Source organism: Neoarius graeffei, chromosome 2 (assembly GCF_027579695.1).
Source record: "Neoarius graeffei isolate fNeoGra1 chromosome 2, fNeoGra1.pri, whole genome shotgun sequence".
Taxonomy (NCBI): Eukaryota; Metazoa; Chordata; class Actinopteri; order Siluriformes; family Ariidae; genus Neoarius; species Neoarius graeffei.
In genome coordinates this window covers 2474856-2546944 of record NC_083570.1, presented here as the reverse complement: position 1 = coordinate 2546944, position 72089 = coordinate 2474856, and the positions used below count along the sequence as shown (strand labels likewise).

General features: G+C 43.1%; 7 protein-coding genes and 1 pseudogene across 7 annotated transcripts; 6 read left to right on the top strand and 2 right to left on the bottom strand.

Annotated features, from left to right (window-relative positions):
- Positions 1–6642: 6642 nt before the first annotated feature.
- Positions 6643–7692, top strand: LOC132876004 (trace amine-associated receptor 13c-like). Its single transcript, XM_060913205.1, has one exon. It carries the CDS (start codon positions 6643–6645, stop codon positions 7690–7692), a length of 1050 nt encoding a protein of 349 aa, XP_060769188.1.
- A 10884-nt stretch (positions 7693–18576) lies between these two features.
- On the top strand, positions 18577–19480 carry LOC132871508 (trace amine-associated receptor 13c-like; annotated as a pseudogene).
- Positions 19481–22424: 2944 nt separating this feature from the next.
- LOC132875999 (trace amine-associated receptor 13c-like) lies at positions 22425–23477 on the top strand. The gene has a single exon (XM_060913199.1). The coding sequence runs from the start codon at positions 22425–22427 to the stop codon at positions 23475–23477; it is 1053 nt and encodes a 350-aa protein (XP_060769182.1).
- A 7259-nt stretch (positions 23478–30736) lies between these two features.
- LOC132875994 (trace amine-associated receptor 13c-like) lies at positions 30737–31786 on the bottom strand. Its single transcript, XM_060913188.1, has one exon. It carries the CDS (start codon positions 31784–31786, stop codon positions 30737–30739), a length of 1050 nt encoding a protein of 349 aa, XP_060769171.1.
- Positions 31787–34391: 2605 nt separating this feature from the next.
- Positions 34392–35441, top strand: LOC132871502 (trace amine-associated receptor 13c-like). The gene has a single exon (XM_060905706.1). The coding sequence runs from the start codon at positions 34392–34394 to the stop codon at positions 35439–35441; it is 1050 nt and encodes a 349-aa protein (XP_060761689.1).
- A 13350-nt stretch (positions 35442–48791) lies between these two features.
- Positions 48792–49841, top strand: LOC132875987 (trace amine-associated receptor 13c-like). The gene has a single exon (XM_060913176.1). The coding sequence runs from the start codon at positions 48792–48794 to the stop codon at positions 49839–49841; it is 1050 nt and encodes a 349-aa protein (XP_060769159.1).
- A 10400-nt stretch (positions 49842–60241) lies between these two features.
- On the bottom strand, positions 60242–62664 carry LOC132871495 (piggyBac transposable element-derived protein 4-like). The gene is made up of 2 exons (XM_060905692.1): positions 61531–62664; positions 60242–61362 (listed from the first exon to the last, which is right to left on the bottom strand). Exons 1-2 carry the CDS (start codon positions 62291–62293, stop codon positions 60395–60397), a joined length of 1731 nt encoding a protein of 576 aa, XP_060761675.1. The 5' UTR covers positions 62294–62664; the 3' UTR covers positions 60242–60394.
- Positions 62665–63932: 1268 nt separating this feature from the next.
- LOC132871490 (trace amine-associated receptor 13c-like) lies at positions 63933–64982 on the top strand. Its single transcript, XM_060905678.1, has one exon. The coding sequence runs from the start codon at positions 63933–63935 to the stop codon at positions 64980–64982; it is 1050 nt and encodes a 349-aa protein (XP_060761661.1).
- Positions 64983–72089: the final 7107 nt, after the last annotated feature.

Below are 72089 nucleotides of genomic sequence, written 5' to 3'. Positions count from 1 at the left end.
AAAATGTTTTGTGGATGGATGAGACCAAAATAGAAGTTTTGGTTTCAATGAGAAGCATTATGTTTGGAGAAAGGAAAACACTGCATTCCAACATTAGAACCTTATCCCATCTGTGAAACATAGTGGTGGTAGTATCATGGTTTGCGCCTATTTTGCTGCATCTGGACCAGGATGGCTTGCCATCATTGATGGAACAATGAATTCTGAATGATACCAGCAAATTCTAAAGGGAAATGTCAGGACGTCTGTCCATGAACTGAATATCAAGAGAAGGTGGGTCATGCAGCAATACAAGGACCCTAAGTACACAAGTTATTCTACCAAAGAATGGTTAAAGAAGAATAAAGTTAATGTTTTGGAATGGCCAAGTCAAAGTCCTGACCTTAATCCAATGGAAATGTTGTGGAAGGACCTGAAGCGAGCAGTTCATGTGAGGAAACCCACCAACATCCCAGAGTTGAAGCTGTTCTGTATGGAGGAATGGGCTCAAATTCCTCCAAGCCGGTGTGCAGGACTGATCAACAGTTTCCAGAAATGTTTAGTTGCAGTTATTGCTGCACAAGGGGGTCACACCAGATACTGAAAGCAAAGGTTCACATACTGTTGCCACTCAAAGATCTGTAATATTGGATCATTTTCCTCAATAAATAAATGACCAAGTATAATATTTTTGTCTCGTTTGTTTAACTGGCTTCTCTTTATCCACTTTTAGGACTTGTGTGAAAATCTGATGATGTTTTAGGTCACTGTGGCAGTTCAGGGTGGGTGGGTGGGTGGAGCACAGAGGATGGCAGGACAGAGATCAGGTTCAAAATAGCATTTATTGCTACACTTTTCAGGCTAACAATCTTTACTCAAATAGACACACACACGACTGGCGTCTTGTTTGGGGATGAGCTCTCCTCTGCTCTCCCTTTTTAAATAGGGTGTGGTCACTGGGAAGACACACACAAACACAGGTTAATTGACATCAGGTGTAGTGATCCTGCCACTTACCTTCCCTGACTCCGCCCTCCTGTCACAGACTGGCGCTTGACCACGCCCCTGCTGCCACATGCCCCCACTGCCCGACTCAGGCCAGGCGGCTGTCCGGCCTGCAGCCAACTCCCCCCCCCCCCCCCCTTGATGGGAGAGGAAGTCTGCCACGACCATCTGCGCCCCCGGCCTGTGGACCACCTTGAAATTGAAGGGTTGGAGTGCCAGATACCAACGGGTGATCCACGCGTTGGCATCCTTCATGCAGTGGAGCCACTGGAGGGGCGCGTGGTCTGAACAGAGGGTGAAAGGGCGCCCCAGCAGGTAGTACCGGAGGGCGAGAACCGCCCACTTGATGGCCAGACACTCTTTCTCTATGGTGCTGTAGCGCCCCTCACGCACTGACAGTTTCCTGCTGATGTACAGGATGGGGCGGTCCTCCCCCTCCACCTCCTGGGACAAAACCACCCCCAGTCCTCTGTCTGATGCATCGGTCTGCAACATAAAGGGGAGAGAAAAGTCAGGGGAGTGTAAAAGTGGCCCCCCACACAGTGCAGCCTTTACCTCAGAAAAAGCCCGCTGGCATTGCTCCGTCCACTGGACCGGATCTGGTGCCCCATTTTTAGTGAGATCAGTCAGCGGGCTGGTGACGTCCGAATAATTAGGTATAAACCTACGGTAATAGCCAGCCAGCCCCAGAAACTGTCTCACCCCCTTTTTGGTCTTGGGCCTCGGGCAGGCCGCAATTGCTGCGGTCTTGTTTATTTGGGGACACACCTGCCCATTGCCCAAGTGGAAGCCCAGATACCGTACTTCCACCCGCCCAATCGCACACTTCTTCAGGTTGGCTGTGAGACCCGCTCGCCTCAGCGACCTAAGGACGGCCCTTAGATGTTTGAGGTGCCTCGGCCAGTCATTACTATAGATGATGATGTCATCGAGATAGGTGGTCGCATAGGTGGTGTGGGGGCGGAGGACCCTGTCCATCAGTCGCTGAAACGTAGCAGGCGCCCCAAACAGCCCAAATAGAAGTGTGACGAATTGGTGTAAACCAAACGGTGTGGAATAGGCTGTTTTTTTCTCAGGATAGTGGAGTCAAGGGGATCTGCCAATAACCCTTCATCAAATCCAGTGTCGAATAAAAGCGAGCAGTGCCGAGTCGATCGAGCAACTCATCAATACGAGGCATTGGGTATGCGTCGAATTTAGACACCGCGTTGACTTTTCTATAGTCCACACAGAACCAGACCGACCTGTCGGCCTTGGGTACCAAGACCACCGGGCTGCTCCAGTCACTGTGGGACTCCTCGACGATGCCCATTTCGAGCATGGTCTCAAGTTCTTCCCGAACCACCTTTTTTTTGTGTTCAGGTAGCCTGTAAGGGCGGCTACGCACTACCACCCCCGGGGGTGTCTCTATGTGGTGCTCTATGAGGTTAGTGCGACCGGGCAGGGGCGAGAACACATCCGAAAACTCAGTCTGCAACTGGGCGACCTCCGTGAGTTGGGTCGGACAGAGGTGGTCTCCACAGGGGACCAGAGAGGTACGTGATGCCAATGCCCCTTTTTGAACCTCCGGCCCCAGCTCCGCCTTCTCCGGAACCACCGACACCAATGCCACGGGGACCTCCTCATTCCAGAGTTTAAGCAGATTGAGGTGGTAAATCTGTAGCGCCCCACCCCTGTCCATTCACCTCACCTCGTAGTCAACGTCCCCAACTCACCTTGTGACCTCAAAGGGTCCTTGCCACTTGGCGATCAATTTGGAGCTCGATGTGGGCAACAGTATGAGTACCTTATCTCCCGGTGTGAACTCCCTAAGGTGCGTACCCTTGTTGTACAGGTGGGCTTGCCGTTCTTGGGCCTGCTGCAAATTCTCCTGGGTTAGGTGGGTGAGCGTGCGGAGTTTCGTGCACAGGTCCATAACGTATTGAATTTCATTCTTACTTTGTGAAGGTCCCTCCTCCCAATTTTCCCGCAGCACGTCTAGAATGCCGCGCGGCTTATGCCCATATAATAATTCGAACGGGGAGAACCCCATGGAGGCTTGGGGGACCTCTCGCACTGAAAACAACAAGGGCTCAAGCCACTTATCCCAATTACGTGCGTCCTCACTTACAAATTTTTTAATGATGTTCTTGAGGGTGCAATTGAACCGTTCCACTAAACCATCCATTTGTGGGTGATTCACGCTGGTGCAGATCGGCTTAATCCCCAATAACCCATACAGTTCGCGCAGTGTCCGTGACATAAACGTGGTGCCTTGATCAGTCAGAATCTCTTTCGGGATTCCAACTCGGGAGATAACGCAGAAGAGCGCCTCTTCAATACTGCGTGCTGAGATATTGCACAGAGGCACTGCTTCCGGGTATCGCGTTGCATAGTCCACCAGAACTAATATAAAGCGGTACCCTCGTGCTGACCGATCTAATGGCCCGACGAGATCCATCCCAATCCTTTCGAACGGGATCTCGATTAATGGTAGAGGGTGCAAAGGCGCTTTTGGAATGGCCACTGGATTTACTAACTGGCATTCGCGGCACACCGTACACCACCTACGAACATCGCCATGAATCCCCGGCCAATAGAATTGGGCCATTATTCAGGCTAGTGTCTTATCCTGCCCTAAGTGTCCAGCCATGGGATTAAAGTGAGCCGCCTGGAATACCAATTCCTGGCGGCTCTTTGGAATTAGAAGTTGCGTGACTCGCTCTTTAGTTTGAGTGTCCTGCGTCACTCGGTATAACCTATCCTTTATAATCGTGAAGTAGGAGAAGGACGGGGTGGCGTTCGGCTGAAGTGTTTGACCATCGATTACTCTCACTTGGTCAAACGCATATCGCAGAGTCTCGTCTCGCGACTGCTCTAATGGGAAATCTGCAAGGGATTCCCCAATAGAGAGAGGAGGGGCCAGCGGCTCCTCACTCTGATGCGGAGATGACGTAGACGGCTCTGTGACAGCTGCTCCCACCAAAGCGACACCGGGACCTCCCCCTGTTAAATGGCAGAACCCACTCTTTACTAAGCATGTCATTAAATCCCGAAATCCCAGCCAATCAGTCCCCAAAATTAAAGATTGGGTAAGGCGAGGATTAACTGCCGCCTTCACTATAAATTTTTCCCCTCGGAAAAAAATGTGGACTGACACAAAAGGGTAGCTGTGAACATCCCCGTGCACACACAACACCTTCACCCCCTGTGCTCCCCCCAATGCCACGTTTTGCACCAGGCTTTGGTGAATTGAGGTCTGATTACAACCAGAATCCATCAACGCCTGATATGTATCCCCTTGAATACTCACTGGTATGCAATACGCTCTGGCCCAATCGAGGGCGGCTTCTGGCGTGTCGGGGATCTGAACCACTGCGCCCACCTCCATTGCCGTGCACTGCTGTTGGAGGTGGCCCGGTTCTCCCCGCAGCGCCAGCAAACCGGCCTGGGCTTCCTCTCTGCACCGGTGTTCTGGGGCTCACTCATCTGGGGGGGGGGGAGACAGACACAGAAGGGAGAAATGGGAGGGCACCGCGGGTGCAGCAGGCTGGCTGGGGTGGTGCCGGCCCCCACCTCCACGGTGGGGGAATGGGGCGAGGACAGGACACAGGAGCAGGGGGAGAGAGAGAGAGAAGAGGAGAGAAGAAAAGAGGCTGTCTGCTGTCCTGCCACCAGAACAGCCACCAAATGGTCCTCCGCCAGCTCGATGGCCTGATTCAGTGATGCCAGGTGGTGGCACTGGACCCACTCCGCGGTTCATGTCGGCAAGTGCACGATGAACTGCTCCAGCACCACCTGATCAACGATCTCCTCGGCGTCGTGGTTGTTGGCCCTCAGCCACCGCCAGCAGGTGTCCCGGAGTTGCTGGCCAAACGCGAACAGCCGGCCGACTTCCTCCAAGCGCGGAAGCGCTGGTGCTGCTGTTCGTGGGTGCACCCCAGACGCTGGAGGATGGCCCGGCGAAGGTCCACGTAGGCCAGCCGGCGGTCGGCGGGGAGCTGTAGTGCGGCCAGCTATGCCTCTCCCATTAGCAGGGGGAGGAGGCGCACTGCGCACTGATCCATTGGCCACCCCGAGGTCTCCGCGACTTGCTCAAAGAGCGTGATGAAAGTCTCGGGGTCATCCTGCGGGCCCATCTTTGTCAGGGTGAGGGGGGACAGGCCCGCGGTGGAAGCGTTGGTTGTCCCCGCCGACGTGAGGAGGTGCCGGAACGCCTGTCGGTCCTCTTGCTGGGCCAACACCAGGGCCTCGAAGTGCTGCTCCTGCTCCTTATGGAGCGTGACTAGTGCCTGGTGCTGGCTTTGCTGGGCCGTGGCGAGGGCGTGGACCAGGTCGACGAACAGGGAAGACTCCATGGGGCGGTTCGGTGTTGGTGCTCCAGTCCCAGTTTTCGGCACCACTGTGGCGGTTCAGGGTGGGTGGGTGGAGCACAGAGGACAGCAGGACAGAGATCAGGTTCAAAATAGTGTTTATTGCTACACTTTTCAGCCTAACAATCTTTACACACACACACAGACACACACACAATCTTTACAGACACACACACGACTGGCGTCTTCTTCGGGGATGAGCTCTCCTCTGCTCTCTGCTCTCCCTCTTTAAATAGGGTGCGGTCACTGGGAAGACACACACAAACACAGGTTAATTGACGTCAGGTGTAGTGATCCTGCCACTTACCTTCCCTGACTCTGCCCTCCTGTCACAGACCGGTGCTTGACCACGCCCCCGCTGCCACAGTCATATTTATGCAGAAATATAGAACATTCTAAAGAGTTTACAAACTTTCAAGCACCACTGTACCTGAGTACCACAATGGTACCACCTTGGACAAAACGGCATCCAGCTCCCTGTCTGAAGCATCTGTCTGCAAAAAAGTAGAGAAAACTTAGATGAATGTAAGAGTGGCCCACCACATAGTGCAGCTTTTACCTGCGTGAAAGCCTGTTGGTATGGTTCCGTCCACTGGACCAGACTTTTTAGTCAATTCAAGTCAAGTTTATTTTTATAGCGCTTTTAACAATAGACATTGTCGCAAAGTATTGTTGCATTGTAATGAGCTCAGTCAGCAGGCCAGTGATGTCCGAATAGTGCCTCCGGACTGTTTTTACTGATGAGTGGGTTTGTGTCTACTCTTTTTCAGTGATGACGGGAGAGGAAAGCCTCCCTTAGCAATGGTTCAGTCAGAATTTTGTTATAATGTCACAGGTTCAGCTTGGTGCTGTGTCTGGCGCGGACACAAAGTGTTTAGTTATTGTATGTCTATTGCATGCCTGATTAGGTGCTTAATTAAACTCAAAGATTCACTCATGGTACTCTACAGGATATGCCAAAAATGGCAACCATGCAGAAAACAGTTGATGAATAAAGTCAGTTTTTCATAAGTGTTCATTTCCCCATGCATGAAAAATTATAGCCCACCTTGTGTATCAGCCATATGAATAGATCTTGTTCATTTCACATGAAATGTGCATAGCAACAAAAATGTTTTCACTCCCTTGGTCATCTAAAGGGGGCACTTTGTTCTTATTGGACTACTACGGTATTTCCCAGATGGTCTCATTACTTAACCAGTAGGCAAATATAACTCCCAAACTGTTTTAAAATAAGAATCACTTTGCACATGAAACTGCAGATCAAAGAGTTGTGCCTATATTTCTGACTTTATTAGCTTGAAGGATGGCAGAAGCTCAAAATTCATCTGTACTGGAAGGAGAAGATTTGATAGAGTACTGCTATCCTGAATCGAATGTCTCATGTGTGAAAAATTCTCATCATGTGGCCGCTAAAACTGTGATATATTTGATATTGGTGTTTGCAATGGCCGTTACAATTATAGGGAATTCTGTGGTCATTATCTCTATAGCTCATTTCAAACAACTTCACACACCTACAAATATTTTGTTGATGTCTCTGGCTCTGGTGGATCTACTTCTGGGAATCACAGTCATGCCTTTCAGCATGGTCAGGACTGTGGATGGCTGCTGGTACTTTGGAAAAGAATTCTGCTATTGGCATTCTAATTTTGACTTTCTCTTCACTGGTGCATCAATCTTTCACCTGATTTCTATTGCTACAGATCGATATCAAGCTGTGTGCTATCCACTTCAGTACCCTACAAGAATAACTCTACCTGTCGCAGGTGTTATGGCAGCTCTGAGTTGGATTTTGGCTACTGTGTATGCTTTCAGTACTGTTGGTACAAAAGCAAATGAAGCACACATAGAAGATGTTATTGCATCTATGGATTGTTTTGGAAACTGTTTCTTTTTGGTTAATGTACTCTGTGCCTCTCTAAGTACATCTCTTTTTTTCATTTTGCCAGTCTGTGTTATGGTTGGCCTGTATTCTCAGATATTTTTAGTTTCCGAAAAGCATGCACAAAAAATGGAGGGCACAAAACAGGGCAGAACTGATGTGAATTCAAACACAATTCTACAAAAGGTGAAACATGAGAAAAAAGCAGCAAAAACTCTCGGGATTGTTGTAGGTGCATTTAATTTATGCTGGATGCCATATTTCATTACTTCTCTATTTGATCCTCTTTACGACTTTAACACTCCTCTTATTATTTGGGATTTAGCTATCTGGCTGGGTTACATTAATTCAACATTTAACCCCATCATATATGGCCTTTTCTATCCATGGTTCAGGAAAACATTGTATCTCATTGTTACACTAAAAATATTTTCTCCTAACTCCTCTGACATAAAAGTTTATGCAGTCTGAAAGAAATGTGTTGATGGCGAAAATACAGCATATGAACAATTAAGGGTACTGACCACATTTCATTCTGATGCAGTAATTACTTGGGTACACTATAAAAATCAGATTTTTCAGGCTTCATAGTGTTAAAAGAGCTATTACTGTTCAGCATATAAGACATGGCAGTGTTTCACAGTAGTGAAGGCCTTATTCCACTTAAGAAAAGGGTTTGTGATGCTTGTGTAAACTGCTGTGACAGCAAGCACTGGATAAGAAGAAATTCAATTTAATTCCAGAAACAAGTCAAAGTCAACACTGGAAGTGAGAGGGCTGAAGGGAGAGGAACCGCAGTGCTATGAAAACTGTGAGCACCAGCTCACCACGTCGAGCCCACGTTTTGTGTTGCAGCTCGATGTTGATGGTCCGCTGTTTTTTCAAGTTTTTTTTTTCTAAACAACACCTAAATTACCAGTTTTTTGTGTACAGACAATTTTTTAGTATCTGGTGACTCCTACAGACTACTTTATGTGCGGATTTATTTCGGGATTGCTGAAAATTTAACCGGCGAAGTTTCCTCAAGATATACATTGGCATTTGATACTCTCACTGCTCACGTGATCAGGCGAGATACAGCGAAATCTAACATGTCTGTGCCTAGGCATCAATGAAGTAACCTAGATCTCGTCAGGGTGGGTAAAAGAAGAGAACATGGCTTCTGGTCATGACGGTGCGTGGTTTTCTGTGATATGCTACACAATAATAAAGGGCCTGTTACTCCAACATGCGAGAGACACTCTACCTCTTCAGCAACATGCCTATTTTCTGGCATCAGAATATATCGCCATGAGTGTGAGTACTCCTCCAGCTTTTGGCTTAGAAACTCTGTACAAGCAATGTGTTATGCCTTGTCATGCCTCTGTGAAAACCATCAGTAATATTCAAGCTGACAGAAATAAACACTTCCTGATAGTATGCCTTCTGATGTGTGGTGATGTCCACCCGTGTCCAGGGCTGGTCAACAAATGCACACCCCGCTTCCTATGTGTCATATGCTCAAAGGGTGTAATCAAGACAAGCAAGGCTGTTCCCTGTGACATTTGTAATGGTAAAGTGCATATCAAATGTGCAGGAATTAAACCATGTACCTTTGACAGTTTGTTTAATACAGGAAATACCTTCAGTTACAAATGTCCAAACTGTGCTTGTTCTACTTCCGGGACACATTATGTGGATAGCAGTCAGGATGTGAATTGGGACTCTTTCCCGGGTTTTATTGACGATGTAAACACAGAAGAAGTGCCATCAGCCACTTTCTCATCTTCTCATATGGGAACACCTGACTATGAGTGTTTTAAAAAGAAGGGCCTGCATTTTCTGCATCTGAACGCAAGAAGCCTTCTGCCAAAAATTGATGATGTTCGATTGCTAGCCAAGGAGAGTAAAGCGGCCTGCATAGGCATCACTGAAACTTGGCTGGATTCGAGTGTACCTGATGCAGAAGTCTCTATTGAAAATTACATTCTCTATAGGCAGGATAGATCCCATATGGGAGGTGGTGCCTGTACTTTAGTCCGAAAGGACCTTGCCTGTAACTTCAGACCTGAATTTGGACAGAATGGTCTAGAGTCAGTGTGGCTCAAGATACTGCGACCAAAATCTAAACCTTTCTTTGTAGTTGTTTGCTATAGACCTCCTAAACAAACAGATTTTTATGATTTACTAGAAACATCATTGCGTAATATACCAAACATTTGTGAATCTGAAGTAATTTTACTGGGTGACTTCAATTCTGATTTCAGTAAGAGAAGTAAAAGCAATAGTCTCATGAAATCTCTGTCATCATTTTGTCAGGTTCTTGGTGTTACTCAGTTAATTACTGAACCCACCAGAGTGTCTGCATTTTCCAAATCAATCATAGATTTGATCTTTGTTACTGATCCTTCCAAAATATGCCAGAGAGGCGTTGTACACATGGGCATTAGTGATCATAGTTTAATATTCTGCACAAGGAAAATCTGTAGAGGCCAGATCAAAAAGCATAATTCAGTATTAATCAGATGCTTCAAAAACTATTCCAGTGCTTTGTTTTGTGAAGAGTTACAGAATGCCAACTGGTCAGTAGTTTACTCAGAAAAAAATATTGATTGAGCTTGGTCTGCTTTTAAAAATGTATTCACTTGTGTATTGGATAAAGTAGCCCCAATCAAGAAAGTATGCCTAAAACAGTGTACTAAACCCTGGATTAATGATAGCATCCTTGAGTCTCTTAGAGCCAGAGACAAAGCTTTCCATGATTTCAATAATGCTTTGGATCCTGTTATAAAACTAGAATGTAAGAGAAAGTTCAATAAAATTAGGAATAGGGTTCAATTTCTAGTTAAAAAAGCAAAAGCAGATTACATCCAACATAATGTAGAAGCCAATACCAAAAATCCTAAAGAACTGTGGAAGGTGCTTAAAAATTTAGGATTACCTACTAAAGGTGCTAGATCTACTTCCTCTTCGATTGGACTCCAAATCGACGAGGAAGTTTGTTTTGAAAGCAAAACAGTTGCTCAGAAATGTAATAGCTTTTTTTTACAACAGTTGCTGACAAGCTAGTTTCAAAGCTCCCACAGGGTACTGGCAAATTTGGTCTAAAATTTGTTGAAACTTACTATAGTACATTAGGAATTCAGCAAAATAGTTTCTGTTTAAAACCAGTCTCAGAAGACCAGGTCCTAAAAATTATCAACATTCGTCCAAACAAAGCTTCTGGCCTCGATGGATTGCCTGCTAAATTTCTGAAAGATGGGGCAAAACAGGTCTGTAGTCCATTTACCTTCATTGTAAACATGTCAATCAACCAAGGTGTTGTACCTAGTGAGCTTAAGGTTGCTAGAGTCATACCAATCCATAAAAAGAGTAGTACTCTTGATGTTGGGAATTATAGGCCTGTATCAATTCTGTCTATTATGTCAAAAGTATTATAGAAAGTGGTCTGCCAACAGATAGGGAGCTATCTTGATGAACATAAACTGATGTATGACCTGCAATCTGGCTTTCGCAAAGGGTACTCAACGGAGTCTTGTCTAATCTATTTGACAGATCATATCAGGAACCAAATGGACAAGGGGATGCTTACTGGTATGGTGATGCTAGACTTACAGAAGGCATTTGATACTGTTGACCACCAAATTTTAATTAAAAAATTAGACACACTTGGTTTGGATGAGATTTCTAGGAATTGGTTTAGATCTTACTTGTGCAGTAGGAATCAATTAGTGGATATAATTGGGACTTTTTCTGAACAAGCCAAAATTACTTGTGGGGTAACCCAGGGGTCAATTCTTGGGCCCCTTTTGTTTTTAATTTATGTGAATGACATGAAAGGCGCAGTTGACTGTGACTTGTTGCTATATGCTGATGATTCGGCTCTTCTAGTCTCGGATAAATGTGTCAACAAAATTGAATCTAAATTGGAAAATGAACTTGGCTCCATTTGTGATTGGCTAATAGATAACAAGTTGTCGATCCATTTAGGCAAAACGGAATCCATTCTATTTGGCTCTAGAAAACATTTGCAGCAAAATTCAGCACTTCATATAACTTGCAATGGGGTCCGAATTCAAACTAAATCTTCTGTTAAATATCTAGGGGCTGAAATTGACCAGTGTCTTACTGGTCATCTAACGGGTGCAAATTTGATTAAAAAAGGTACATCTAGACTAAATTTTTTTTTCAGGCAAAGCAAATTTCTCACTGGTTCTATGAAAACACTCTTGGCTTTGGCTCTGATTCAGTGTCACTTCGATTACTCTTGTTGGTGGTGGTATAAAAGTCTCACTTCTAGAGACAAATCCAAAATTCACATTTTGCAAAACAAAATTATAAGATTTGTTCTTGGTCTCTCTCCTTGTTCTCATATTGGTGCTTCAGAATTTAGACAGATAAATTGGCTTCCAGCTGCAAAAAGGGTTACCATTTTATTTGATAAGTTATGTATCCCAGAATTCTAATGTTCAGGCCAAATCATCATGTACTGACTCTCTCTTTTTTGCTGATTCTTATTGCTGATGACCACATGGAACCCTTCGTGCTTTTTCTGTTAGAGCACCCTACTGCCACACAACAAGCCATTCTGACTGAAAATGTTAATCACTCTCCAAAAATTTCCATGTGTGAAGTGAGCTGCTTGATACCCAATATGGCGGATAAACAAACTTGACCTCTGACCTATGACGTTGGTGCACAAGGTCCATTCCTGTACTCAACACCATGTTCTATCTCCGCCCATTCTTCTGACTCCCTGTAACGGTATTGGATACAGAGACGATACCAGATACCAAATACAGTGATGTCACGACTGCTTTAAACCAGCGGTGGAACCGAAATTCCTTCTCTCTGGCGGTGGATTCCACATGTGAAAGAGAGACATTGTGCATTGGTGCTACAGAAGGACAAGGAACAAAGAACAAGCGATTGATACCGGACCTTTAGCCAAAGTTCAATGTATTTGACCTTTGCAGAGTTGTAATAATAATAATTGAACCGGTTAATTACTGCAGCCCATGCAGTGTTTCAAAGAGAAAAGGCGACCGGATCCCTTTTCCCTTTCTCAATGTCGATGAATTATAAACAAGATTCCTTCTAGGTCATCGGACAACCGATGGGACACTGAGGATCTCCAGCTGACGAGCTGTAAGGAACAAAACCGTCTTCTTCCTGGATCTGCATCCCATGCTATCTTCAGAGAAGGCACACTTCCAATTGCTAATAAGAGTGAACCCCAAGTGAGGCTAGCATCTGGGCAATTGTTAGTTTTACTTGTAGCTAGTTAATGTGAAGAATGTTGTTTATTTGAATTCATTTATGATTTAAATGTATGCATTTTGATTCACATGAAGGTCGGTCTTAGACTGCATGTTGTTGATTTGACTTTGTTTACTATCTGTAGTTAGTTAGATTGTGCATGCATTCTTTCTCTATCTCTCTTTTTAACTCCCTCCGTCGTACTGGGGTTTCACCAGTTTGGGTTTAAGGCCTAGCTGAGACTAGTTTAAACCACAGATTCCTTTGTTCAATTTCTCGCGCTGTGCTGACCATCCCCCTTTTGGGCATGGCTATATTCCACTCGCATTCCACACACACACCCACACACATACACACACCCACCCACACACACACACACACACACACACACGGTTTCCCTATCACATTTTAACATCCACTCACCCTACACTGTAACACTGGCTATAGCTTATTACTTCTGATCACCACTAGTGCCTTAATTATCATACACACTACTGATTCTTATTTGTATATATTGTCTCGTCTCATCCTGTTTTCATCTGCTTATCCGGGGCCAGGTCGCGGAGGCAGCAGTCTGAGCATGGAAGCCCAAACTTCCCTCTCCCCAGACACCTCAGCCAGCTCCTCGGGAAGAACACAGAGGCGTTTCCAGGCCAGCCGAGAGACATAGTCCCTCCAGTGTGTCCTGGGTCTTCCCCGGGGCCTCCTCCCGGGGGGACATGCCTGGAACACCTCCCCAGGGAGGTGTCCAGGAGGCATCCGAAAAAGATGCCCGAGCCACCTCAGCTGATTCCTCTTGATGTGGAGGAGCAGCGGCTCTACTCCAAGCTCCTCCCGAGTGACTGTGCTTCTCACCCTATCTCTAAGGGAGCACCCAGCCACCCTGTGAAGGAAACTCATTGCGGCTGCTTGTATCTGTGATCTTATTTTTTCAGTCATTACCCAAAGCTCATGACCATAGGTGAGAGTCGGAAAGTAGATTGACCGGGAAATCAAAAGCTTCATCTTTGGTTCAGCTCCTTCTTCACCATGACGGACCGGTAAAGTGACCGCATCACTGCGGAGGCTGCACCGATCCACCTGTCGATCTCACACTCCATCCTTCCCTCACTCATGAACAAGATCCCGAGATACTTAAACTCCTCCACTTGAGGCAGGACTTCTCCACCAACCTGGAGGGGGCAAGCCACCCTTTTCTGGTCGAGAACCATGGCCTCGGACTTGGAGGTGCTGATTCTCATCCCAGCTGCTTCACACTCGACTGCGATCTGCCCCAGTGCATGCTGAAGGTCCTGGTTTGAAGAAGCCAACAGGACAACATCATCCGCAAAAAGCAGAGATGAAATCCTGTGGTTCCCGAACAGGATTCCTTCCGGCCCCTGGATGCGCCTAGAAATTCTGTCCATAAAAAATATGAACAGAACTGGTGACAAAGGGCAGCCCTGCCGGAGTCCAACATGCACTGGGAACAGGTCTGACTTGCTGCTGGCAATGTGAACCAGACTCCTGCTCCGTTCATACAGGGACTGGACAGCCCTTAGCAAAGAGCCCCGAACCCCATACTCCCGAAGCACCCCCCCACAGAATACCACGAGGGACACGGTCAAATGCCTTCTCCAGATCCACAAAACACATGTGGACTGGTTGGGCAAACTCCCATGAACCCTCGAGCACCCTATGAAGGGTATAGAGCTGGTCCAGTGTTCCACGACCAGGACGAAAACTGCATTGTTCCTCCTGGATCCGAGGTTTGACCATTGGCTGAATTCTCCTCTGCAGTACCCTGGAGTAAACCTTCCCAGGGAGGCTGAGAAGTGTAATTCCCCTATATTTGGAGCACACTCTCCAGTCCCCTTTCTTAAAAAGAGGGACCACCACCCAGGTCTGCCACTCCAGAGGCACTGTCCCCAACCGCCACGCGATGTTGCAGAGGCGTGTCAGCCAAGACAGCCCCACAACATTCAGAGACTTGAGATACTCAGGACGGATCTCATCCACCCCTGGTGCCTTGCCACCGAGGAGTTTGCAAACCACCTCAGTGACTTCGGCTTGTGCAATGGACGAGTCCACCTCTGAGTCATCAGCCTCCACTTCCTCAGTGGAAGACGTGATGGTGGGATTGAGGAGATCCTCAAAGTATTCCTTCCACTGCCCGACAATGTCCCCAATCAAGGTCAACAACTCCCCACCCGCACTGTAAACAGTGTTGGCGGAGTATTGCTTCCCCCTCCTGAGGCACCGGACGGTTTGACAGAATTTCTTCGAGGCCAATTGATAGTCCTCCTCCATGGCCTCACTAAACTCCTCCCAATTCTGAGTTTTTGCCTCTGCAACTGCCCGAGCTGTGGCACACCTGGCCTGCCGATACCTGTCAGCTGCCTCAGGAGTCCCGGAGGCCAACATGGCCCAATCGGACTCCTTCTTCAGCTTGACAGCATCCCTTACTTCCGGTGTCCACCACCGGGTTCGGGGATTGCCGCCACGACAGGCACCGGAGACCTTGCGGCCACAGCTCTGAGCAGCTGCGTCGACAATGGAGGCAGAGAACATGGTCCACTCAGACTCAATGACCCCCGGCTCTCTTGGAAGCTGAGAGAAGCTCTCCCGAAGGTGGGAGTTAAAGATCTCCCCGACAGAGTGCTCGGCTAGACGTTCCCAGCAGACCCTCACCATACGTTTGGGCCTGCCAGGTCTGTCCAGCTTCCTCCTCCACCAGCGGATCCAACTCACCACCAGGTGGTGATCAGTTGACAGCTCAGCCCCTCTCTTCACCCGAGTGTGCAAGACATAGGTCCGGAGATCAGATGAAATGACAACAAAGTTGATCATCAACCTCTGACCTAAGGTGTCCTGGTGCCACCTGCACTGATGGACACCCCTATGCTCAAACATGGTGTTCGTTATGGACAAACCATGACTAGCACAGAAATCCAATTACAAAGCACCACTCGGGTTCAGATCGGGGAGGCCGTTCCTCCCAATCATGCCCCTCCAGGTGTCACTGTTGTTGCCCACATGAGTGTTGAAGTCCCCCAGTAGAACAATGGAGTCCCCAGTCTGAGCACCTCTCAGTACCTCTCCCAGGGACTCCAAGAAGGCCAGATACTCTATACTGCTTTTCGGCCCATAGGCACAAACAACAGCAAGAGCCCTCTCCCCGACCCGAAGGCACAGAGAGGCAACCCTCTCGTTCACTGGGGTAAACTCCAACACATGGCGGCTGAGCTGGGGAGCTATAAGCAAGCCCACACCAGCCTGCCACCACTCACCGTGGGTGAATCCAGAAAAGTGGAGAGTCCAGCCCCTCTCGAGGAGCTGGGTTCCAGAGCCCAAGCTGTGTGTGGAGGTGAGCCCAACTATCTCTAGCTGGTACCTTTCAACCTCCCGCACAAACTCAGGCTCTTTCCCCTCCAGCGAAGTGACATTCCATGTCCCAACAGCTAGCTGCTGTGTTCGGGGATCAGGTCATTGAGGCCCCTGCCTTTGACTGCAGCCCAATCCACACTGCACCGGCCCCCTACGGTTACCTCTGTGGGTGGTGAACCCACAGGAGGTTGGGCCCACGTCACTGCTTCGGGCTGAGCCTGGCTGGGCTCCATGGGCAAAGGCCCAGCCACCAGGTGCTCACATACGAGCCCCAACCCTGGGCCTGGCTCCAGGATGGGGCTCCAGCTGTGCCATACCGGGCGACGTCACGGTCCTTGTTTTTTTTTTATTTCCATAAGGGGTTTGGTGAACTGCTCTTAGTCTGGCCTGTCACCTAGGACCTGTCTGCCTTGGGAAACCCTAACAGGGACTTAATGCCCCCAACAACATAGCTCATAGGATCATCCTAGCGGTCAAACTGGCCCTTGAGGAGTGGAGGCACTGGCTGGAAGGAGCGCAACATCCATTCCTGGTTTAGATGGACCACAAGAACCTGGAGTACCTTCAGCAAGCCAAGAGACTGAACCCACGACAGGCTAGGTGGGCCCTGTTTTTCAGTCGTTTTAACTTCCCCCTATCGTACCACCCCGGCTCTAAGAACACTAAGCCTGACGTGCTTTCCAGGCTGTTCTCTGCCACCAACAGGGAGAATGAAGTTGGGCCTATCATCCCTGTGTCCCGGATTGTGGCCCCTGTCTGCTGGGGTGTCGAGGAGATCGTCCGACGGGCTCAACGCCAGGACCCCAGTCCTGGGACGGGGCCACCTGGCCTCTTGTACGTCCCTCGTCAAGCCTGGGTCAAGGTTCTCCAGTGGGGTCACTCGTCCCCTCTCACCGCCCACCCGGGAGCTCGGAGGACCCTGGACTTCTTGAAAAGATGCTTCTGGTGGCCGAGCATGGATAAGGAAGTGAGGTCATTCGTCTTGTCCTGTGATGTTTGCACCAGAACCAAGAACCCACGACAGCGTCCCCAGGGCCTCCTGCATCCCTGCCCATTCCCCGGCGTCCCTGGTCCCATGTGGCAGTCAAATTCATCACGGGTCTTCCTGACTCACAAGGTAACACTGTCATATTGGTCATTGTCGACAGATTCTCGAAGGCCTCCCACTTCATACCACTGTGCAAAGTCCCTTCTGCTCTGGAAACAGCCAAACTTATTTTTAATCATGTCTTCCGAGTTTTTGGTCTCCCACAGGACATTGTCTCAGACCGGGGGCCCCAGTTCTCCTCCCGAGTGTGGCACGGCTTCTGCAAGCTCATCGGGGCCACTGCCAGCCTCTCCTCTGGGTTCCACCCCCAGTCCAATGGCCAGATGGAGAGGCTCAAACAGGACCTGGAAACCACCCTGCGAGGCCTGGTGATGGATAACCCGACATCATGGAGCACCTGGCTGCCATGGGCAGAGTACGCCCACAACACCCTGCAGTCATTGGCCACCAAGCTGTCACCGTTCCAGTGCCAATTCGGGTTCCAGCCACCTCTGTTCCCGGACCAGGAGGAGGACGCTGGAGTGCCCTCGGTCAACCAATATGTGAGACGGTGTTGCAAGACCTGGAGCAAGGTCAGGACGACCCTCATCCAGACTTCCAGGTCAAACCAGACTCAGACCAACCGCCATAGAAGGCCTGCCCACGTTTTCCGCCCTGGGCAGCGGGTCTGGCTGTCTGCCAAGGACCTTCCGCTGCAGGTGGAGAATCGCAAGCTTGCTCCTCGCTACGTTGGTCCCTTCAAAGTTGTGCACAGGGTGAACCCTGTCTCCTACCGGCTCCAGTTACCACAGATGCTAAGGATCAACCCCACATTCCATGTTTCCCTGTTGCAGCCCATACTGTTGTCCACGTATGCCCCTGCCCCTAGGAATCCCCTGCCCCCCGCATCCTCCAGGGTCAGACTGTGTGCCGCCTGCTTGACTCCCACCGGGTCTGTGGTGGGCTCCAATATTTAGTGGACTGGGAGGGCTATGGCCCTGAGGAGCACTGCTGGGTCCCCGCTCTGGATGTATTAGATAAGGAACTTTGTCGGGACTTCCATTCACCCATCTGGGTTGCTCTGGGAACATCAGGAGACACTCCTTGGGGGGGGTCCTGTTAGGACTGGGACTGTTTTGGCCTCTAGAGGCTGCTGTTATTTCCTTATCTTGTCATGTTTGTTTTCGCCTCTAGAGGCCGCCACTGTTCCTGTGTTTTGTTTGTGTTGATTGCCTGTTTGTCCTCATTAGTGTCACCTGTTTCCCATTTAGTTTTGTGTATATATACTCCCTCAGTTTGGTCCCTAGTCATGGAGTCTTTGTGCTACCTATGGTTTGTTTCCTCTGTCCTGTGTACCTTGCTTATGCTCTTGTATTTTTTGGTATTTTGTTTTCTTTGGATTTGTTCTACCCTTTTGGATCTTCTGAGCGTTTTGCATTTTGCCTTTTCTTTTCTTTGGACTTTGTTCTACCCTTTTGGATCTTCTGAGCGTTTTGTATTTTGCCTCTTCTTTTCTCATTTTTTGGACTTTGAATCTTTGGATTATACTTTTTGTTTTTTTTGCCCTGGATTGTATATAGTGTATATATTGTAAATAAACTGTTTTTTGATACTCTACTTTTGCCTCACGCCTCTGCACTTCAGTCATTCCCCTGGTGGCCTAGTGGGGGTTTGCTGGATCGCTACACCAGTGATCTGGGTTCAATTCCCAGCAAAACCCTCACATGACCATTATGATTCTTGGGAACTCTGTGGTCATCATCTCCATGGCTCATTTCAAACAACTTCATACACCAACAAATATTTTGCTAATGTCTCTGGCACTTGTGGATCTGCTTGTGGGAATCACAGTCATGCCATTTAGCATGATCAGGTCTGTGGATGGTTGCTGGTACTATGGTGAAGAATGATGCTTTTTACCGTACATGCTAGTTTTGACATGTTCCTCACTGGAGCATCAATTTTCCATCTTATTTCTATTGCAATTGATCGATATCAAGCTGTGTGTTACCCATTTCAATACCCTACAAGAGTGATGAAACCTGTTGCATGGTGATGAGTTGGATTGTATCTATTGTGTACTCTTGCAGTCTCTTGGCAACAAAATCAAATGTAGACAAATTGGATGATTACATTGCATCTATAAGTTGCCTGGGATATTGTGGTCTTTTGTTCAATGCACTATGGGCAGCATTGGATGCATGTATATGTTTCTTTATCCCATGCTCTGTTATGTTTTGTATGTATGCACAAATATTTTTCATTTAAAAAAAGAAACATGCAAGGAAAATGGATGAGGTGAAGCAGGGCAGAAATGATATGAATGTAACCAAGTTTTCATAAAGAGTAAAACATGAGAACAAAGCAGCAAAAACTCTTGGTATTGTTGTAGGAGCCTTCATCTTTTGCTGGATTCCGTATTTCATTACCTATCTACTTGACCCTTTTGTTGACTTTGGCACTCCTTCAGTTGTTTTTCATATCTTTGACTGGTTGGGTTATATTAATTCAACTGTAAACCCCATCATATATGGTCTTTTCTATCCATGCTTCAGGAAAACACTGTATCTCATTGTTACACTAAAAATATTCAGTTCTCATTTTTCTGATATCAAACTGTATGCATAATACAGCAATCAGTTGGCATTTTGTTGTTTCACAGTGGTTATGAATATTTGCACAATAAAATCTGTGGACCTGACATTTTATGTAATTTAGCTGATTTACTGGATTAGACTTGCCATTTCAAAAGTTAGGGCTTGTGTTAAGCAGTTTATAAAACACTATACAGTGAAGATTTTTGCTGGGAATAAATAAATAATCATAGTTAATTTGCACACATATATATGCAGAATTAAAAATTGCTAGGTGTAAAAAAAAAAAAAGGTCTAATCATCAAATAAGCTGATGTATGACAACAGTGACACTATAAACTATGGCAGCGGTGGCACAGACGAGCACCAGTTTGTGAATGGAGGCCAAGGTCAGTGAAGATGAGTGGCAAAACGATCATACCCGTGTCTGATTTATGTTTTGTGCATGTGTGTGTGTGTCTGTGTGTTCTAGTGATGGCCGAGGGCTAATAAGGAGGGAGAAAGTTTTGTGCAGAGCCTGTGTGTGTGTGTGTGTGTGTGTGTGTGTAAGTGAATGAGCTGAAAAGCTGAAATTAAAAAGCAACAAAAAAGTATCCTGCCTGTCCAAGTGCATCATTGTCCCACCTTTCACACTGGCACTGAAACCTGGGATCCTGAAGCGAACCGCCAACATGGAGTCCTCACCCTTTAAGGAGCTGATCAGTGACCTCACTACCCCCAACAGAACCAGCACCAGGTTCTGGTTGCCTTGTGCAATATGCAGGAGCAGAGCTTCAAAGCACTGTTGCAGGCCCAGCAGTAGGATTGCTAGGTGTTCTGAAACCTGCTTGCATCGCTGGATACCACAGCCACAGTGTTTGTGGTTTTTCCCCACATCACTACATGAAGATGGGGCCACAAAATAACCCAGAGGCCTTCCTCATGCTCTTTGAGCAAGACGCAGAGGCATGGGGTGGCTGGTCAAGCAGTGAGCAGCATGCCTACTTCCACTCCTGACCAGAGATGCCCAGCTCACCACCCAGCAACTACCCCCGGACAGCAGGCTGGAGTTCACTGGCTTGAAGTGAGCCATCTTTCAATGCATCAGCCGCACATCTGAGCATCATTGTCAGCGCTTCCACATGATGACTCTGGAGGTCAGCCAGCCAGCCATTTGTGTTCAGCCACCAGCTCCGGGACACCTGCCTGTGGTGGCTGAGAACAGAAGATCACAATACTAAGGGTGTCATCGATGCGGTCATACTGGGACAATTCATCACTCAGCTGCCAGGAGGAACAGTGGAGTGGGTCCAGTGCCACTGCCTGGAGTGGAGCCAGGACCATCTGGCAGCAGTTCCAGCAGCAGGTGGGCATCTTTCCTCTTCTCTCTCTCTCTCTCTGTCTCTTGACCCCTTCCTCCTATCCCTTCACTGTCCCTGCACCATGGAAGCGGGGTTCAACTCCCCTGCAGCCAGCTCACTGAGCACATGGTCCCCCCCCCCCCCCCCCCCCCTCAGGTGAGTGATACCCAAGCCAATGGTGAAGAGCTGAGTCTTGGGCCAGTGTGCTGGCGCTGCAGGGAGCCTGGGCACTTCCAGGACCAGTGCCATACGATAGAGCTGGGGGCAGTGGTCTGGATCCCCAATGTGTCAGAGACTACCCCCAATCGAGCTGAAGCATACCATCTACCGGTGAGCATCCAAGGGGGTACCTAGCACACTTTGGTGAATTCAGGCTGTAATCAGACCTCCACCCATGAAAAGTTGGTGCAAGGTGAGGCATTGGGTGCAGCATGCTTGGTGAAGGTACAGTGTGTGCACAGGAATGTTCACGACTACCCACTGGTATCTGTCTGAATCCAATTTTGGGGAAAAAAAATCATAGCGTGGAGGCAGTGATTATTCTGTGCCTCACCCACCCAAATAATTCTGGAAGGGAACTGGCCAGGCTTTAAGTATTTAATGGAGCAAGTACTGGTCTACTCTTGCATAGGGTAGAGAACAATTAACTCATTTTCATGTTCATGAAACCAGTTTGAGAAGAATTTTACTTTGTGACATGATTCATTATCATGCTGAAAGTAGCCATTAAAAGGTGGGTAAATTGTGAGCATGAACAGATGCACATGATCAGCAACAAAACTCAAATACACTGTGGCATTCAAATGATGACTGTTTGATATTAATGCCCCCAAAAAATCATTCCTCACACCATTACACCACCTCCATTAGCCTGAACTGTTAACACACAGGCAGGTTGGGTCCATGGGTTCATGCTGTTGGTGCCAAATTCTGACCCAACAATCAGTGTGCCTCAGCAGAAATGGAGATTACTCAGACCAGGCTACATTTTTCCAGTCTTCGACTGTCCCATTTTGCTGAGCCTGTGCGCACTGCAACCTCAGTTCTTTGGTCTTGGCTGACAGAAATGGAATGTCTGGCACCAACAATCATGCCCAGGTCAAAATGACTGAAATCACATATTTTCCCTAGTCTGATGGTTGATGTGAACATTACCTGAAGCTCATGGCTCACATCGGCACAAGTTTATGCATTGTACTGCTGCCAGCTGTAGCATGATTCAGGTTTTTTTTTTTAGCTATTATAATAATGTAAAAATTATTAAACCAGCTGTATAAACTAGTTCCAGTTTACAAGTGATGCTTCGTACCACTGGACTTGGCTAGTAAGTTACCAGAATATCTGTACAGTAATAATGTTGCATTTGATATTTTAGTCAAGAGGTGCTTGTTGTAAAGTTCAGGCAGGTATTAATTTACACATAAATTATTATTCCCCTTTATTCAGGGGTGGAAGTAACTTTTTTCCTATTGGACTAGCATCTCTCAGGTGGCCTTGACTATGAAGAAAATACAGTATAACTGTCACTATGTCTGTGGGGAAGTGAGAATCATTTCATAAATGACTCTTTAAGACTGCACATCAAAGAGAGGTCTACATTTTTTTTTCTAGATACTTTCAACAGATTCATCTTACAGGATGGCAGAAGCTCCAAATTTATCTTTACAAGAAGAAACACATTTAGAAGAGTATTGTTTTCCTGATTCTAATGTCTCTTGTTTGAAATCTTCTTACCATGTGGCAACAAAAACGGTGTTATATTTTATGTTGGTGGTTGCAATGACCATTACAATTCTTGGAAACTCTGTGGTCATCATCTCCATAGCTCATTTCAAACAACTTCATACACCAACAAACATTTTGCTAATGTCTCTGGCACTTGTGGATCTGCTTGTGGGAATCACAGTCATGCCATTTAGCATGATCAGGTCTGTGGACGGCTGCTGGTACTATGGTGAAGAATGGTGCTTTTTACACTCTAGTTTTGACATGTGCCTCACTGGAGCATCAATTTTCCATCTGATTTCTATTGCAATTGATCGATATCAAGCTGTGTGTTACCCACTTCAGTATCCTACAAGAGTGACGAAACCTGTTGCATGGTTTATGGCAGTGATGAGTTGGATTGTATCTATTGTGTACTCTTACAGTCTCTTGTTTACAAAATCAAATGTAGAACAATTAGATGAATACATTACCTCCATAAGTTGCCTGGGATATTGTGGCCTTTTGTTCAATGCACTATGGGCAGCATTGGATGCATGTATATGCTTCTTCTTACCATGCTCTGTTATGTTTGGTCTGTATTCACAAATATTTGTTATTTCCAAGAAACATGCAAGAAAAATTGAGTGTGTGAAGCAGGGCAGAAATGATATAAACATAACCAAGTTTTCACAAAGAGTTAAACATGAGAACAAAGCTGCAAAAACTCTCGGGATTGTTGTAGGAGCCTTCATTTTTTGCTGGATGCCATATTTCTTTGCCTCTTTACTTGATCCTTTTATTAACTTTGCCACTCCTTTAGTACTTTATGATGTCTTTGTCTGGTTGGGTTACATTAATTCAACTGTAAACCCCGTCATATATGGCCTTTTCTATCCATGGTTCAGGAAAACACTGTATCTCATTGCTACACTAAAAATATTTGGTTCTCATTCTTCTGATATCAAACTGTATGCATCATCATAGCAATTTATTTATGGATTACAATACATTTGACAAACGTAAAGGGACCACACAATAATGCACTTTTATGCCCTCACCTACAAAAATCCCTGAATTACTAATGTCTAGGATGAAAATATTGAAAATAAAAACTGTTGAATGATACACTCTATGTGAATAGACACACTTTGCACAGAAATTTTATGAATGTTCTTTGCCTTATTCCAGAAGACTTTTGTCGCGAAGCATTGGAGATATATGTCTTAAATAAAATAAATAAGAACAAAAACAATTATTTAATAAAGTGTTGACATTTGGAAAAATGTGTTCTGTTTGTATACACAGATGTCTTCACATGCTTATGGTATTAACTACAGGATGCTGGATACATTGTCATGTGAAACAGCTGAACTAAATTATGGTGCAATTTCATGTTTGTGTCAGAGGTTGGCTGTTTTTGTTTTGATTTCCAAAGAAATGGTGGGTTGGCTTTCCAACTATCATAGTCTGATGAATGCAAACTAGTGCAATTAAATAAGTACATTTTGTACAATAAGTACAGTAATTGCTGGCAATTATATCTGCTTTCTTTCCTTTAAAAATCCTTTTCACATATCACAAATTTGTATAACTTTAATCCCAATAAATACGCTTGTATCGGAATAAATCATTTAGTTTAGATGTAACTTGGGGCGGCACGGTGGTGTAGTGGTTAGCGCTGTCACCTCACAGCAAGAAGGTCCTGGGTTCGAGCCCCGGGGCCGGCGAGGGCCTTTCTGTGTGGAGTTTGCATGTTCTCCCCGTGTCCGCGTGGGTTTCCTCCGGGTGCTCCGGTTTCCCCCACAGTCCAAAGACATGCAGGTTAGGTTAACTGGTGACTCTAAATTGAGCGTAGGTGTGAATGTGAGTGTGAATGGTTGTCTGTGTCTATGTGTCAGCCCTGTGATGACCTGGCGACTTGTCCAGGGTGTACCCCGCCTTTCGCCCATAGTCAGCTGGGATAGGCTCCAGCTTGCCTGCGACCCTGTAGAAGGATAAAGCGGCTAGAGATAATGAGATGAGGTGAGTTTAGATGTAACTTGGTCAACTGGAGATAGTCCATTATCATTTGGGCAGGTTTCCAAATATCTTCTGTCATCCCTGATTTCTACACAGTAGGCTGAAAGACTGTTGGGGTAGCGTCATCATTGTTACTTGTTTTTATACATTTTGTCATGTAGGCTACATAAATTCAGTCACAACTAGTTGTTGGTCAATGTCTTAATTTGCCTTTGATCTCATCCTTACATAACATATTAGTTAGCTAGCTGACCATTAGACCACCTAACTATTTTTTTAACTAGCTTCACAGTTTTTTTTCTGCATTTTTACTATTTTCTACATTGTAGGACTATAGTGAAGACGTCAAACCTATGAAATAACATATGGAACATATTTGGAATTATGTGGCAAAAAAAGGGTTTAAAAATATGTTTCATATTTTAGATTCTTGAAAGTAGCCAGCGTTTACCTTGATGATGCTTTGCAAAGTATTGCTATTATCTTAACCAGCTTCATGAGGCAGTCACCTGGAATGCTTTTCATTTAACAGGTGTACCTTGTCAAAGTATAATTCAGGGAATTTCTTCCTTTCTTAATGCATTTAACACTATCAAACAATTAATAATAAAAATACAGTAAATAGCCCTATTTTACAACTGTGTTAATGCATATTTTGTCAAGAACCAGTCAACTAAGTAAAGAGAAACAGCATCCATCATTACTTTAAGACATGAAGTGTCTTTTAATGAATAAAAATAAAGAAAAAACATTGAATTAGAAGGTGTCCAAACTTTTGACTGGTACTGTAGTTATGATAGCAACAGAATCTAGGATGTTCAAACAGACTTTGTTGAATTAGGTCGAAAGAAGGTTAACTCGTTTGATAACAAAGTTGGCCCAAATCAACATTTATTTTTTTTTTATTTTTAGAGGATCATGAAAATAAATATTAACTTACCTTTCCCTCCCTGGGTTTGATCTCATGTTATGCATTCCCAGAGTCTTAAATTTCACTGCTATAAAACTCCAGACATTCTTGCCACTATGCTAATATCATAGCATGCTATATTATTATACCTAATATCTCATCTTATCTCATTTATCTCAAGCTGCTTTATCCTGTTCTACAGGGTCGCAGGCAAGCTGGAGCCTATCCCAGCTGACTACGGGCGAAAGGCGGGGTACACCCTGGACAAGTCGCCAGGTCATCACAGGGCTGACACATAGACACAGACAACCATTCACACTCACATTCACACCTACGCTCAATTTAGAGTCACCAGTTAACCTAACCTGCATGTCTTTGGACTGTGGGGTTAACCGGAGCACCCGGAGGAAACCCACGTGGACACGGGGAGAACATGCAAACTCCACACAGAAAGGCCCTCGCCGGCCACGGGGCTCGAACCCAGACCTTCTTGCTGTGAGGCGACAGCGCTAACCACTACACCACCGTGCTGCCTATACCTAATATAATTCTTCTTTTTATACTGCAGAAGACCACTTTAAAAATATTATTTTTTATTTTGTTCATATAGTGTATTAATTTCAAATCTTTATTTTTTAATTACTTAAACTTTGCTTTTCACATTGATTGATGCAGTTCTGAAAGATAACCTTTGAGCCCTCTCTCATTACTATATACAACAAAAATACAGCCATAAATTTGCTTGCTTTCATCCATTAGCAAACATGAAAAATGTTGAACAATATTTCACATTTTTATCAATATACTCAAATGCTAGTTAAGTTCTCACCCAATCTAACAGATCTGTTGTGGACTGAATGTTAATACCCCTTAATCATGCACCTGATACATATGACATGGACTCTGTGAGAGGGTCACATGAGTAGACATTCTTCAACTTTGCTGTGGCTGTTTATGAGCCAACCAGCAAAGGTCTTCTGTGCTGCTGTGACAATTCTAATGGTGTTCCTCAGTGGAATCACTCCTTCAACATTAAGACTCTGCAGGATGGTCACATGACAAGTGCCATGTTCTGTGTTATTAAGTGGGTGTCATCTTTCCTCTATGTTTCACTGATAGGCCCAGAACACCTGCAGAGGGTTCAGCAGTGAATCCCACCATTCCAGGCTCACTGCCTAGAAGCCATTCACTCACTTTTGCATCCAGGTTTAGTCACTGACTACCCTGTTAAGTAGCTCTGGAAAGGTCTTTTACCATTTGCAGGTAGGCCTTCCTATTGTCCCCATTCCCAGAGTAGCCTTCATGTTGATGTGGCTACAAACCCTCTGCAGACTACTTTAACTGGTCAGACATTTGACTGGTGAAGAGAAGGTTAAAAGTCTCATCTCATCTCATTATCTCTAGCCGCTTTATCCTTCTACAGGGTCGCAGGCAAGCTGGAGCCTATCCCAGCTGACTATGGGCGAAAGGCGGGGTACACCCTGGACAAGTCACCAGGTCATCACAGGGCTGACACATAGACACAGACAACCATTCACACTCACATCTACGCTCAATTTAGAGTCACCAGTTAACCTAACCTGCATGTCTTTGGACTGTGGGGGAAACCGGAGCACCCGGAGGAAACCCACGCGGACATGGGGAGAACATGAAAACTCTACACAGAAAGGCCCTCGCCGGCCGCGGGGCTCGAACCTGGACCTTCTTGCTGTGAGGCGACAGCGCTAACCACTACACCACCATGCCGCCAAGGTTAAAAGTATAATGCCAAAAGCAGAATCCTTTTCCAAAGTATCAGCAGCAATTAACAAATGTCACCATGCTGAATGGCAGGACTGTGATTCCCAGATAAATCTACCATAGCCTGGAACACCAGCAAAATATTTGTAGGTGTGTGAAGTTGTTTAAAATGACCTACAGAGTGAATGACCACAGAATTCCCAAGAATTATAATGACCACTGCTAAACCCAAAAACATCCATCCATTAACTGTAGCCACTTTATCCTGTACAGGGTCACAGGCAAGCTGGACCCTGCAAACTGACTATGGATGAGAGGTGGGGTACACCCTGGACAAGCCACCAGGTCATCACAGGGCTGACACACGGAGACAAACAACCATTCACATCTTCGGTGAATTTAGAGCCAACAATTAGCCTAACCTACATGTCTTTGAACTGTGGGGGAAACCAGAGCATCCAGAAGAAAACCATGCAGACACAGGGAGAACATGCAAACTCCACACAGAAAGGCCCTCGTTGGCCGCTGGGCTCGAACCCAGGATTTTCTTGCTGTGAGACAAAAGTGCTGACCACTACACCACCTACCCAAAAACATACAAAACCTAATTTTAACTGTCTTAGGCAAAGGATTTTTCACACAAAAGACATTTGAATCATGATAACAGTACTCATTCAAAGCTGCACCTTCAAGCAATATGTGCAACAGGCTTTGATATGCAGTCTAATGTAAAAAGGAATAATTGATAAGAAATGTCAGTCGTTATCATTTCTAACCAATCAAGTAAATAGACCAACTGGGAGACAGTCATCCAGTAGCAACAAATTTACTTCACTCTGCTATTTAATATTCACAGAGAAAATAAAAATGCACAGACAGCTGTCACCTTTGACTTACGGACGAGAAAACGTTGCAAATCTCACCTTTATATTTGAAAGTTTAAATGATGATATTATGGGTCAATATACTCTCAAGATCAGTTCAATACTGTTAATTGGTCAGAAAGGGTTTTTTTTTTTAGTTTATTTTGATCTTTCATACAATCCATTATTAATAACTCATAAGTATTTCCAAAAAAGTAAATAAATTAAATAAAGGTGAATTCTAACATGAATTAGCATATTATGTGTATATCACTGCAAATTAAGGCCCTGGCAGACATTGCAATAAGACAATGGGTAGCATGTAAAGGGCCAAAGGTTGACTGATGTGTTTTGATTTTGCAGTCAATCCCTGAAGTGGGTAGAATACTGAAGCATGGCAGGCGGGAAGTGTTGTTCACACAGACTTTTTATTTTCACTGTTTTCCTTGCTTTTCAGCTTTACAAACACATGCATACACACATTTGTATGCTCTGGATGGGAGAGATCTCCTCTCTTGGCTCTCTCCCTCCTTTTCTACTCTCTGCAGTTACTGCAAAGCACACAGACAACGGTAATCGGGAACAGGTGTACTAACTTTACCATTCACCTTCGCTGGCCTCACCCTCCATTCACAGATTGACGCTTGGCCACGCTCTTGCTGCCACAGATTTATTTGCCAGTGTCACAAAAATAGTATCATGGTAATGTAAAATTCACCTCAGTAATAAATAATTGCTGATGCCATTGCCTGCCTTTGTCTGACATCAACCAGAATTAAGCTATATTTTGACAGCTATGAAGATATTGACATATTGCAACTGAATTCCGATATACAGTGCCTTGAAAAAGGATTCATACCCCTTGAACTTTTTCACATTTTTCCACCTTACAACCACGAACTTAAAAGTTTTTTATTGAGATTTTATATGATAGACCAACACAGAGTAGCACAGAATTGTGAAGTGAAATGAAAATGATAAATGGTCTTCAAAATTTTAAACAAATAAAAATCTGAAAAATCTGGTGTGCATTAGTATTCAGCCTCCTGTCCTCTGATACCTCTAAACACAATCCAGTGCAATCAATTGCCTTCAGAAGTCATCTAATTAGTTAATAGAGTCATACTGTGTGTAATTTACTCTCAGCAAAAACACACTTGTTCTTTGAAGGCCTCAGTGGTTTGTTAGAGAATACTGAAGAACAAACAGCATCATGAAGACCAAAGAACTCACCAGACAGGTCAGGGATAAAGTTCTGGAGAAGTTTAAAGCAGGGTTAGGTTATAAAAAAATATCCCAAGCTCTGAACATCTCAAGAAGCACTGCTCAATCCATCATTCAAAAATGGAAACAGTATGGCATGACTGCAAACCTACCAAGACATGGCCATCCACCTAAACTGACAGAGCGAGCAAGGAGAGCACTGGTCAGAGAAGCAGCCAAGAGGCCCATGATCACTCTGGAGGAGCTGCAGAAATCCACAGCTCAGGTGGGAGAATCTGTGCACAGGACAACTATAAGTTGTACACTCCACAAATCTGGCCTTTTTGGAAGAGAGGCAAGAAGAAAGCCATTGATGAAAGACAGGCATAAGAATTCCTGTTTGCAGTTTGCCAGAAGCCATGTAGGGGACACAGCAAACATGTGGAAGGTGCTTTGGTCAGATGAGACCAAAGTTTAAATTTTTGGCCTAAATGCAAAGCGCTATGTGTGGCGGAAAACTAACACTGCTCATCACCCTGTACACACCATCCCCACTGTGAAACATGGCGGTGGCAGCATCATGCTTTGGGGATACTTTTCTTCAGCAGGGACAGGGAAGCTGGTCAGAGTTGATGGAAAGATGGATGGAGCTTAATACAGGGCAATCCTGGAAGAAAACCTGTTGGAGGCTGCAAAAGACTTGAGACTGGGAAGGAGATTCACCTTCCAGCATGACAATGACCCTAAACATACAGCCAGAGCTACAATGGAATGGTTTAGATCAAAGAATATTCATGTGTTAGAATGGCCCAGTCAAAGTCCAGACTTTCACAGACTTTCCCATTGAGCATCTGTGGCAAGACTTGAAAATTGCTGTTCACAGACGCTCTCCATCCAATCGGGCTGAGCTTGAGCGATTTGGCAAAGATGAAAGGGCAAAAATTTCAGTATCTAGATGTGCAAAGCTGGTAGAGACATACCACAAAAGACTTGCAGCTGTAATTGCAGCAAAAGGTGGCTCTACAAAATATTGACGCGGGGGGATGAATACTAATGCACATCACATTTTTCAGATTTTTATTTGTTTAAAATTTTGAAGACCATTTATCATTTTTGTTTCACTTCACAATTATGTGCTACTCTGTGTTGGTCTATCACATAAAATCTCAACAAAAAACTTTTAAGTTCGTGGTTGTAAGGTGGAAAAATGTGAAAAAGTTTAAGGGGTATGAATACTTTTTCAAGGCACTGTAATCATAAGGCCTTGTGAAACACTGGCATGTATGTCCACATTGAATATATCACTGAACAGTTTACTGAAAAGTAATAGTCTTTTCAACACTATCAAGCTTGTTACATCCAAGACACCAGTAAATCCAGTTGTTACAGTGTACCCAAATAATAACTGCAAAGCAATTAAATACAATCTGTATTCTTCATGGTCCATATCTATTTTAAGCAATAAAAAATGTTTTTGTTTCACAATTATTTAAGTATTAAAATTACTTTCAAGCTCCATAAACCTTTATGTCACATGAGTTAGGAGCAAATATTTTTAGTGTAACAATGTGATACAGTGTTTTCCTGAACCATGGATAGAAAAGGCCATATATGATGGGGTTGAGCGTTGAATTAACATAACACAACCAAACAAATAGTTCATAAATCACAGCAGGAGTGGTAAAGTTGTAAAGAGGATCAACAATGGATGTAATGAAATATGGCAACCAGCATAAAACGAATGCACCTACAACAATCCCAAGAGTTTTTGCTGCTTTTTTCTCATTTTTTACCTTCTGGGATATCTTGGTTGAAGTCATGTCAGTTCTGCCCTGTTTTGTGCCCTCCATTTTTCTTGCATGCTTTTCTGAAACTAAAAATATCTGAGCATACAGGCCAACCATAACACAGATTGGCAAAATGAAAAAAATAAATAGACATATAGTAGCACATGATGCACTGACAAAAATGAAACAAGTTCCTAAACAATCTACAGATGCAATAAAATCTTCTATGTGTGCTTCATTTGCTTTTGAACCAACAGTACTGAAAGCATACACTGTAGCCAAAATCCAACTCAGAGCTGCCATAATACCTGCGACAGGTAGAGTTATTCTTGTAGGGTACTGAAGTGGATAGCACACAGCTTGATATCGATCTGTAGCAATAGAAATCAGGTGAAAGATTGATGCACCAGTGAAGAGAAAGTCAAAATTAGAATGCCAATAGCAGAATTCTTTTCCAAAGTACCAGCAACCATCCACAGTCCTGACCATGCTGAAAGGCATGACTGTGATTCCCAGAAGTAGATCCACCAGAGCCAGAGACATCAACAATATGTTTGTAGGTGTGTGAAGTTGTTTGAAATGAGCTATAGAGATAATGACCACAGAATTTCCTACAATTGTAACAGCCATTGCAAACACCAATATCAAATATATCACAGTTTTAGCGGCCACATTATGAGAAATTTTCACACATGAGACATTTGATTCAGGATAACAGTACTCTATCAAATCTTCTCCTTCCAGTACAGATGAATTTTGAGCTTCTGCCATCCTTCAAGCTAATAATGTCAAAAATGTAGACACAACTCTCTGATATGCAGTCTCGTGCAAAGTGATTCTTAAATGTTGCTGGTTATATTTTCTTACTGGTCAAGTAATGAGACCACCTGGGAGATAGTGGTCCAATAAGAACAAAGTTACTTCCCCTTTTGATCAACAGGGCACTAAAAACATGTTTGTTGCTTTGCACATTATGTGTACATGTGAATGAACAAAGTCTATTCATATGGCTGATATATTCATTGTCATAGACACATCAGGATAGACAGATATGGATACAGGTACAGTTCAGTTTGTATACTGAGTAAAAATAAGGAGACAAATGCAGAGTGATAAAGTTCAAAGTCAAACAGGCACAGGGTTGATCAATCAACAAACTTATCAGAGCAGGCAAGATAATAAACAGAAACTGGGAAATGAAACTTGGAGATCAGAAGTCCAAAGAATCAATGGAAAACAGCCTTCACCATGAAGGTGTTCAGCATCTCAGTGGATCGTTGGAGCACAGCACATAAGACCTGGACTGAGACTGCCCCCGAGCAGAGCATACATGCAAGACCTTACAATAATCACCATGATTGAGGCTTGTCCTGGACAGCTTTTGAGAGAGAACATCAGCTGAGAGAGAGAGAGAGAGAGAGAGAGAGAGAATGTCAACTAAGGCTTGTGCTGTACAGTTTCAACAAAACATCAAGCTGGCTCAGATTAAGATCAAGCCAAGCATGCCCAGAATCATCTCCATCAACAGGGAAGTTGTCACACCAACACTTCTACACTGCCAATGAAATTATTCCAACAGTCTCTAGGAAGCCTGTGAAAAGCCCAGGTCAGTAGTATGATGCATCCCTCAAGGAAACAGAGCAAGTCAAACAGCTCAGGAAGGATGCCATGGGCTGATCATAGATAGAACCTCACTCTCTGACATGTTGAAGCTCTGGTGTATGCAGTCTATATGAAGCTCCAATCTTGAAAGTGGAAAAGCTGGAGTGGCTCATCAGCTCATTTGTAAGAAGTGGCTGGGTCTTCTCAGGTGCCTCAGCAGCATAGGGCTCTAAAGCAACGGACTCTGAGAGCTTCCCATTTCCACTCTCTCAGAGGAATACAAGTGCACTAAAGTGAGACTAGACATGATGTTAACAGAATTGAGTGATCCAATTTGTAGCCCAAGCTGCCCCCATTTGGGATACTGGGAGGAAATGGTCCCCATCAGAAGCAACCCATTGGGCAAATGTGTCACTCGTGCTCAGGAATATCTTGGCAGGAGTCCAGCAAGGAAGGAGTTGTCTTGGCCTTGGCCCAGCATACCAGTCTGGAAGAATGTTCTTGCTCTCAGAGGTGCAAGCTCATGGTGCAAAAAATATGTCAGCAAGAGGAGGTGGCAAGGTTTACAATGGCTGTGGTTCAGGCAAGGCAAGGGTAATTATGAGATGGGAAGGAGTTGAAAAAAGGAAGATCTCATGAAAAGAGCTGTGCGAGATGGAGACATTCTGTGTGAGCTTTACCACCAAGCCAGCATATGATGACATGCCATCTCCAAAGAATCTCAGTATGTGGTACGGAGAGAACCCATGCACTAAATGTTACACTAAAACATACACTGGTGGGCTGCAAGACCAGCCTCACTCAAGGCCAATACACCTGGCGGCAGAACCAACTGCTATGGTGTCTTACAATAGTGACAGAAAGTCGGTGGCTGAGTGTAAATGTCCTTCCTCCCCCTTCACCCCACTGGCCAGCAACAGTGTTGTATGGGAAGGTAAGATTCAAGTTAGACTCACCATATCAAGACAAGACATCGGTAGCCTAGGCAGAGCATGCAACAGGAAGATGTTAGCAGACTTAAGCCAGAGGCTCTGCTTCCTAGCTGAAATCATGGCAACTAACCTCAGACCATGGTTGGCATAGTTGTGCTAAACCTCACATTGCAGGAACACATGTCATTGAAAGATTCCTTCTTGTACCCCAGTGACTGGCTTTTCAGACCGTTCCTCATTGCCATCTAAATGATGTTTTACTCAGAACCAGTGGTCCGGGTTCGAGCCCCATGGCTGGCGAGGGCCTTTCTGTGCGGAGTTTGCATGTTCTCCCCGTGTCTGTGTGAGTTTCCTCCGGGTGCTCCGGTTTCCCCCACAGTCCAAAGACATGCAGGTTAGGTTAATTGGTGACTCTAAATTGACCGTAGGTGTGAATGTGAGTGTGAATGGTTGTCTGTGTCTATGTGTCAGCCCTGTGATGACCTGGCGACTTGTCCAGGGTGTACCCCGCCTTTCGCCCATAGTCAGCTGGGATAGGCTCCAGCTTGCCTGCGACCCTGTAATGATAACTTCTTCTTCTTCTCCTCTTCTTCTTCTTCATTGTCTTCCAAATAGATCTTGTTCATTCACATGTACACATAAGGTGCAAAGCAACAAACATGTTTTTAGTTCCCTGTTGATCAAAAGGGGAAGTAACTTTGTTCTTATTGGACCACTATCTCCCAGGTGGTCTCATTACTTGACCAGTATGAAAATATAACCACCAACATCTAAGAATCACTTTGCACAAGACTGCATATCAGAGAGTTGTGTCTACATTTTTGACATTATTAGCTTGAAGGATGGCAGAAGCTCAAAATTCATCTGTACTGGAAGGAGAAGATTTGATAGAGTACTGTTATCCTGAATCAAATGTCTCATGTGTGAAAATTTCTCATAATGTGGCCACTAAAACTGTGATATATTTGATATTGGTGTTTGCAATGGCCGTTACAATTGTAGGAAATTCTGTGGTCATTATTTCTATAGCTCATTTCAAACAACTTCACACACCTACAAACATTTTGTTGATGTCTCTGGCTCTGGTGGATCTACTTCTGGGAATCACAGTCATGCCTTTCAGCATGGTCAGGACTGTGGATGGCTGCTGGTACTTTGGAAAAGAATTCTGCTATTGGCATTCTAATTTTGACATTCTCTTCACTGGTGCATCGATCTTTCACCTGATTTCTATTGCTACAGATCGATATCAAGCTGTGTGCTATCCACTTCAGTACCTTACAAGAATAACTCTACCTGTTGCAGGTGTTATGGCAGCTCTGAATTGGATTTTGGCTACAGTGTATGCTTTCAGTGCTATTGGTTCAAAGGCAAGTGAAGCACAATTAGAAGATTTTATTGCATCTGTTGATTGTTTAGGAACTTGTTTCATTTTCATCAATGCAACATGTGCTATTATATATCTATTTATTTTTTTCATTTTGCCAATCTGTGTTATGGTTGGTCTGTATGCTCAGATATTTTTAATTTCAGAAAAACATGCAAGAAAAATGGAGGGCACAAAACAGGGCAGAACTGACATGACTTCAACCAAGATATCCCAGAAGGTAAAACATGAGAAAAAAGCAGCAAAAACTCTAGGGATTGTTATTGGTGCATTTAATTTATGCTGGATGCCATATGTCATTACATCTGTAGTTGACCCTCTTTACAACTTTCACACTCCTCTTGTTGTTTATGAGGTATTTATCTGGTTGGGTTACATTAATTCAACACTCAACCCTATCATATATGGCCTTTTCTATCCATGGTTCAGGAAAACACTGTATCACATTGTTACACTAAAAATATTTACTCCTAACTCATGTGACATAAATGTTTATGGAGCTTGAAAGAAATTTTAATACGTCATACTGAATACTTTAAAATAGATATGGACAATGATATATTCAATGTGGACATACCGTACATGCCACTGTTTCACAAGGCCTTATGAATTCTGTAAAGCTGCTTTGTGACAATTTTTATTTTTAAAAGCGCGATACAAATAAACTTGACTTGACTTATGAATATATTGGAATTCAATTGCAATATGTTAATATATTCATAGCTGTCAAAATATAGCTTAATTCTGGTTGACGTCAGACAAAGACAGACAACGACATCAGGAATTACACTACCGTTCAAAAGTTTGGAGTCACCCAGACAATTTTGTGTCTTCCATGAAAAGTCACACTTTTATTTACCACCATAAGTTGTAAAATGAATAGAAAATATAGTCACGACATTTCTCTGTCCATTTTGAGCATTTAATCGACCCCACAAATGTGATGCTCCAGAAACTCAATCTGCTCAAAGGAAGGTCAGTTTTATAGCTTCTCTAAAGAGCTCAACTGTTTTCAGCTGTGCTAACATGATTGTACAAGGGTTTTCTAATCATCCATTAGCCTTCTGAGGCAATGAGCAAACACATTGTACCATTAGAACACTGGAGTGAGAGTTGCTGGAAATGGGCCTCTATACACCTATGGAGATATTGCACCAAAAACCAGACATTTGCAGCTAGAATAGTCATTTAGCACATTAGCAATGTATAGAGTGGATTTCTGATTAGTTTAAAGTGATCTTCATTGAAAAGAACAGTGCTTTTCTTTCAAAAATAAGGACATTTCAAAGTGACCCCAAACTTTTGAACGGTAGTGTATTTATTACTGAGGTGAATTTTACATTACCATGATACTATTTTTGTGACCCTGGCAAATAAATCAAAACACATCAATCAACATTTGGGCTTTTACATGCTACCCATTTGCTTCTTGCAGTGTCTGCTAGGGCCTTAATTTGCACTGATTTGCAAATAGTATGCTAATTCATGTTAGAATTCACTTTTTATTTATTTATTTAGAAATACTTATGAGTTATTAATAATGTATTGTATGAAAAATAAAAATAAACTCAAATCAAAAGCAAACAAATACCCTGTCTGACAAATTAACAGTATTGGACTGGTCTCAAGAGTATATTGACCTGTAATATCATAAGTTAAACATTCAAATATAAAGATGAGATTTGCAATATTTTCTAGTTTGTAAGTCAAATGTGACAGCTGTTGGTACATTTTAATTTTCTCTGTGAATATTAAATAGCAGAGGGATGTAAATTTGTTGCTATTGGATGACTTTCTCTCAGTTGATCTATTTACTTGATGAGTTAGAAATGATAACTATTGACATTTCTTATCAATTATTCCTTTTAAAATCAGACTGCAGATCAAAGCCTGTTGCACATATTGCTTGAAGGTGCAGATTTGAATGGGTTCTGTTATGCTGATTCAAATGTCTCTTGTGTGAAAAATCCTTTGTTGAAGACAGGTAAATTTAGGTTTTATATGTTTTTGGGTTCAGCAATGCTCATTATAGTTCTTGGGAATTCTGTGGTCGTTCACTCCGTAGCTAATTTTAAACAACTTCACAGACCTACAAAACATTTTGTTGGTGTTCCAGGCTATGGTGGATTTGCCTGGGAGTCACAGTCATGCCATTCAGCATGGTGAGGTTTGTTAATTGCTGCTGAAACTTTGGAAAAGGGGCGGCACGGTGGTGTAGTGGTTAGCGCTGTCGCCTCACAGCAAGAAGGTCCTGGGTTCGAGCCCCGGGGCCGGCGAGGGCCCTTCTGTGTGGAGTTTGCATGTTCTCCCCGTGTCCGCGTGGGTTTCCTCCGGGTGCTCCGGTTTCCCCCACAGTCCAAAGACATGCAGGTTAGGTTAACTGGTGACTCTAAATTGACCGTAGGTGTGAATGTGAGTGTGAATGGTTGTCTGTGTCTATGTGTCAGCCCTGTGATGACCTGGCGACTTGTCCAGGGTGTACCCCGCCTTTCGCCCGTAGTCAGCTGGGATAGGCTCCAGCTTGCCTGCGACCCTGTAGAACAGGATAAGCGGCTAGAGATAATGAGATGAGATGAGACTTTGGAAAAGGATTCTGATTTTGGCATTATACTTTTGACTTTCTCATCACCAGTGCATCAATCATCATCAATCAACAATCAAACTAACACTGATTCCACATTCAACCTTATCATACGCAGCATGTTCTATCCATGGTTCAGAAAAACACTGTATCTCATTGTTAGACTACCATCAGAGTTTATGCAGCTTAAAAGAAATTTGATTATGGTGTAAAATAGATTTGAACAATTCATGACATTGATCACATTTATTTTAATTCTGAAGCAGTAATTATTTGGGTACACTATAATAAGTGTCTTGGATTTTTTTCATGCTTTATATTATAGTAATGGCATTTAGCAGATGCTCTCATGCAGATATCCAGAGAAGTTACCTTGCTCAAGGGCATTTCGGGCATTCCTGCTGGTTCAGGGACTCAAACTGGTGACCTTTTGGGCCCAAAGCTGCTTCATTAACCATTAAGCCATAGCTTCCCCGTACAGGGCCATGGCTTCCCCATTTTTATAGGTTTAAAAAAGCTATTACTGTTCAGCAAAATATCATATGATTATATGTGGAGAGACATGGCAGTGTTTCACAGCCAGGAAGGCCTTGTTTCACAGTCAGGAAGGCCTTAAGTTTGCATAAACTTTCAAAGTTTATGCAGCTTAAAAGAAATGTGATTATGGTGTAAAATAGATATGAACAATTAAGAGCATTGATCACATTTATTTTAATTCTGATGCAGTAATTATTTGGGTACACTATAATAAGTGTCTTGGATTTTTCACGTTTTATATTATATTACATTATCGGCAGACCGGGAGCTGGCCTAGTGGTTAGCTTGTTCACTTCTCAACCAGGAGATCATGAGTTCTACTCACACTCAGGTCATACCAAAAACCATCATAAAAATGGTACCTACTACTGTCTGGCAAGGCATGCTACAGTACAGATGTGAGTGGGGAAGTCAAACGTTCACGGTTACCAGAGGACTAGCCCCCCACTGTATACCCTAGCTGTATAGGTGAGAGGCAGAGGGCTATCAAAACGGAGATTGGTGCCGCACCCATACGCCTTAAAAAGTTGGTTAGTAAAGGAACAGGAGACTGCTTGGGAAGACCAGATTCTGGTGTGAGAGGAACTTTGACTTGACATTATTGGCATTTAGCAGATGCTTTTATCCAGATATCCAGAGACGTTGCCTTGCTCAAGGGCATTTCAGCATTTCCTGCTGGTCCAGGGACTCAAACAGGTGACCTTTTGGGCCTAAAGCTGCTTCACTACCCATTAAGCCATGGCTTCCCCATACAGGGCCATGGCATCCCCATTTTTATAGTGTTAAAAGAGCTATTACTGTTCAGCAAAATATCATATGGTTATATGTGGAGAGACATGGCAGTGTTTCACAGTCGGGAAGTCCTTATTCCATTTGAGAAAAGGGTTTGTGGTGCTTGTGCAAACTGCTTTGACTGGATAAGAAGAAATTTAATTAAATTCAGAAACAATTTAAATTCATCACCAGCAATGTTCCCGGCAATGCTTCTGCCACCAACAAGTCGAGTCCTTCTTGAAGGAAGCTATTGAAAAAACCTTTACCGTGTTTGGCCCAATTCGAAAATCTAAACAGTTTATCTGCTGTTTAGGTTACAATGTTAATACCATATGCACATTTAGCCACATGTTCTTGAGATATCTTGCTCTTGAGTATCACAAATTTTGGACAGATACCTGCACGTAAGGAGGGATATTAAAAATTGTAGCTAGCCAAAAATGGCTACTTTGTTCCTGAATATGAATGCATACATAAGTGTAGTATGTCCCTGACGTAGATGGAATACTAAAGCATGGCAGGCAGGAAATGAGGTCTCATCTCATCTCATTATCTCTAGCCGCTTTATCCTTCTATAGGGTCGCAGGCAAACTGGAGCCTATCCCAGCTGACTACGGGCGAAAGGCGGGGTACACCCTGGACAAGTCGCCAGGTCATCACATGGCTGAAACATAGACACAGACAACCATTCACACTCACATTCACACCTACACTCAATTTAGAGTCACCAGTTAACCTAACCTGCATGTCTTTGGACTGTGGGGGAAACCGGAGCACCTGGAGGAAACCCACGCAGACACGGGGAGAACATGCAAACTCCACACAGAAAGGCCCTCGCCGGCCCCGGGGCTCGAACCCAGGACCGTCTTGCTGTGAGGCGACAGCGCTAACCACTACACCACCGTGCCGCCCAGAAACGCGGTTAAGATATTATTTTGTGTTTGTTTTGACTTTCGCTTTTCAGCTTTGCCATCACACACACAACACACAGACGTGCTCTGGTCGGGAGAGCTCCCCTCTCCTGGCTCTCTCCTTCGTTTTCTACCTTCCATCATCACTGTAAAACACACACATACAACATTAAATGACAATAGGTGTACTGACTTTGCCACTCACCTTCCCTGGCCCCTCCCTCCATTCACAAACCAATGCTTGTCCCCGCTCCCATTGCCACATACCCCCACTGCCCAACTCAGTCCAGGGAGCCATCCGGTCTGCAGCGGACTCCCCCCCCCCCCAACGGCACAGAAAGTCTGCCACCACCATCTGTGCCCCTGGCCTGTGGACCACCTCGAATTTAAATGGTTGGAGAGCAAGCTACCAATAAGTGATCTGTGCATTGGCATCCTTCATGCAGTGGAGGCACTGGTGTGGTGCATGGTCCGAACAGAGGGTGAAAGGGTGCCCCAGCAGGTAGTACCAGAGGGTGAGGACTGTCCACTTGATGGCCAGGTGCTCCTTCTCGATGGTCCTGTACTTATTTTCATGCATCAAGTGCTTGTGACTGATGTACAGCACTGGACATTCCTTGCATTCCACCTTCTGGGACAGAATGGCCCCACTTGGCCATGCCCCTGCTGCCAGAGTAACATGTTTGTCTGACAAACAGGAAGCTGAAGAAAACCTATTTTTGACATTTGACCTTGCTGTGAACTTGATCCTGTTTGCATCAATTTCAAAATCTTCCAAAATTCATCTGCTAAATCCTTCTGTCACTTCAGCACCAGAAATGGCATTGGACTTCCTGACTACAATAAACATCAGCCACTGCAGCTAGTCATGTCTGTGATCTGCATACCTGTACTTTGTTTAACATCATGATTCACAAGATTTAGATTTCCAGGTTTGGTTTGTGTTTTGGGCGAGCTTTTTCCAACATATTATTTCGCCCATGGTTTTTGTTTTTGTTCATAGTCATGCTTCTTGTTCTCGAGGTGTTAGTTTTTGTGTTTGTTTTTCAAGTGCTTATTGAATTAAAAAGAATTTTGTGTTTGCATCCACCTCAACTCCTATTATATGACACCTACAAACATTCAGTCAGTTGTTCTACAAACATTCACCAGCCCACTCAGTGCCAGGGCCATAAACATGGCACAGCATGTAAGGAATATTAAGGAAAATATATCTGAGAAAGGTTTTCTCCCTGTATGCAGCTAATTATGAATGTATTTGATTCATGTGATTGTTGTGTCCATATCATGGGGGACTGCAGGATGCCTCATACAGTTTCAATTACTGTTCGGATAAATGTTAAACAATGGGGTATGAATATCCCACATCTAGGAAAATATATGTTTTTATTAATAATGAAGAAAAATAATGTCCTATTTGGCATATCCCATATTAGAGAACATCATAAACTCCTGTGATTGTTTTATCAACAGGCCTGTCATGGAATAATGCAAGTCCAACGACAACAGTCAAAAAATTAATTGTTAAATCATACTTATTAGATTTTTACCGTTTCATTTGGTAAGTTATGTATCCCAAAATTCTAATGCTTGGGCCAAATCATCATGTACTGGCTCTCTCTTTTTGCTGATTCTTATTGCTGATGACCACATGGGCTGATGTAATCCTGTTGAGGTCTAATTAGTCTGGTTTCAGATGACAAAATTAGATAAGAGTGTGAGGTCCATAAGCTATTTTGCCAGTAACAACTTTGATTAGAAGGATACCTGTGAGAGATTCTCTATCACGTAAACATGACACTAATTTGTTTTGACTCATGGAAGCAAAATATTTGTGCAAAATCAATTCCTCTCGGTATTGTGAATAATCAGGGAATTACTGTTTTGGTAATAATTATGGAATCCTAAAGAACAACAATAACAAATTATATGATGGTGTGAAGTCAATAAGTTGTTTTGCCAGAAACACCTTTGATTAGAAGGATACCTGGGAGAGATTCTTTATCATTAAATGTGGGATGTGATAACTGGTCTCTTGCGTATCTTAGACACAAAACATTACCTCATCATTTAGTCCTTTTTTTATGTGGTTAACTTTTGTATGGTTATCCATCATGCAAGGACTAAATTATAATAAAATAATTCTCATTTGAAAAATGATTGATGTGATGTCCTACCCCAAAGAGATCACTACCTTATTATGGTGGGGTAGTTTGTGTGCTTCAGTGACCCCTAGAGCTACGTCGGCTGGAGTATTAAACTCCTGGTAGGGCCACCCATGCTGTACAGGTCGAAGGGTAGAGGCCAGACTAAGTGTGATCTCCTGGTCCTCCAGGTTAGGGGTTGGTGGTAGGAAGGGCATCCAACTGTAAAATATTGTTTCAATTTTTCTTTTATGGCAGTTATCAGTAAAGTTTGTAAGAAAGAGACTGGAAACCATATGGTTGAAGGTGTCACTCCCGGTAAGACTGGTGTTAGATGCGGGCCCAGTCAGATCGATAGTCAGCGACCACATCAGAATTTTAGAGTTAGCACATGGAACATCGGAACAATGAGAGGGAGATCAGGTGAAGTAGTGGAAGCGTTGTCCCGGCAGAACATTGACATCTGTGGCATTCAGGAAGTCCGGTGGAGAGGAGCATCCTCCAGAATGATCACAGGGAAGGATTCAAGGTACAAGTTATTTTGGGTTGGTAATGAAAAGGGCATTGGAGGTGTTGGGATTCTGCTTGCTGAAAAGTGGGTGGAAAATGTCTATGATGTGAAACATGTTCAAATCGTGATCATCAAACTCATTGTTGGAAAATGTATTGTGACTGTGCTATCAGCCTATGCTCCACAAGCTGGCCTCAGTGATGATGAGAAAGACTCTTTCTACCAAGATCTACTAGCAACTGTAGCCAAGATAGGTGCTTCGGAGATCCTCTTCCAATGTGGTGACTTCAATGGACACATTGGAATGATGGCTGCTGGATATGATGGTGTTCATGGAGGAAAGGGTTATTGCACTTGAAACACAGAGGGTGAAATGTTACTTGAGTTTGCTGTTGCCAACAACCTAGTTGTAGCCAACTCCCATTTCATGAAGAGAGATAATCATCTGGTGATGTATGAGTCTGGATGCAATTGTAGTCAAGTGGATTACATCCTGGTCAAGCAACGTGACCTCAAAATGGTGTGCAATGCAAAAGTGATTTCAAATGTGTTACCCAGCACAAGTTAGTGGTATGCGATGTCAAGCTATCACACTCAGTGAGTCAGCAGAAAGAGTTTGTGCCTAAAAGGCATGTCTGGAAGCTGAAAGAGGATAACATCTCATCTCATCTCATTATCTCTAGCCGCTTTATCCTGTTCTACAGGGTCGCAGGCAAGCTGGAGCCTATCCCAGCTGACTACGGGCGAAAGGCGGGGTACACCCTGGACAAGTCGCCAGGTCATCACAGGGCTGACACATAGACGCAGACAACCATTCACACTCACATTCACACCTACGGTCAATTTAGAGTCACCAGTTAACCTAACCTGCATGTCTTTGGACTGTGGGGGAAACCGGAGCACCCGGAGGAAACCCACGTGGACACGGGGAGAACATGCAAACTCCGCACAGAAAGGCCCTCGCCGGCCCCGGGGCTCGAACCCAGGACCTTCTTGCTGTGAGGCGACAGCACTAACCACTACACCACCGTGCCGCCCAGGATAACATACACAATGAATTTAAGACCTGTTTGCAGGAGCATGTTAACAACATGGTAGGCGGTGATGTTGAACATATATGGATGGAATTCAAAGACAGCCTCCTGTATGCTGTTGATAAGACCTGTGGCTGGACAAAGAAGGGGTTATGGAGAAGACAAACCTGGTGGTGGAATGAGGATGTCAGCAGCTCAGTGAAAGAGAAACGCAAGCTGTGGAAAGCCTGGAAGAATGGGAGTAGCAAAGAGGATTACCTGGCAGCTAAACACCGGGCTAGAACTGCAGTTTATTTTGCCAAGAAGAATGCCAAAGAGATCACCTTTGCGGGCAAAGACTCAGGCATAGACAGCATCTACTGTGTGGCAAAACAAATGTGCAGAGAAAACCAAGATGTAGTAGGTGAAAAATATATTCTTGATGATGATGGCAACATGGCATTTGATGAGGATGCTAAAAAGAAGGCCTGGAAACAACACTACAAACAGCTACTTAACATCAAATTTCCTTGGTCTCAAAACCTTCCCCCAGCAGATCCTGTCACGGGACCACCATGTTATATCACTTACTGTATAAAATGGTCTTCGATGCAATGAAGAAAATGAAAATGGGCAAAGCAGCTGGTCCTTCTAGCATTGTTGCCAAAATGTGTTGCCAAGAAGTTGTGGATTTGGCCAATGCTATTGTGAGAGAGGAAAAGATCCCTACAGACTGGGACGAAAGCATAATCCTTAGTCTGTTTAAAGGTAAAGGTGATGCACTGATTTGAGGCAACTACAGAGGCCTGAAGCTTACAGAACAGGTACTTAAGATCATTGAGAGAGTGGTGGAGAAAATCATCAGAGGTTATGTCAACACTGACAAAATGTAGTTTGGGTTTTGCCCAGGACGAGGTACCACTGATGCTATTTTCATCCTCAGACAGCTACAAGAAAAGTATTTGGCCAAGCAAAAACATTTGTACTTAGTATTTGTAGACCTTCAAAAGGAATTTGATAGGGTTCCCCGAAGAGTGCTGTGGTGGGATATGCGAGTGGTTGGGATGCCTGAATGGATTGTCAAACTGGTACAAGCTATGTACAGTGGTGCAAAGAGTTGGGTGTGGGTCAACAACTCACTCGGTGAAGAGTTCGAGGTGAAGGTTGGGGTCCATCAAGGATCTGTTTTGAGCCCCCTGTTGTTTATAATTGTGTTAGAGGCCTTATCAAGAGAGTTCCGGGTTGATTGTCCTTGGAAGATGCTTGATGACCTGGTCATAATCACAGGATCCTTCGATGAACTACTTGAGAAGCTGAACCGCTGGAAGATTGGTCTTGAGGAAAAGGGCCTGAAAGTCAACATGGGGAAAGCCAAAGTCATGATCTCTGCTAATGACCTAAACACACTGAGAATCTCTGGAAAATACCCTTGTGGTGTGTGCAGAAAAGGGTTTGGCCAGAATTAAATTTTCTGTAGTGGTTGCAAAATGTGGGTACACAAAAGATGTTCTGGTGTGCAGGGGAGGTTAGTTGAAAACCCAGATTACAAGTGTCAGCGTTGTCTCAGAGGAGCTTGGCTGATTGATCCAAGACCATGCAGTGAGGTAATGTTGGCAGGTAGCAAACTAGAGGTCATCAATAGCTTTGTATACCTTGATGATGGTATCTGTCCAGGAGGTGGTTGTGAACTGGCAATGATTATCAGAACTCGTTGTAATGTAATGTAATGTAATGTAATGTTCTTTGTAGAGTACACAAATTACGATAGCAAATAATTCTCTCCTGTCATGTCAATACTGAATCCATAACTCACAGATTGTGTCACAACGTACAAATATGGCAAACCACAATATGCTTTGTGACCTCCAAACATGACCACCATGGACTATGACACCCTCCACACATAAATTCTGTCTCATTCACCATCTTACTGATTATACATAACTTGACTCAATCACCTTCACACCACTTCAAACTTGCATACATTGCTCAGTGTAGAGTATTTTCCTGGCAAGCCTTATTACTGTAACTGTTGTAGAGCTAATATCTAAAGTGAAATCTTAGCCCACTGCTCTTCGATAACCAAAGACGGAATATCAGGACAGCCACAGGTAACTGTGTGTTTGAACTTTATGATTAAAATATCTGACTCCAAAGAATGTATCTTCAAGTTACATTACATTACAGGCATTTTTATCAGATGCTTTTATCCAGAGTGAGATACAATGTACCCAGAGCAGCCTGGGGAGCAGTTGGGGTTAGGTGCCTTGCTCAAGGGCACTTCAACCATTCCTACTCATACAGGAAATTGAATCAGTGACCTTTAGGTCCCAAAGCTGAGTCTCTAACCCAGCCTTTCTCAACTGGGGTACCACAGCACCCTGGGGTGCCATCTGGCTTCATTCGGGGTGCCATCAAAAAATTATATATTCTAACATTGAAATAAATAAAATGAATTAAAATTCCAAAAAACAATAGTTACACTAATGCAGATCATCGCCGCCTCATGCATCATCAAAATTTGTCTCACGGCCCCCTTTCCCATGTCACAACATCACTGCCGGGGTCAGCATATGGTCAGCGTGACTGCGTATATTTTATATGGGGGTGCCTTGAGAATTTGCATACTTCTGAAGGGTGCCGTGACTGAAAAAAGGTTGAGAAATGCTGCTCTAACTTTTAGGCCATGGCTTCCCCCATTATCACTAGAAGTGTATTAACTCAGTGTTCCAATAGCATTTAATTTACTATGGCTTTATTGCCAAGCTTTCATTATAAAGTGGCATTCCTATGTCAAAGCTTTTTATATAGCCTATTCATGAAACTATCCCATTACCTCAGAGGTTTCTATCGATATTCAAGCTTTGGCCTTTCCTATTCACTTGACAGAGGTTTCTATTTAAACCTTGCAAGTATTAGCATTTTACTTTATCATACCACAGATCACTTTCAAAATGTGTCTAATAAATTCAAACTTGAGACGTAAATTGTAGTTTTAACCTCAACCATAAGTTTACTGACTGTGCTTAGGTCAGTAAACTTATGGGTCATGGGCAGGTGTGTGCAGAGTTCTGCTTCACTTGGGTCATGGGCAAGTGTGTCCCCAAATTGACAAGATGGTAGCGATTGCGGCCTGTCTGAGGCCCAAGACCAAAAAGTGGGTGGGACAGTTCCTGGGGCTGGCTGGCTACTATTGCAGGTTCATACCTAATTATTTGGATATCACCAACCCACTGATTGATCTCACTAAAAAGGGAGTACCAGATCTGGTCCAGTGGACAGAGCAGTGCCAACAGGCCTTCACCAAGGTAAAAGCTGCACTGTGTGCGTGTGTGTGTGGGGGGGGAGGCACTTTTACAGTTTCCTGACTTCTCTTTCCCTTTTATTTTAGAGACAGATGCATTGGACAAAGGGCTGGGGGCTGTTCTGTCCCAGAAGGTGAAGGGCAAGGAATGTCCAATGCTGTACATCACTCACGAGCTCTCGATGCCTGAAAGCAAGTACAGCACCATTGAGAAGGAGTGCCTGGCCATCAAATGGGTGGTCCTCACCCTCCGATACAACCTGTTGGGGTGCCCTTTCACCCTCTGTTCGGACCACACACCGCTCCAATGGCTCCACCGCATGAAGGATGCCAATGCACGGATTACCCATTGGTATCTTGCTCTCCAGCCTTTTAAATTTGAGGTGGTCCACAGGCCAGAGGCATGGATGGTGGTGGCGGACTTTCTGTCCCATTGGGGGGGGGGACTACAGCAGATCAGATGGCTCTTTGGCTTTAGTTGGGCGGTAGGAGTATGTGGCAGTGGGAGCGTGGCCAAGTGTCAGTTTGTGAATGGAGGGTGGGGTCAGGGAAGGTGATTGGCAAAGTCACTACACCTGTTGTCAATTAATGTTGTAGGTGTGTGTGTGTGTGTGTGTGTGTGTGTGTGTGTGTGTGTGTGTTTTCCAGTGACAAAGGAGGATAGAAAAGGAGGAGAGAGCGAAGAAGGGGGATCTCTACCAACCAGAGCGTGTGTGTGTGTGTGTGTGTGTGTGTGAATGAATGAATGAATGAATGAAAAGAGTCAGCTGAAAAGCAAGCACGATATTCAAAAGTAAAGTCTGTGTTAACATCAATCCCCACCTACCGCACTTCAGAATTCCACCCACATCAGGAACATACTACAATCATGTCTTGTCTCACTTTGGTGCACTTATACTTCACTGAAAGACTGGAAATGGGTAGCTCTCAGATTCCATTGCTGTAGAGCCCTATGCTGCTGAGGCACCTGAGAAGACCCAGACACTCCAGCTTTTCCACCTTCGAGATTGGAGCTTCATATAGACTGCATATACCAGAGCTTCAACTTGTCAGAGAGTGAGGTTCTATCTATGATCAGCCCATGGCATCCTTCCTGAACTGTTTGACTTGATCTGTTTTCTTGAGGGATGCATTATACTACTGACCTGGGCTTTTCACAAGCTTCCTGGAGACCCCTAGAGCCCCCTATGGAAATCATGTCATTGCCAATGTAGAAGTGTTGGTGTGGCAAGTTTGCCGTTGATGGAGATGATTCTGGACTTGCTTGGCTTGATCTTAATCTGAGCCAGCTTGGTGTTTTGTTGAAGCTGTACAGCACAAGCCTTAGTTGATATTCTCTCTCTCTCTCTCTCTCTCTCTCTCTCTCTCTCTCTCTCTCTCTCTCTCAGCCAATGTTCTCTCTCAAAAGCTGAGCAGCACAAGCATTAATCATGGTGATTATTGTAAGGTCTTCCATGTATGCTCTGCTCGGGGGCAGCCTCAGTCCAGGTCTTATGTGCTGTCCTACAACCATCCACTGAGATGCTGATCACCTCCATGGTGACTGCTGTTTTCCATTCATTCTCTGGATTCCTGATTTCTAGTTTCATTTCCCAGTTTCTGATTTATCGTCTTGCCTGCTCTGACAAGTTTGTTAACCGATCGGCCCTGTGCCTGTTTGAACTTTGATTATCATTCTGCATGTTTCTCCCTGTTTTTACTCAGTATACAAACTGAACTGCACCTGTATCCATGCCTGTCGATCCCCATTTGTCTGTGACAATTAGTATATCAGTCTTCTTCTTCTTCTTCTTCTTCTTCTTCTTCTTCTCTTCTTCTTCTCCTCTTCTTCTTCTTCATTGTCTTCCAAATAGATCTTGTTCATTCACATGTACACATAAGGTGCAAAGCAACAAACATGTTTTTAGTTCCCTGTTGATTAAAAGGGGAAGTAACTTTGTTCTTATTGGACTACTATCTCCCAGGTGGTCTCACTACTTTACTAGTAAGAAAATATAACCAGCAACATTTAAGAATCACTTTGCACGAGACTGCAGATCAAAGAGTTGTGTCTATATTTTTGACGTTATTAGCTTGAAGGATGGCAGAAGCTCAAAATTCATCTCTACTGGAAGGAGAAGGTTTGATAGAGTACTGTTATCCTGAATCAAATGTCTCATGTGTGAAAATTTCTCATAATGTGGCCGCTAAAACTGCGATATATGTGATATTAGGATTTGCAATGACCACCACAATTATAGGGAATTCTGTGGTCATTATCTCTATAGCTCATTTCAAACAACTTCACACACCTACCAACATTTTGTTGATGTCTCTTGCTCTGGTGGATCTACTTGTAGGAATTACAGTCATGCCTTTCAGCATGGTCAGGACTGTGGATGGCTGCTGGTACTTTGGAAAAGAATTCTGCTATTGGCATTCTAATTTTGACTTTCTCTTCACTGGTGCATCGATCTTTCACCTGATTTCTATTGCTGCAGATCGATATCAAGCTGTGTGCTATCCATTTCAGTACCCAACAAGAATAACTCTACCTGTCGCAGGTGTTATGGCAGCTCTGAATTGGATTTTGGCTACAGTGTATGCTTTCAGCGTTATTGGTTCAAAGGCAAGTGAAGCACAATTAGAAGATTTTATTGCATCTGTAGATTGTTTAGGAACTTGTTTAATTTTTGTCAATGCAACATGTGCAACTATATATGTATTTATTTTTTTCATTTTGCCAATCTGTGTTATGGTTGGTCTGTATGCTCAGATATTTTTAATTTCAGAAAAACATGCAAGAAAAATGGAGAGCACAAAACAGGGCAGAACTGACATGACTTCAACCAAGATATCCCAAAAGGTGAAACATGAGAAAAAAGCAGCAAAAACTCTTGGGATTGTTGTAGGTGCATTTGTTTTATGTTGGTTGCCATATTTCATTACATCTATTGTTCATCCTCTTTACAACTTTACCACTCCTGCTGTGATTTATGAACTATTTGTTTGGTTGTGTTACATTAATTCAACACTCAACCCCATCATATATGGCCTTTTCTATCCATGGTTCAGGAAAACACTGTATCACATTGTTACACTAAAAATATTTGCTCCTAACTCATGTGACATAAAGGTTTATGGAACTTGAAAGAAATTTTAAGAATTAAATAATTGTGAAACAAAAAATATATATTTATTGCTTAAAATAGATATGGACCATGAAGAGAACAGATTGTATTTAATTGCTTTGCAGTTATTTGGGTACACTATAACAACTAGATTTAGTGGTGTCTTGGATCTAAGAAGCTTGACATTGTTGAAAAGACTATTATTTTTCAGTATACTGTCCAGTGATATATTCAATATGGACATACATGCCAGTGTTTCCCAACGCCTTATGAATATATGGAAATTCAACTACAATATGTCAATATCTTCATAGCTGTCAAAATATAGCTTAATTCTGATTGATGTCAGACAAAGACAGGCAATGGCATCAGCAATTATTTATTTCTGAGGTGAATTTTACATGACCATGATACTATTTTTCATGAAACTGGCAAATCAATCAAAACACATCATTCAACTTTTGGCCCTTTACACGCTACCTATTTGCTTATTGCAGTGTCTACCAGGGCCTTAATCTGCAGTGATATGCAAATAATATGCTAATTCATGTTAGAATTCACTTTTTTTTTTTCAAAATTCTTCTGAGTTATTAATAATGGATTGTATGAAAAATCAAAATAAACTCAAATCAAAAACAAACAATTACCCTTTCTGACAAATTAACAGTATTGGACTGGTCTCAGGAGTATATTGACCTGTAATATCATAATTTAAACTTTCAAATATAAATGTCAAATTTGCAACATTTTCTCGTCCGTAAGTCAAAGGTGACAACTGTCTGTGCATTTTTATTTTCTCTGTGAATATTAAATAGACGGCTGGAAATATGTTGCTGTTGGATGACTTCCTCCCAGTTGGTCTATTTATTTGATTAGTTAGAAATTATAACTATTGACATTTCTTATCAATTATTCCTTTTTACATCAGACTGCAGATCAAAGCCTGTTGCACATATTGCTTGAAGGTGCAAATTTGAATGAGTTCTGTTATCCTGATTCAAATGACTCTTGTGTGAAAAATCCTTTGCCTAAGACAGGTAAAATTAGGTTTTGTATGTTTTTGAGTTCAACAATGGTCATTATAGTTCTTGGGAATTTTGTGGTCATTCACCCCGTAGGTCATTTTAAACAACTCACAGACCTACAACCATTTTGTTGGTGTTCCAGGCTATGGTGGATTTGCCTGGGAGTCACAGTCATGCCATTCATCATGGTGAGGTTTGTTAATTGCTGCTGATAATTTGTAAAAGGATTCTGCTTTTGGCATTATACTTTTGACTTTCTCATCACCAGTGCATCAATCATCATCAATCAACAATCAAACTTACACTGATTCCACATTCAACCTTATCATATGCAGCATGTTCTATCCATGGTTCAGAAAAAACACTGTATCTCATTCTTAGACTACCATCAGAGTTTATGCAGCTTAAAATAAATGTGATTATGGTGTAAAATAGACATGAACAATTAAGTGCATTGATCACATTTATTTTAATTCTGATGCAGTAATTATTTGGATACACTATAATAAGTGTCTTGGATTTTTCACGTTTTATATTATATTACATTATTGGCAGACTGGGAGCTGGCCTTGTGATTAGCATGTCTGCTTCTCAACCAGGAGATCATGAGTTCTACTCACACTCGGGTCATACCAAAAACCATCATAGAAATGGTACATACTACCATCTGGCAAGGCATACTACAGTACAGATGTGAGTGTGGAAGTCAAACTTTCACGGTTACCAGAGGACTAGCCCCCCACTGTAACCCTAGCTGTATAGGTGAGAGGCAGAGGGCTATCAAAACGGAGATTGACACTGCACCCATATGCCTTAAAAAGTTGGTTAGTAAAGGGACAGGAGACTGCTTGGGAAGACCAGATTCTGGTGTGAGAGGAACTTTGACTTGACATTATTGGCATTTAGCAGATGCATTCATCCAGATATCCAGAGACATTGCCTTGCTCAAGGGCATTTCAGCACTTCCTGCTGGTCCAGGGACTCAAACAGGTGACCTTTTGGGCCTAAAGCTGCTTCACTACCCATTAAGCCATGGCTTCCCCATACAGGGCCATGGCATCCCCATTTTTATAGTGTTAAAAGAGCTATTACTGTTCAGCAAAATATCATATGGTTATATGTGGAGAGACATGGCAGTGTTTCACAGTAGGGAAGTCCTTATTCTATTTGGGAAAAGGGTTTGTGGTGCTTGTGCAAACTACTTTGACAGAAAGCACTGGATAAGAAGAAACTTAATTTAATTCATAAACAATTCAAACTCAACACCAACAATGCTCACGGCAATGCTTCTGCCACCAACGAGTCGAGTCCTTCTTGAAGGAAGCTACTGAAAAAACCTTGACCATGTTTGGCTCAATTCCAAAATCTAAACAGTTTATCTTCTGGTTAGGTTACAATATTCATAATATATCCACATTCAGCCACATATTCTTGAGATATCTTGGACTTGAGTATCATAAATTTTGAACAGATACCTGCACGCAAGGAGGGATTCCTAAATTAAAGCTAGCCAAAAATGCCTACTGTGTTCCTGAATATGAATGCATACATAACATATTTGTCAGAGAAACAGGAAGCTGAAGAAAAACTATTTCTGACATTTGACCTTGCTGTGACCTTGATCCTGTTTGCATCAATTTCAAAATCTTCCAAAATTAATCTACTAAATCCTTCTGTCACGTCAGCACTGGAAATGGCATTGGACTTCCTGACTACAACAACCATCAGCCACTGCACCTAGTCATGTCTGTGATCTGCATACCTGTACTTTGTTTCACATCATGACTCACAAGATTTAGGTTTCCAGGTTTGGTTTGTGTTTTGGTCGAGCTTTTTCCAACACGTTATTTCACCCATGGTTTTTGTTCATAGTCATGCTTCTTGTTCTCGAGGTGTTAGTTTTTGTGTTTGTTTTTCAAGTGCTTATTGAATTAAAAAGAATTTTGCGTTTGCATCCACCTCCACTCTGATTATATGACACCTACAAACATTCAGTCAGTTGTTCTACAAACATTTGCCAGCCCACTCAGTGCCAGGGCCATAAACATGGCACAGCTTGTAAGCAATATTTAGGAAAATATACAGTGGTGCTTGAAAGTTTGTGAACCCTTTAGAATTTTCTATATTTCTGCATAAATATGACCGAAAACGTCATCAGATTTTCACACAAGTCCTAAAAGTAGATAAAGAGAACCCAGTTAAACAAATAAGGAAAAATATTATACTTGGTCATTTATTTATTGAGGAAAATGATCCAATATTACATATCTGGGAGTGGCAAAAGTATGTGAACCTCTAGGATTAGCAGTTAATTTGAAGGTGAAATTAGAGTCAGGTGTTTTCAATCAATGGGATGACAATCAGGTGTGAGTGGGCACCCTGTTTTATTTAAAGAACAGGGATCTATCAAAGTCTGATCTTCACAGCACATGTTTGTGGACGTGTATCATGGCACGAACAAAGGAGATTTCTGAGGACCTCAGAAAAAGCGTTGTTGATGCTCATCAGGCTGGAAAAGGTTACAAAACCATCTCTAAAGAGTTTGGACTCCACCAATCCACAGTCAGACAGATTGTGTACAAATGGATGAAATTCAAGACCATTGTTACCCTCCCCAGGAGTGGTCTACCAACAAAGATCACTCCAAGAGCAAGGCGTGTAATAGTCATCGAGGTCACAAAGGACCCCAGGGTAACTTCTAAGCAACTGAAGGCCTCTCTCACATTGGCTAATGCTCATGAGTCCACCATCAGGAGAACACTGAACAACAATGGTGTGCATGGCAGGGTTGCAAGGAGAAAGCCACTGCTCTCCAAAAAGAGCATTGCTGCTCGTCTGCAGTTTGCTAAAGATCATGTGGACAAGCCAGAAGGCTATTGGAAAAATGTTCTGTGGACAGATGAGACCAAAATAGAACTCTTTGGTTTAAATGAGAAGCGTTATGTTTGGAGAAAGGAAAACACTGCATTCCATCATAAGAACCTTATCCCATCTGTGAAACATGGTGGTGGTAGTATCATGGTTTGGGCCTGTTTTGCTGCATCTAGGCCAGGACGGCTTGCCATGATTGATGGAACAATGAATTCTGAATTATACCAGCAAATTCTAAAGGAAAATGTCAGGACATCTGTCCATGAACTGAATCTCAAGAGAAGGTGGGTCATGCAGCAAGACAACGACCCTAAGCACACAAGTTGTTCTACCAAAGAATGGTTAAAGAAGAATAAAGTTAATGTTTTGGAATGGCCAAGTCAAAGTCCTGAGCTTAATCCAATGGAAATGTTGTGTAAGGACCTGAAGTGAGCAGTTCATGTGAGGAAACCCACCAACATCCCAGAGTTGAAGCTGTTCTGTACGGAGGAATGGGCTAAAATTCCTCCAAGCCGGTGTGCAGGACTGATCAACAGTTACTGGAAACGTTTAGTTGCAGTTATCGCTGCACAAGGGGGTCACACCAGATACTGAAAGCAGAGGTTCACATACTTTTGCCACTCACAGATATGTAATATTGGATCATTTTCCTCAATAAATAAATGACCGAGTATAAGATTTTTGTCTCATTTGTTTAACTTGGTTCTCTTTATCTACTTTTAGGACTCGTGTGAAAATCTGATGATGTTTTCGGTCATATTTATGCAGAAATATAGAAAATTCTAAAGGGTTCACAAACTTTCAAGCACCACTGTATTTGGGAAAGCTTTTTCTCCCTATATGCAGCTAATAATGAATGTACTTGATTGATGTGATTGTTGTGTCCATATCATGGGGGACTGGAGGATGCTTCATACAGTTTCAATTACTGTTTGGATAAATGTTATACAATAGGGTATGAATATCCCACATCTAGGAAAATATATGTTTTCATTAATAATGAAGAAAAATAATGGCCTGTTTGGCATATCCCATATGAGAGAATATCATAAACTCCTGTGATTGTTTCATCAACAGGCCTGTCATGGAATAATGCAAGTCCAATGACAACAGTCAAAAAATTAATTGTTAAATCATACTTATTAGGGTTTTACCATTTCATTTGGTAAGTTATGTATCCCAAAATTCTAATGCTTGGGCCAAATCATCATGTACTGGCTCTCTCTTTTTGCTGATTCTTATTGCTGATGACCACATGGGCTGATGTAATCCTGTTGAGGTCTAATTAGTCTGGTTTCAGATGACATAATTACATAAGAGTGTGAAGTCCATAAGCTATTTTGCCAGTAACAACTTTGATTAGAAGGATACCTGTGGGAGATTCTCTATCACATAAACATGACACTAATTTGTTTTGACTCATGGAAGCAAAATATTTGTGCAAAATCATCTTGTCTCTCGGTATTGCAAATGATCAGGGAATTACTGTTTTGGTAATAATTACAGAATAAAAAAAACAACAATAACAAATTATATGAGGGTGTGAAGTCAATAAGTTGTTTTGCCAGAAACACCTTTGATTAGAAGGATACCTGGGAAAGATTCTTCATCATTAAATGTGGCATGTGATAACTGGTCTCTTGCGTATCTTAGACACAAAACATTACCTCATCATTTAATCATTTTTTATGTGGTTAACTTTTGTATGGTTATCCATCATGCAAGGACTAAATTATAATATAATAATTCTAATTTGGAAAATTATTATTTTGTTATTATAATCAAATGCAAAGAATACATCTGAACCTAAAAGGTCACTGTCAAACAAATCTTTCTTATTATGTGTCACACAACTTACAGGTTGCAGGTTGACTTGGTAGGCCAAAATATTTCATGTAATTTAAGAACACACCGCATGTAACACAGATCTTAATGCTGTTCAAGTCTGTTGTATTTATAATCCATGTATATATTGCTTTATTTTGTAATAATTTTCTGTTTGCAGTCCATTATACTAAAATTTTGAAAAGGTTACACTGTGGTTTATATTGCAAACAACCCCTTGGAGAAGCCATGGCCTAATGGTTAGAGAAGCAGCTTTGGGAGCAAAAGGTCAACAGTTCGATTCCTTGGACCAACAGGAATGGCTGAAGTGCCTTTGAGTAAGGCCCCTAACCCCCAATTGGTCCTCAAGCTGCACGGGGTATGTTGTATGTTGCTCTGGATAAGAGTTTCTGTGAAATCTCATTAATGTAATGTGCTTTGTAGCGTACACAAATTACGATCGCAAATAATTCTCTCCTGTCATGTCAGTATTGAATCCACAGCTCACAGAATGTGTCACAACCTACAAATTTGGCAAACCACAATCTGCTTTGTGAACTCCAGACATGACCACCATGGACTATGACACCCTCCACACATAAATTCTGTCACATTCACCATCTTACTGATTATACATAACTTGACTCAATCACCTTCACACCACTTCAAACTTGCATACATCACTCGGTGTAGAGTATTTTCCTGACAAGCCTTATTACTGTAACTGTTGTACTTATACTTATGTCATGCCTGTGTTACCTTCTGGCTCTCCTCTTTTAGTCATGCTATCATAGTTAGTTTTGCTGGAGTCCCTGCTTGCACTCAGCGCAAAAAACACTTGAATATATATATTCAAGATGACGCCACGGACGGTTGCCTCGGTACTTCGCTCTCTCGTACTTTCTACGTTTTTGTGTATTTGTTGTGTTTTTTGTGCTTCTTCTCTGGTCACATACTCCAGAGGAGAACTTATAAACATTGGAATAACCACCAGTACAGTTTTTTCGTTGGTTTTCATCGATCCGGAAAGTTTTCCAGAGCTACTTGTTGGAGGAGCAGCAGCTCTCTATGGTCTTCGCTGAGGATGCTGGAGACACCGGGGGAAGCGAGCCGGCACGCTCATCAGGCTGAGGCAGCGGTGGTTTCGCACTGTGCTCCCGTCTATTCACCTGGCTAATGTCCGCTCTCTGGCCAACAAGATGGACGAACTGCTGCTCCTCAACACAATCAACACGGATTTTAACAGATCTTCTGCCTTGTGCTTCACCGAAACCTGGCTCAGTGAGCACATCCCGGACACTTCTCTCCACCTGCCTGGATTTCACCTGCACCGAGCGGACCACGAAATGGAGCTCATGGGGAAAACGAGGAGAGGCGGAGTCTGCTTTTACATTAACGAAGGTTGGTGTACTGATGTCACGGTTCTAAACAAATCATGCAGTCCTCATCTGGAGACATTCATAAACTGCAAACCGTTTTATGCTCTGTGAGAGTTTTCCTCATTTATTCTGGTTGGAGTCTACATCCCTCCTCAGGCTTGTGTTACTGAGGCGTTACAACACCTGGCTCACCAGATAAACAACATAGAGAAAAAACACCTGGACTCTTTGCTCATTGTTTTGGGGGACTTTAACAGAGCAAACCTCAGCCATGAACTGCCAAAATATAAACAGCACATTAAGTGTCCCACCAGGGACTCTAACACTCTGGACCATTGTTACACTGTTTTAAAGGACTCATACCAATCTGTCCCCTGTGCAGCCTTGGGACTATCTGATCACTGCATTGTTCATCTTATCCCGACCTACAGGCAGAAGCTGAAATCTGCTAAGCCTGTGGTAAAGATGGTGAGGAGATGGTCCGATGAGGCCAAAGTGGAACTACAAGCCTGCTTTGACTGCACTGATTGGAGTGTTTTTGAGGCTGCAGCTTCAGACCTGCATGAACTGACTGATACCGTGACATCTTGCATCAGTTTTTGTGAGGATATGTGTGTGTCCACCAAGACCTTCTGCACATACAACAACAACAAACCCTGGTTCACTGCAAAACTCAGGCAGCTTCGCCAGGCCAAGGAGGAGGCCTACAGAAGTGGGGACAGAGTCCTGTACAAACAGGCCAGAGACACACTGACGAAAGAAGTGAAAGCAGATAAGAGGAGCTATGCTGAAAGGATCAAAAACAGCCTTTCAACCAGTGATCCGGCATCAGTGTGGAGAGGTCTGAAGAACATTACCAATGACAGGGACCATCCCCCAACACTGCAATGAACCATCAACTGGCTGAAGAGTTGAATGTGTTTAACTGCAGATTTGACACATTCACACCTCTCCCCCTTCAGACATTAAAGACCCATTCACACCCCCTGCTATTCTGCCTCCTCTTGCCTCTGACCCCACACCAGCACTTAAGATCTGTGAAGAGGATGTTTGTCAGCTTTTTTGCAGACAAAAGATCAGGAAGGCACCTGGCCCAGACGGTGTGTCACCCTCCTGTCTGAAGGTCTGTGCTGATCAGCTGGCCCCCGTCTTCACCCAGATCTTCAATAGATCCCTGGAGCTGTGTGAAGTCCCCCCATGCTTCAAATGCTCCACAGTAATCCCGGTTCCCAAGAAAACCACCATCACAGGACTGAATGACTACAGGCCTGTAGCCCTCACATCTGTAGTCATGAAGTCCTTTGAGAGACTGGTGTTGTCACACCTGAAGGACATCACAGACCCCCTGCTGGACCCCCTGCAGTTTGCCTACTGGGCAAACAGGTCAGAGGATGATGCAATCAATATGGGACTGTACTACATCCTGCAACACCTTGACTCTGTAGGGACGTACGCCAGAATCCTGTTCGTGGACTTCAGTTTGGTGTTCAAGACCATCATTCCAGATATCCTTCACACCAAGCTCACCGTGCCCTCCTCCAACTGTCAGTGGATTATAAATTTCCTGACTGACAGGAAGCAGCAGGTGAGGCTGGGGAGCATCACATCCAGCACCCGGACTATCAGCACTGGCGCCCCCCAGGGGTGTGTGCTCTTCCCACTTCTCTCACTGCTCTTCTCCCTTTACACCAATGACTGCTCCTCAAGAGACCCATCTGTTAAACCCCTGAAATTTGCAGATGACACAACGGTCATCAGCCTCATCCGAGATGGTGATGAGTCTGCATACAGATGGGAGGTTGAATGGCTGGTCTGTTGGTGCGGTCAGAACAGTCTGGAGCTGAACATGCTCAAAACTGTGGAGATGACAGTGGACTTTAGGAGGAGCACCCCCACCCTGCCGCCTATCACCATCACCAACAACATTGTGACTGGTGTTGAAAACTTCAGGTTTCTGGGTTCCACAATCTCCTGGGATCTGAAGTGAGAGACCAACACAGTCACCATCATCAAAAAGGCCTAGCAGAGGTTGTACTTTCTGCGCCAGCTCAGGAAGCTCAACCTGTCTATGGAGCTGCTGACACAATTCTACTCTGCCATAATTCAGTCTGTTCTCTGCTCTTCCATCACTGTTTGGTTTGGATTGGTCACCAAACAGGAGAAGAACAGACTGCAATGGACAATAAGGTTTGTGGAGAAAATTATTGGTGTCAGCCTACCCTCCATCCAAGACCTGTACCTGTCCAGAGTCAGGAAACAGGCAGGTAACATCTCTGCATGTACATAGCTTTTTGTTTTTGTGTACACTTTTTATCTGTTTGTACTGAGCTAAGTGAAACCGGAGTCAAATTCCTCATGTGTGTTCACATATCTGGCAAATAAAGTTTATTATTATTATAATTATTATACTGTTCTTACTCATCAGGTGACATTGGGCATACCTAACAACCTGTGTTTTCTCTCTCTTCCTCCCACCATCTGTCCCTCTGAGTTACATGTCAATCCTGAGATTGAGATGCTGACCTCTTCTGCTCCTCGGACCTACAGTACCTGATCCATCCAGATGCCCAGTGTCTGGCTGGAGTCTCATCACATCGCTCCTGTGGAGGATGGCCCCATATGGACAGTTGAAAGTCACACTTGGAAGATGCTCTGGACACTTACAGTAATGCTTTTATGGCTGAGGACTACAATTGACTTGTTAACTTTAGGACTGCAGTTGTCATGAACAGTTTTGTGCTCAAGTTTCCATCAATGAAGAGTTATAACATCAGTGACACAGACTTCATATTAAAACTGTTAAAAATGTTAGACTCATGTCGTCTGTTATCACTCAAATGAAGATGGGTTCCCTTTTGAATCTGGTTCTTATTGAGGTTTCTTCCTCATGTCATCTGAGGGAGTTTTTCCTTGCCACTGTTGCCATAGGCTTGCTCAATGGGGATAGATTAACCCTTACATACTGTTCATATTCCATGCCTTCATGGTATGGTCTGGGTCAATTTTGACCCAGGCAAAGAATACCCTACTAATAAGAGTCCACACCCAATTTTGAGCTCCATAACTTTTTAAAACATATAAATGACCAATCTGACATTAATAAATGGTTGATTAATCCTTAATCAATGTTTCAGAAAGCAGAGAGAGTGTATTTTTTATATATTTACACTACCCGATTTTGGATAGAAACATCTTTCACACATTCTTTTTTACCTAAGACATGAAAACATAATAGTCATAATGATGTTAATATATTTTATTGAAAGTACAGTTTGCAAAAAACATTTAAGAAGAAGAGGATTTAGTTTATAATAACCCAGTACAACCACTGGAACATTGAACACCGTCCCCATTGTCTTAACACCAAAAAACTCTCCATAACTACCAATGCAATAACACATTCATTAATTATATAAATTCAGTATGAATTCAACATCAGCAGTTAGAACATAAATCACATCATCCACAACAATATTACTGTGTGCATTCAAAGCAGTAGTGTGACACCTTGTGTGTGTGGGCCTTGCATATGTGTTTCCTACATTTGCAGCAGGTTGTCCCGGTCTTGCAGTGTTTTTTTGGTGGGCAGAAGTTGCACCTCTTTCTTTTCTGTCCCCTTCTGTTGTCTTCATGTGGGACATCAGTGCCAGTGCCAGGCTGAGGTGGCTGTACTGCTCTTACCAGTGCGGCAGAAGCTGCTGTGCGAGGAAGGTGTTGCCGCTTTTGCATGCATGGAGTCACGAGAGCCTTTCCAAGTTCCTCCAAAAAGTGCCTCCTCCAGTTCCTCACGCTTGCCCTCCAGGTAGGGTTTAGCTCTCTCCAGATCACAAACGAGTTGTAGGTGGATATGTCAATGATATTATGAAATATAGCAAGAGGCCAGCGGGCGGTCCTCCTCTTGCAGCTGTATGTGCCTGTCACTTTATCAAGATTGTCCACTCCACCTTTGTTGGCATTATATTCAAGTATCATGGTGGGTTTTCTGTCCTCCCAAGTACTGATCTCTGCGGCCTTGTGCAATGTGCTCATTAGGATGACATTCTTGTTCTTCTTTGGCATGTATGAAACAACTGTGGTGTCATGGGTGAAAGCAAACTTCGATGAAAATACCTCTCTCCCTCTTGTTGTCACCAGAGTGGGGGGTAGCTCAGGTTTGTTCCGTCTCACTGTGCCAACCATTGTCATCTTCTTCTTTAGGAGCTCCTGACCAAGCTCATAAGAGGTGAAAAAGTTGTCACATGTCACATTGTGTCCTCTTAGCCCTTCTGTCATCTCTAGCACAACACGCTTGCCCTGTTTTCTCTCTGGGGTTCCCCCAGCTGGCTTCCCAGTATATACTTGCATATTCCAAGCATAACTGGAACGTGCATCACAAGCTGCCCATAGCTTTATGCCATATTTCCCTGGCTTGCTAGGCATGTACTGCCGAAAAGGACAGCGACCTGGAAAAACATGAAAAGGAGGGAAACAATTTACTTTCAAAATGTTATGTTTATGAATGGAATTGTATGTATGTGTATGTGTGACTCTAGCCATTTCATTTCACAACCAACGGCATGTATATACAGAAACTATAATTTATTTAGCCTATAGTAAAATGCAAATCCTACCTCTGAATGGAACCAATCTTTCATCCACTGTCACCTCAGGACCAGGGTTGTACATTAGAGGTAGCCGTTCTACCCACTTGTCCCAGACATCCCTGATTGCTGCCAGTTTGTCAGTGACACGTCGCACAGGTCTTGTCTCTCGATTATCAAATCTGATGACTGCTGATATGGTACGGAACATCTCTAGGGACATGGTGGCACGAAATATTGGTCTTCCTGTGTCAGCATTCCAGAGACTGGAAGCAGCCTCACCCTTTGACCTGTAAACGCCAGCCAGTATTAGAAGCCCTATGTAGGCATGCAGCTGAGTCACATCTATGGTCTTCCACGCTTGACCATACCGTTTGATCCCTTCCCTGTTTGTCATTTCAATGACAATTCTTTCAATGGCTACAGGAAGGAAGAGCTGGAACGTTGACAGAATGCCAAATGCTTGGGAAATAGCCAGTCTTGTGGGTCCTGGAGTCATTCGAATGACATTTTCCCCTGCCATCCTCCCTGCAACTGTATGAGGAAGTGAGGACCAAATGATGGCATTGTTTTTCGACATGACTGTCTCCCCCACTGCCTGCTCATTTTCTTCATCATTGGCATCATCATCATCATCATCATCATCATCGTCGTCGTCGTCATCATCAGAGTGACTGTAATCAGAGTTTTCCTCTAATTGGTCTTCTTGCTCTGACACATCCTCGTCCAAATCACTGTCTTCATCTTGGAAGATTAGATCAAGTACTTCTTGTACAGTATGTCTCTCCACCATATTCTCTGTAAATATCAGTGCTGTATGATCTGATGACCACTCAACTCCTCTTTATATAGGTCTATAGATTTTGTTACATTTCTGGTGCAGGTGCAGAAATCTCACGCCTGTTTCAAGGCACCCTCTGACCTCATATGACCTCTGTTCCTTATGTTTACTATGTATGATCACTGTGCAACTGTTTTTTTCACTGTTTCGAGATTCCCCATGACTCTTCAAAAACTAACAGGTACATGTTCCTATGGAAACCATATTTTCTGTGAGAAAATATGGTGGGAACATGTAAAGTTCCCGAGACAGGTTCAAGTCCCCCCTTGAACACTGTCATAACTGTCCCATAAGTGATATACAAGAACATGGCATGTACTGTCCCTCCCCTCCCACCCTTTACCATGATTTAACACACTCTGGGAAGTTTAAAAGACATTCAAATGAATATGGGTCAATTTTGCCCCAGAACAGCCTAAGTGTACAAAAAATTGTAACCCCCTGTAAAATTATACCAGTTTAAAATATTTTCAGTTTTGTGTATTTTGGATCACTTTAGGAAAAGTCATACGATATCAGGCCAAAAAAATGACATTTAGGGTATTTTTATTGCTGTCAAATGTTAAAATGGGTCAAATTTGACCCAAACAGTATGTAAGGGTTAAGGATAAATTTAGCTCATGTTTAAAGTCATTAAAATTCTGTAAAGCTGCTTTGCGACAATGTCTATTGTTAAAAGCGCTATAAAAAATAAACTTGCCTTGACATGACTTGAATGATCAGTGGTGTCAAAAACTGCACTAAAGTCAAGCAACACAAGCATGGAGACACAGCCCTGATCAGAGGCCAGTAGTAGGTCATTTACTACTTTAACCAGTGCTGTTTCTGTGCTCTGATGAGGTCTAAATCCTCACTGACACATTTCATGGATGTTATTCCTATGTAGATAAGAGTATAACTGCGGTACCACAGCTTTTTCTTGGAACTTGGAGATAAAGGTGAAGTTTGATATTGGTCTATAATTGCACAATTGAAAGTGTTCAAGGTCAGGTTTTTAAAATTGGGTTTCGATAACTGCTAGTATATAAATAATACATATGTATGTCTAGCAGCACGAAGAGGTTTTCTATACTTCAAGAGGCTCTCCTCCCATGCTAATTGGAATGCTACCAATTTTGTTTGACACCATTTACGTTCAAATTTTGAGTGGTCTGTTTTCATGTGCATGTGTGATCATTATACCAGGGTGCTTCCTATGATTTCCAACAGGTCAGTACATTTTAGTATGGCTTCAGGTCCTTTATAACAATTGAAATAATGTAAAAAATAATTAAACTTGCTGTAAACAATTTACTGCTTACGAATGCTGTTTTACAGCATTGGATTTTGCTAGTTAGTTATGTGATCAGTCCATTTATGAGATATTTGATATTTTAGGCAAAATGTGTTTGTTGTACAAATTAGATAGGTATGTGTTTGCATCGCAATTGCAACTTTACTCCTATTGGACCACTATCTCCCAGTTGGTATGTGATGTAAATATAACTTTCAGCACTTCTTTGGGGAGATGAGGATCATTTCATACATGATTGTTTAAGACTGCATGTCCACATATTTGTTCCAGATGCTTTCAACAGATTCATGTTAAAGGATGCCAGAAGCTCTAAATTCATCATTACTAGAAGAAGCAGAATTGAAAACATACTGTTTTCCTGAATCAAATGTCTCTTGTTTGAAAGCTTCTTACAACTTGGGAACTAAAACTGTGTTATATTTAGTACTGGTGTTTGCAATGATTCTTACTATTCTCGGTAACTCTGTTGTCATTATCTCAATAGCTCATTTTAAACAACTTCATACACCAACAAATATTTTGTTAATGTCTCTGGCACTTGTGGACCTGCTTCTAGGAATCACAGTTATGCCATTCAGCATGATCAGGTCTGTAGATGGCTGCTGGTACTACGGTGAAGGATTCTGTTTTTTACACTCTAGTTTTGACATGTTCCTCACAACTACATCAATTTTTCATCTGATTTCTGTTGCTACAGATCGATATGAAGCTGTGTGCAATCCACTTAAATACACTACAAGAGTAACTATATCTGTTGCATGGCTTATGGTAGCTATAAGTTGGATTACAGCTGCAGTGTATTCATATGGCCTCCTGTGTTCAAAAGCAAATGTGGAAAACTTAGATGAATACATTGCATCTATAAGTTGCCTGGGATATTGTGGCCTTTTGTTCAATGCACTATGGGCACCATTGGATACATGTATATGTTTCTTTATCCCATGCTCTGTTATGTTTTGTCTGTATGCACAAATATTTTTCATTTCAAAAAAACATGCAAAGAAAATGGATGAGGTGAAGCAGGGCAGAAATGATGTGAACTTAACCAAGTTCTCTCAAAGAGTAAAACATGAGAACAAAGCAGCAAAAACTCTTGGCATTGTTGTAGGAGCTTTCATTTTTTGTTGGATGCCATTTTTTACCACCTCACTGATTGATCCTTATGTTCACTTTGCCACTCCAGTAGTCCTTTTTGATGTGTTTGTCTGGTTGGGTTACATTAATTCAGCTGTAAACCCCATTATATATGGGCTTTTCTATCCATGGTTCAGGAAGACACTGTATCTCATTGTTACTCTAAAAATATTTGCCCCTCACTCATCTGACATAAAGGTTTATGCAGCATAAAAGCAAGCAGGAATTGTTTACTTATGCATCATTATAACATGCATTTAAAATAACCAATACTATTTTATACTGAAGTTATTACACTGACAGTTTTCATATCTTTTAATTTACCCTCTCTTATTTTCTTAAACCATTACTTGAACATAACCGTTTCTTTTTTTTTTTTTTGAGGAAAACCTTGTCCAACAATTAGGTTTGTGTGGTAGATCAGTAGGCATTTTGTTGTTTTTTTTCACAGTTATCTTGAATGGTTTTCAGTAAAAATTTGTATATTTCATATATTTTTTGTAATTTAACTCATTCACTGGATTACAATGTCATTTCATAAGTTACGGTAATTAGTAAGCAGTTTTGTAATCAATGATAAACACAATGCAGTGTTTTTTTTTTGTTTGTTTGTTTGGTTTGATTTTTTTCTGGCAATAAATAATCATAGTTCACCCACACATGCTTATATACAGCATTAAAATTGCTAGGAGTAAAAACATATATATTATCTTGCAGAATAAGTTGGGACAGTGTAAAAAAACCTGAGAACTTACCTTCCCTACTGATCTTGGTTTATGCTTCAGTAAACCATTTAAGAGAATGGGTTTATAATTTTCAGAATGTTCATTTTGATATTTTATAACAGAATGAATGTTTTCATGCAATTATTTGTGTTAAATTATTGCTAATAATTAGTGATAGTCCTGGATATGACTTTAAGCTTCAACCGATGTTGAGTCTCAGGTCCAGGAGGACTTGAGTAATGGGGAAAGTGGAGTTACCCCTTAATCACCATTGCTCCCAGATCCATTCTGACCTGGAGTGGTAGCACCTGCCTAGGTTCCAACTCTAGTTTCAATAGTACATCATCAATAAGGCACTGGCAGCAGGGTGCTTTTTGGTGCATTCTGGCAGATGAACCCAAAAGGATCAATGGCACACCACCAGATGGCATGTGGAAGAGCCACTCAAATGGCTAATGGATGGCATCACTCGGCAAGTCAGTTGTCACTGTGGGGCAACTTCCATACCCATTAGGTCTGTGGCACTTTTGTGCACCACTTGGCATCAGGCCTGGAGGTCCAGAGAGACAACACAATAGGGGGTACAACATTGTTTGTCTTACCTTACTGTGCAAGGCACTTTGTTAGGAGAGTTCACAAGGCCAGGCCTTCCATGGTGACTTGGCTGGGCCATTTGGACCGCCGCTGCAGACGGCTCTGTTGCTCTGCTGCAGGCCTCATTGCCCATCTGTGCTTCTGCACATCCTAATGAATCAGTCATCATCACTAGCAATGGACAGCTGATGAATAATTAGTAGATAGATTTCCCTGTGCCTTTGTTTAATTATTAATATATATATATATTTTAATTTTCACTTAATTTGATTATTTAATTATTATAGATATAACAATAACCAAAATGGATTTATAGTGGATTAGATCAGTACCTTTGAGCAGAGGTTCTCAAAACATGTTGCAAATGGGGACACTTTCCAGAGTAAAAGAATTTCCATAGACACCCTTTTAATCAAGGTACAAATTTTATTTTAAAAACAGTAGGGCAAATATTACCAAAATATAAATACATTCAACCCATTTGAGCATTTTATTCCTTAGAATAAATTTAACATTTTTATACTCGTATTTTAGTTATTTGATTATTAGTTATTCAAGTGTTTAATTAATTAGTCTTACAACTATCCATCCATTATCCGTAACCACTTATCCTGTGTGGAGTCATGGGCAAGCTGGAGCATATCCCAGCTGACTATGGGTGAGAGGAGGGGTACACCCTGGACAAGTCACCAGATCATCACCAGGATGACACATAGAGGCAAACAACCATTCACACTCACATCTACAGTCAATTTAGCTCCACCAGTGAACCTAACTTGCATGTCTTTGGACTGTGGGGGAAACCAAGCACCCAGAGGAAACCCATGCAAACATGGGGAGAACATGCAAACTCCACACAGAAAGGCCCCCATCAGCCACTGGACTCAAACCCAGGACCTTCTTGCTGTGATGCGACAGTGCTAACCACTACACCACTGTGCCAGCTCTTACAACTATGGCAACTGAATAAATAAAAGCACAATGATCTTTATACAAGTATATCATAATTTCTACCTCCATCATGTGACTTAATAAAACAATAGAGTCAGGGAGCTTATGGATATAGTACTGTACATCACAGATCCCCTGGGGGTCTCTCTTTGAGAAACATGGCCTTAGGCTACATTATGGCTTATGGCAAATGGAGAATACACAACACCAAGCTGGCAGGATGTGGCATGAAATTTCTTATGTTTGGCCATAAAGCTGAAAAACAGCTGGTACCAGGCAGAATGAAAATACTTTATGGTGCTCTTCAAGAACAAGAAAGTCAAAGATTTAGCCAACACCAGAGGTAAAAACAAAATGAGAGTGAATTTGAGCAAGCTGTTGTACTTTTGGCACCTTCACCATCCCTATTATTTAAATGTAAAGACAGACATCATCACAAACATCTATGAATGGAAGTAATACATATACTTGAAAAGAACTGTAGGGCTTGACAAGATTCCAGGTATACCAGAGATACCAATATTGATGAAAAACTGATAGGGCTGCAAGCAAACAGAAAATGACACTTCTGTCTGTCCTCAGCAAATATTCTAAAGTATTTTATTTAAGTTGGTATGTAATATGCTGAATGCAATTTATCCTATTCTGATGGATCGCTGAATTTCCATAAGTTACTGTTATCATTATTATCATGCATGTAGAGACCACAACAATTTTAGTTCCAATTAGAAATAGTAGTAGCCAACTGAAAAAGATATCTGTTTAGCATGCTTGAAACTGGTACAGTCTGGTCTGATTGCTACTTTTTTTGGCTAGTTCTAGTAAATCCTTGAAATTTATCTTTGCTCACACATCTGCTCCCTGCTTAATTAAAGTTATCTTGACTGGTAATGTCTCTCTTCTTTTATAAGGTTATCCTGACCAATTATGTAATGCTCCATCACCCACTGATGTAACCTTGTCATACATAGATAACTTAGCTTCATCAATTAAATCTTCAAATCATATAGTTACAACACATTATTGAATCCCCTCCAAAGAATCACCACCTTAACAAGCAATTCAAGACCCCAATGAAATGGCACAGAAGGAGCTGCAGGAGAGAGCAGGAAACCAGGGCCTCCTCCTGGAGCCAGACCTGGGAGGGGAGCTCGCCAGCGAGTGTCTGGTGGCCGGGCCTTGGCCCATGGTGCCCGGCCGGACACAGCCCAAAGAAATTACATGGAGCTGCTGCCATGTGGGCTCACCACCCGCAAGGACAGGCACCAGGGACAGGTGAATTGTGAGTCTGGTGGCAGGCAAAGGTGGGAGCCTGGGCATGCTGATCCTCGGCACCGCAGACTAGTGATTGGGATGTGGAACATCACCTCTCTCCTGGGGAAGGAACTGGAGCTGGTGCAGGAGGCAGAGTGGTACCAACTAGGTATATTTAGGCTCGCCTCCATGCATAGCCCTGGTTCTGTAGCCAAACTCCTGAAGAGGGGGTGGACTTTCTCCTTTTCAGGTGTTGCCCATGGTGAGACGTGCCAGGCAGGTGTGGGGATACTCAGGAGCCCCCAGCTGAGCGCCGCTCTGTTGGAGTTCTCCCCGGAGAATGAGGGTCACCTCTATACGATTGCAAGTTGCTGAGAGGAAAACTGTGACTGTTGTTTGTGCTTATGCACCAAACAGTAGTGCAGAGTATTTGGCCTTCTTGGAGTCACTGGGTGGTGTCCTGGAAGGGGTGCCAACTGGGGACTCCATAGTTCTGCTGGGGGACTTCAACGCTCACATGGGCAATGATGGAGAAACCTGGAGGGTGGTGATTGAGAGGAACGGCCTGCCTGATCTAAACCCAAGTGGTGGTTTGTTGTTGGACTTCTGTGCTCATCATGGATTGGCCATAACAAACACCATGTTCAAGCATAAGGTGGTTCAAAAGTATACCTGGTACAAGAACACCTTAGGCCAAAGAATGATAATTGGCTGTGCAGTCATATACAACCCCAATTCCAAAAAAGTTGGGACAAAGTACAAATTGTAAATAAAAATGGAATGCAATAATTTACAAATCTCAAAAACTGATATTGTATTCACAATAGAACATAGACAACATATTAAATGTCGAAAGTGAGACATTTTGAAATTTCATGCCAAATATTGGCTCATTTGAAATTTCATGACAGCAACACATCTCAAAAAAGTTGGGACAGGGGCAATAAGAGGCTGGAAAAGTTAAAGGTACAAAAAAGGAACAGCTGGAGGACCAAATTGCAACTCATTAGGTCAATTGGCAATAGGTCATTAACATGACTGGGTATAAAAAAAAGCATCTTGGAGTGGCAGCGGCTCTCAGAAGTAAAGATGGGAAGAGGATCACCAATCCCCCTAATTCTGCGCTGACAAATAGTGGAGCAATATCAGAAAGGAGTTCGACAGTGTAAAATTGCAAAGAGTTTGAACATATCATCATCTACAGTGCATAATATCATCAAAAGATTCAGAGAATCTGGAAGAATCTCTGTGCGTAAGGGTCAAGGCCGGAAAACCATACTGGGTGCCCGTGATCTTCAGGCCCTTAGACGGCACTGCATCACATACAGGCATGCTTCTGTATTGGAAATCACAAAATGAGCTCAGGAATATTTCCAGAGAACATTATCTGTGAACACAAGTCACCGTGCCATCCGCCGTTGCCAGCTAAAACTCTATAGTTCAAAGAAGAAGCCGTATCTAAACATGATCCAGAAGCACAGACGTCTTCTCTGGGCCAAGGCTCATTTAAAATGGACTGTGGCAAAGGGGAAAACTGTTCTGTGGTCAGACGAATCAAAATTTGAAGTTCTTTATGGAAATCAAGGACGCCGTGTCATTCAGACTAAAGAGGAGAAGGATGACCCAAGTTGTTATCAGCGCTCAGTTCAAGAGCCTGCATCTCTGATGGTATGGGGTTGCATTAGTGCGTGTGGCATGGGCAGCTTACACATCTGGAAAGACACCATCAATGCTGAAAGGTATATCCAGGTTCTAGAGCAACATATGCTCCCGTCCAGACGACGTCTCTTTCAGGGAAGACCTTGCATTTTCCAACATGACAATGCCAAACCACATACTGCATCAATTACAGCATCATGGCTGTGTAGAAGGGTCCGGGTACTGAACTGGCCAGCCTGCAGTCCAGATCTTTCACCCATAGAAAACATTTGGCGCATCATAAAACGGAAGATACGACAAAAAAGACCTAAGACAGTTGAGCAACTAGAATCCTACATTAGACAAGAATGGGTTAACATTCCTATCCCTAAACTTGAGCAACTTCTCTCCTCAGTCCCCAGACATTTACAGACTGTTGTAAAGAGAAAAGGGGATGTCTCACAGTGGTAAACATGGCCTTGTCCCAACTTTTTTGAGATGTGTTGTTTGTCATGAAATGTAAAAATCACCTAATTTTTCTCTTTAAATGATACATTTTCTCAGTTTAAACATTTGATATGTCATCTATGTTCTATTCTGTATAAAATATGGAATTTTGAAACTTCCACATCATTGCATTCCGTTTTTATTTACAATTTGTACTTTGTCCCAACTTTTTTGGAATCGGGGTTGTAATTAGATCTGTGGCCATATGTTTTGGACACTTGGGTGAAGAGAGGAATCGAGCTGTCACCTGATCACCACCTGTTGGTGAGTTGGATCAGATGGTGGGAGAACTTACTGGACAGACCTGGCAAACCCAAGTGTGTAGTAAGGTGAACTGTGAATGCCTGATGGAGTCCTCTGTTCATGAATTCTTCAATTCCCACCTTGGAAGAGCTTTTTGTGCATCCCAGGGGAGACTGGGGACACGGAATCTGAATGGACCATGTTCAAAGCCTCCATTGTAGAGGCGACTGGTAGGAACTGTGGCCAAAAGGTCACCGGTGCCTGTTGTGGCGGTAACCTAAGAACCCACTGGTGGAAACCAGTGGTGAAGGAAACCGTCAAGCTGAAGAAAGAGGTCTTTCGGGCTTGGTTGTCCCAGTGGTCCCTTGAGGCAGCAGGCAGGTACTGGAAGGCCAGAAGGGCTGCAGCTTCAGCAGTTGCTGAAGCAAAACCCTGGGTGTGGGAGGAGTTTGAGGAGGCCATGGAGAAGGAAAATGGTGGCGTGCTCCCTCTGGGTTGGGAATGAGTTGCTGCCCCAAGTGAAGGAGTTCAAGCATCTCAGGGTCTTGTTCGCAAGTGATGGTAAAATGGAGTGTGAGATGAACAGGCAGATTAGGGGGGAATCAGCTGTAATGCGGGCATTGTACTGGTCCATCATGGTGAAGAGGGAGCTGAGCTGGAAGGCAAAGCTTTCGATTTATCAGTCAATCTATGTTCCACCCCTCACCTATGGTCATGAGCTTTGAGTAGTGATCAAAAGGATGAGATTGCAGATGCAAGTACTGAAATGAGCTTTCTCTGTAGGGCGGCTGGGCTCACCCTTAGAGATCGGATGAGGAGCTCAGACATTCGGAGGGATCTCAGAGTAGAGCTGCTGCTCCTTCATGTTGAAAGGAGTCAGCTGAGGTGGTTCGGGCATCTGATGAGGATGCCTCCTGGGTGCCTTCCTTTGGAGGTTTTCCAGGCACATCCAACTGGGAGGAGACCTTGGGGTAGACCCAGAACATACTGGAGAGATTATATATCTCATCTGGCCTGGGAGTGCTTTGGGATCCCCAAGGATGAACTGGAAAGCATTGCTGGGGAGAGGGATGCCTGGAATACCCTGCTTACTGTAGTCTGCTGCCACCATGACCTGACTTCAGATAAGTGTAAGAAAATGGATGGATGGATGGATGGATGGATGGATGGATGGATGGACATTCTTGAATGTGGATATACTAGTATATATATACACTCACATTTGTCTGACAATAAATATGATTCCTTTTTTTTACTTTTTTATTGATTTATTTACATATACAAAGAACATGAGATCATCATGGGTGTTACAGTTAAAAACAAAATATTACTTTACACGTACATTATGGTATAATGTCATACTTTTCAAGGTGCATACACAATCCATTTTTCCCAGCGTTCTGTACAT

Coding starts and splice junctions, on each gene's coding strand:
- LOC132876004 (XM_060913205.1), top strand. CDS start 6,643: ATGGCAGAAGCTCAAAATTCATCTGTACTGGAAGGAGAAGATTTGATA.
- LOC132875999 (XM_060913199.1), top strand. CDS start 22,425: ATGGCAGAAGCTCCAAATTTATCTTTACAAGAAGAAACACATTTAGAA.
- LOC132871490 (XM_060905678.1), top strand. CDS start 63,933: ATGCCAGAAGCTCTAAATTCATCATTACTAGAAGAAGCAGAATTGAAA.
- LOC132875987 (XM_060913176.1), top strand. CDS start 48,792: ATGGCAGAAGCTCAAAATTCATCTCTACTGGAAGGAGAAGGTTTGATA.
- LOC132871502 (XM_060905706.1), top strand. CDS start 34,392: ATGGCAGAAGCTCAAAATTCATCTGTACTGGAAGGAGAAGATTTGATA.
- LOC132875994 (XM_060913188.1), bottom strand. CDS start 31,786: ATGGCAGAAGCTCAAAATTCATCTGTACTGGAAGGAGAAGATTTGATA.
- LOC132871495 (XM_060905692.1), bottom strand. CDS start 62,293: ATGGTGGAGAGACATACTGTACAAGAAGTACTTGATCTAATCTTCCAA. Junction 61,363..61,530: donor AAGATTGGTTCCATTCAGAG/GTAGGATTTGCA, acceptor ATGTTTTTCCAG/GTCGCTGTCCTTTTCGGCAG.